This window comes from Macrobrachium rosenbergii, chromosome 8 (assembly GCF_040412425.1).
Source record: "Macrobrachium rosenbergii isolate ZJJX-2024 chromosome 8, ASM4041242v1, whole genome shotgun sequence".
In the NCBI taxonomy this organism is placed as follows: domain Eukaryota; kingdom Metazoa; phylum Arthropoda; class Malacostraca; order Decapoda; family Palaemonidae; genus Macrobrachium; species Macrobrachium rosenbergii.
This window is the reverse complement of record NC_089748.1, coordinates 60,744,250-60,816,338: the sequence shown is the minus strand read 5'-3', so window position 1 is coordinate 60,816,338 and position 72,089 is coordinate 60,744,250. Positions and strand designations below refer to the sequence as shown.

Sequence of the window (72,089 nt, the reverse complement as noted above, 5' to 3'; positions counted from 1 at the left end):
CTCCATAAATTTTAAATGTGACGGCTTATCTTGACACGGAATATTCCGCCATTCCCCGTCTTTAAAATATTCATGCCTAGATGTAAGCCCAGTTCTGCTTTATACAGGTAACTGACGCTACGACTGACACCTTGATCATTACCTCAACAACCGAGCTTTGAAACTCAAATATAATGACAATAATTAGTAGACATTTCCGTTATTCTGTTCAACAACACGGAGAGAGTACGTAGTTATATGGCTGGCTACAAAGCACTATAACCGCCGAAAATAAGGGTCTTATAATGAGCGACATGGTTTTCACGGTAACAAATCATCAGCTCAGGCATACTTTCTCCATAAAGCCAATAATCTGGCGATGAACAGCTCATAAACATAAGTGGCCTATTCACAAATGTCCGACTTTTTCCTTCTCTAGACGACCTAACGTAAGTGCATTCATTTGTTAAGACTTTCTCTACTTTCTGATGTAAACAAATCTCTGTGTAGCTGTCTGTTTCGACTTGTTTTCCAAGCTTCTGTTGTTCACTCCTTTACACGGAAGACCTTACACCTATTCAGTATTTATGACATCCCCGTCGAAACCTTGTGGTGCATAATCAACTAAAAGCATCTCACAAGATTCATTTTAGGTCTCTCATTTGTTTTTAACTTTTACGGACGTCTAAAACTCAGCAATTTAAACCCATTTTTTTCTATTATATCTAAGATATCATGAATGGCGGAGGCAACAAACAACAGGCACTAAGGTCATCCTCAGATATTGCCGTTCTCTTATGACATACAGGCTCGATAAGCTCCTGGTTTCCTTCTTGCCATACTCAAGGTCTAGTCCGACTGGGCTGCAATTCTGAATTAGGTAGAATTATCTATACTTTTAATTTTCATAAAATTTTTACTGTCAATATTCCTTAAAGTTTTTACCACCTCGCTTTTATTTACTAGCGTTACCTCCCTCACACTTTAGCTAGAAAATAAGATTAGAGCCACTGCATAACCGTGGAGGGTAGGGGATACTATGTTTATATGTTTATATATATATATATATATATATATATATCATATATATTGAAAACCTTAGTTCATCCTAAACTAACTTCGAATCAACCTAACCTCACCTAGGGCATTGTGCCCTGACTTGGTTGGTACTGAGTTCTCAGTACTCTGTCCGCAGGGACACTTCGACTCCCCCTCTCCCCACCTTAACCCCATTGCATCTAACTTACCGTATAGCCTTGAACTGCCACCTTTCCCGGTTTCATTGCTTTAATACTGTTGTCAAAACTCCCTAACTGTTACTTCTTAGTGCAACTGTGAGTTCTTCAGCCAGTTTCACCTTTAGATCCTCATACTTCATTTCCTTTATTTCTTGGATCTCTTTAGCTTACTATCTAACCATCAACTCCCCCTTTTCACTGGCTTGTGCGCTGAAAAGCAGAAAGTGCCCCATTAACTGACTCAACAGCCAAAATTTAATAAATTAATCAATCACGCAGTACACGGCGAGCTTCATCAAGAAACTTATACTCGATCCTGAGACACCCAGATGAAACGCGAGCGCACAAACACACACGGAGAGGCAAGTGAAAAAAATAGCATCCGTTGGAGAGGTAAAGATGCTGAATGAAAGCAACTCATAAAGTTCATCCCATTAGATAAAAAAAAAAAGTCTCCATCCAAAGTCGAAGGGAGAATCGCAGAAAGAGATCGTGAAATAAATCTGGAGATAAGGAAAGGTAAAGGATGGCCTCTCGGTGATTTATACTGTAAGAATTTAGCTCATATTTCCTTGACTTTTCTTTCCAAAAACTTTAAACTCGTCCGTTATCTAATGTACAAAGTTTTTTTTTATTCTTCCAATTTTAGGTGCAAAGTTTGTGAGGTCTTCACATTTATCATCACTGCTTTTGATATGGGATTCTGAATATGAAATATGAAATATCTGGATGAAGGTTTGTATCTTTTCTTACAAATGAAAGAGAGAGAGAGAGAGAGAGAGAGAGAGAGAGAGAGAGAGAGAGAGAGAGAATGATGAAAAAATGAACGAGTTAAAAGTTTTTTTTCTGAGCCCGAACATTTCCTGAAGAAATATGACGGGGTGGTAAACGAATGTGCTGATGAACACTCCTTCCCTCCGCCTGTCTTTCTTCCTAGATCATAGCTGCCTGATATATTTATTTTTATCACTTTTATCGTTTCTATATCCTATACAGCAAGTCTCAAAGGAAAACGATCTCGTAAGACTTGGTAGTTTTAACAGCATTAAAAGTACTATTACTCAGTTGGTAATGCTTAATTCTCTGTACAGAGAAAATTATTAATACTTGAGTTATACAAATAATGTACCATGACCAATGTCGTCACGGCCGCTACCGTCGACAAGAACAACAAATTAAACGTTACAGCATCCTCAGTTTCTATGACCGCTACTGGGACTAATAACAACAGTATTAATAATCTTTTTTTTTTACAGACAATACAAAACAGAATGGTAGGAAACTGATAATCCTCGTCATCGCAAAACAACTGTGTCTGTCACTACTTTCTCACCGAACTACCACAGGTAAGATACATCTAAAGCCGATGTCAATAAATCCAAGGCCCTTTATGGATAATAAAATATAAGTTAGGAATGTACAGAAAATTGTATTTCCATAAACACGATACACGTTTTTATCGCTTATCTTGTTTTCTTTTATCGGATGTAATTATTTATATATCAGCGAAAACTTTTTTTGTCGAGATTCAGACGAGAGCCATTTAAAGAACTGGTCTTTCCCTAGAAAGCAGATTTCCTATTTGTTTTAGCGAGATGCTGCTTATGGTACTGTTTGACCAAACGCTCGTTTTTAGTTTTCTGTAAAAGAAGACTATTGAGGCGGCTATTTGTCCGCATTTTTCTGTCCGCACTCAGATCTTAAAACCCACTGAGGCTAGAGGGGTGCAAATTGGTATGTTGATCATCTATCCACCCTCCAATCATCAAACCTCCAAGTTCCAGCCTTCTACCCACATTATTTTTAAAAGTTTTATTTAAGGTTAAAGTTAGACATGATCGTGCGTCTGGCACCGCTATAGGTGCCAACAACGCAGGGCATGGCTGAGAGTTTCATACAGCATTATATGCTGTACAGAAAACTCGATTGTGCCGAAGAAACTTTTTTACTTGTTAATTATTTATGCTAATGTTATTAGTCCTGATAATTAAAAGCTTAATTTACAACAATAATTGGTTTTTAACAGATTGAGGAACAATACTGGAGATGTAACTTTTAAAGAGACTGATAAAGACGTGTTCTGAGAGAAAGGAAAGCGCTGACAGAATGCCAGAAGCCATATTGAATATCCATATCGGCTAAATATGTACACGTTTCGGTCTGTCTAGGTGGAGCGGAAAATTTTGGAAAAAACATATACGATAGGATTATTTGTGAGAGACATGTTTCATATTGCCTTTCTTCACTCAGAGATGTACATATTCCTTTCCTTAAATACATACATTATATTATATATATATATATATATATATATATATATATATATATATATATATATATATATATATATATATATATATATATATATATATATATATATATACTGTTGTACTCTTTTATACAAATTCGTGGTCTTTCCTTCATCTAAAGATACCTTACATTTGCTGGTCAGCATCTTAATTCTACTAACATCAACTTCTCAGTCACTCGCATTCTCAAAGTTGAGCTAACTCCTTCCATTGTGCCATTAAGCTCATGTTCCAAATATAAAATCCACTGACTGGAACTGAACTGACATTAGACGGATTTTTTCTGTGTACCTATTATTAGAAAAACATTCACCTTTAATTTTCTCTCCGAATATAAATTCTTCCAGACCAACTTACTATTCTTCCTAACACTCGTGTTCACATTCCCCTTCTATTTTCATTACTTGCCTTCAGTCTCTTTCTCAACTTTCTTCTAGACCACCTTTTCCATATTTTGTTAATTTGATCTCTTTGTCATGTAGCTGCATCTCAAATACTTCCCTTTTTTCACATTAAATTATCACTTCCTTATTACCAACTTTTTTTATTTCCACTTTCCTGCTCACCTTTGACGCCACCCTTCAATTTTGCATTCTCTTCATATATTCCTTACAACTCTCTCCTTAACTGTTGCTTATTTTTCATAAAAATATAACGAAGATGAGGTGTATATGTATTTGTATTTTGTACAGGATGAGGAATGTTAATTACCTCTAGTTTTCAGGCCATGAAAAAATCACTAACTTTACAAAGATTGACAAATTGTCAGACATGCAAAATCCTAGGGCTTAGTTTTAATTGCAGGGAAACTGATGTGTTATACAAGTAGTACATCAGAAATTGGATTTAGATCAGTAATAATTTGCTGTTTTTGTGTCATATTAGTACAGTTCACTTCTGAAACCACTGAAATGGTAAAATTTTTTGCGAGTTATTCTACCAGTTTCATTTGGCGTGGAGGGATCAGCCATTTATGCATACCAACTCAAAAGATAAGATATATTTCGTTGCCATTGCTTTAGAAAGAACGTCGATAATATTAGCCTCTTCATTACACTTATACAGAGGGCTCACAAGCAGTAAGTCGAACCCAATATCACATTTTCCGCAAGTTTAAACTTGTGGTGTGTTCATTATAGGGTAGCATTAAGATACTGAAGCAGCGAAAAAATTTGGTGTTTAAGCAAATAATGCAAGATCAAACTAGTTTCCCCTTTTGTGTACGCACTGGCCATGAGAGAAAAAACAAATATTAGTTATAATTCACCTCATTATACCTAGTTTTACTTGGAAACATAATATACCAAATTAAACCAGTTTGACATATATAAATTTTACTATGAAACATAACACTGAATTATGGCTGGAGCAAATTCATTTAGATTAAGGTCTCACAAAGGCAAATATGAATATCTGTTTTCGGAAGGAATGTCAAACAACGGATATACTCGAGCGCTTCGGGCCAAGGAAAAGAGAAAGAGAAGAAAATGATTTCTCTGCACAAGCGCCAACCAGCTAATGTGTTTATGAGATTAAACCTTTCATGCTGATGTTGCATCTGAATGCATCGGAATGGCGATATTGCAACAACCTCCAACAAACGTAAATTGGGTCTTATTATGGATCACTGGGGTGGAGGTGTGGATTATGAATTGATATTTCTAGAATGGCTTTTCTTGCTTTATTTGAATTAATGTACGAGATTTTTACATAGTTCAAACGCTTTCGTTCATTTCTCCCCAATGTATTACTTGGACGCTAGATGCTTACAAGCATTTCTAACACAATTTTGCTATAATTCAGTTTCCTCTTTAAATTATACAAAATAATTTCACCTGACATAAAATGAAAACAGACAGGCAGCTGTTAAATCGGATTCATTAATTAAAATTTAGAAGTGAAAGAAGACAACAGAGTTACAGAGGAAGGAAATCCTTTTTCCCAATTCTAGCACATGTTAACAGGAAGTCAGTGAAACACAACCAAAATAAGACCGAGTAAGCTACTTGTTATGGTCGATCACCAGACAAGAACCAGAAACCTAGTTACTGCAGAGATAAAAATTCGTGTCATGGAGACCATATCATTTGAAGATCTCTGGAGTCAGGAGCTTAAATAAACACAAAATGCAAAGACTAAAAGAGCTAAGTTGCTCTACACAAGATACGCGTCATACTTTTTTGCTGAACTATTCAAGTCAATGTTGGGGTTGTATATCTGGATAGAAATCTCCCCATCACTTCCTCTCTCTCTCTCTCTCTCTCTCTCTCTCTCTCTCTCTCTCTCTCTCTCCTCCTTGTGCCATTAATATTCATGCACTCACTACGCAGGCAAAAGACCGTTTTCCAATCACACCGAGAGTGGAGTGATTCGAACAAGTTCTGCTTTCTGGTATGTTCACTGTGCCTTGGTTTACCTAAGCAGAGTTAGGTACCTCAAAGATCAAGGGACAGACAGGCAAATTCTCTCTATCGTGATAGCCTTTTAGGAATGACAACTTAATCCTTGAAATAAATTGATTTGGATTGGACATTGCTATTTTTTTATTTTCTACATTGCTCGAAATTCTTTATCAATACAGTTTTCTTGTGGCCTCATGACTGCATCATGTGATAACTTTTGAAATGATGTCTTCCAGTACAAGTCATGGACAACATTAATCCATTTACTGCTAGCATCTTTATGCAAGGATTTGTTCAACAGAGAATATGCAATCTGAACAGATGTCTTGCTGTTTCCTTGTAATTTCTGAACGATGTAAATTTCATCAGTGATGTAAGATGGATGTTGCTCAAGATCATCAGTGTTAGTAGCGCTATTTTTGCTGCCTGGCAAGAGCTGCTTTGTTTATTTTTTCATGATGGGCCATCCGGTTTCGATTAAGCCTTTTAGAGCGGATGAAGTGAATACAATGATCATGAGTGAGAAGAGGTTTCTATTAGCTTTAATCACTACCTCGTTCTTCTGTACAAGTGTATATTTTCTTCTTCCTGATGCTAGAGAATGACTCCATTCCCTATGTGTAAACTGTCACGAAGTTTATTTTTGCGTAATTCACATTCCGAATGGTCCATTCTAAACTTCAGAAATGCCTCATTGCCGATGTCGGGAGTCTGAAGTATGTTAGTTGTTACCTCTGATGATGCAACAGTCCTTGTTCACAGGGTATCAATATTTGTCTGATCTGGACCTCGAAGATTTGCCCAGCTTTTGTTCATTAGCTCCACAAAAGCCAAAATATGATTTCTCTTTCCCCATTCCAACCTCTAGAGGACCTTGGTATCTAAAGTTTTCGGAGGTCCCACTGCCTACCAATGTTTAGTTTTTTTATGTAATACTTACGGTCATGTATTTGAAAATTTGATATGTTGCATTTCTAATTGTATGTTAAAAATAACTGCTTGAGTATTACTGTAAAAAGAAATTATCATTTAATTGAAATAACTAATAAATGACATTAATCAAAACTGAAACTTGAACTAAAAAACATTGCAAAAATTACTGTTATTTGTCGCAAATGTGGACGAAAGGTGCAAACCAGGAACCGCCTTTGTTGCAATTTTGTTAAACCTTGTGTAGTCTGCCTTTATGTGATTAATGAACAATCACGGCAATATTCATAACCATATTATCTGCATTAAAAACAAATTCATTCGTATATTCCAGCATTAATGAGAAACGCTAACTTTTTATGAATCAAGGGTATAGGGTCATTCAGGTCTGTAATTACAATTTACTGTTCATGAAAATATATGGCGAAAATAGAATCAAATCAAAAAGGTATATGTTTTTAATCCTTCCTGACGTACATTTTTTTACAATCAAAACCCGAATACAATAAGTATTTTTTCTGGCTGTTGCTTGACATTTGAAATAACATGCTCTTTATAAATTGTGAGGAACAAACTAATGATATAATTTGTCATCAAAATTGGTACCGAAATCCTAAATTTGTGGGATTGGCCCATGGACTAAGAGAAGGGAGAGCGAAAAATACTTTTCTTAAATGATCAGTTCTCCGTCAAACTATTTACAATTTAATGATTAAAACTAAGGAACAAACATTAATCAGGTAATCTCCCAAGAAGAATTTTTCTTTAAACTTTATTTATAAAAATAAAATGTGAAATTTACGTGTCACGATTTCTTCAAGATGACTGAATTTCCAATGCTTTTCTTTCTTCTTAGTTCAGGTTTCTTTTATTTTTTTTCTTGGTAATTTCCGATATCTTTTGGAGGGTTAAATATATAGCATTTTTTGTGTATATATATTTCCCATACATCTTGTTCTTAGGAAAAATTCAGCCCTTTAGGCAGAATGTCATCTCGGTTTTTTCACGTCGACTGATATTCCTGTCATCATATCAAAAAGAATTTTTAATAAAACTCTTCTTCCTCACCGGCAAGGTTTTTAAGCTCTAAGAAAAACGGTTCTCCTTTCTGTAGACAATATTATATCATTTTACATTGATCATGCAAGGAATTTACTGTGTTTATTAACATTAAAACGTTTATTTACAAATTTTCTTTGAATATTTATCCTTAACAGTCAATCCTTATTGTCAGGCAGTTTAACCAGAGCTGCCGAGTTTAAATAAGAGACTCTCATGGGGCTGGCCAGAATATTCAATCACACTACAATGGCCTAATACGGAATTGTTTGGGTAAACGAATGTAAAGCTTGATCCCAGATTATGACATCTTAAACATTTGAGAAATTCGCTGTTCTGGTGTTCCAATTCCTGCCTGCTGTTCAGAATTGAATTCTGGGCAACCGGGAGAAATATGTTTCTTGCATTCCAAAGGCATTACGTCTCAGTTTAAAAAATAGAATATTCTCCTCTGTGGTGTATTTACTTCCTTTTTTTTATTTAATGTTTTGATGTTCTCTATTAATTTCGGTTTCTTTTTTGGGATGTTTACGGTTTTTATTTATATCTTCCGTTATTTCTTTAACAAACTAATTATAAACAAAAAACTAGCAGCTATGACTTTGATTAAATAAAAACGGCCGTAACCTAGGGTTGCTTTCACAATGAAATCTTGAAGTTATGCTAAGGGAGATGAAAATGAAGTCAAGAAATATTCCTTTTAAGCTTAAAGAAACCAAAGAAATTGTAAAAATATCATGAGGGAGGGTCACACGTGTATGATGCCAAAGAAAGAACTTAAACTGGAAAAGTTTTCACCTTCAGGATTTAATACTTCCAAATGCACTAAAATATTTTGTAAAATACAATGGAGTGAAATCATTATATATATATATATATATATATATATATATATATATATATATATATATATATATATATATATATATATATATATATATATATATATATATATATATATATATATATATATATATTGTTAATTACTTACGACCCCTACAAGCACTAACAAAGTTTACGCACGATGTTGCTAAAAAATGGAAATACGTCGATTTTAGTTCGATTGGCTACAATTTACTTTACGTTTCTTTGATTGTTTAACAAATTTCAATTTCATTTTTTTCTATCCATTCATTAAGCTCCCTTACATAAACAGAGACAAAAAAAAATAAACCACACACACACACCTTCATATGAAGGTGACGCTGTTACATATTTACAGCTGGACTGACTAATGGGCGATGGGCCAGGATGAACCCATGGGTCTATCAGACGTGAGCTAAGAACTGCATAACTCAGCCATGGTAACCACTTCGTTGACTGCCCTACATTCTCTCACAAACACACACACACCACATACACGCGCGCGCATACACACACACACACACACACACACATACATATATATATATATATATATATATATATATATATATATATATATATATATATATATATATATATATATATATGTGTGTGTGTGTGTGTGTGTATGTATATATATATATATATATATATATATATATATATATATATATATATATATATATATATATATATATATATATATATATATATATATATATATATATATATATATATATATATATATATATATATATATATATATATATATATATATATATAATATATAAATATGTGTGTGTCCCACTTTAATAAAAAAAAAATCTAGACTAAGATCAATCATATATGCATTTATAAATAGTTGAATTAACTTCTGGTAGGAAAAACTTCCACGATAATATCATTATTTCATATTGTACCTAAGTAGAGCGTCATTCATCCGACATTACATCCCTTAACTTCTTTACTGTAGGCATTGGGTTTACTCCTGGCCATTCAAGTTCTTTGCATTCATTTCTCTTGTAATCTAAATATGCAGCATTTATTGGTCTACCTCCCCTTTCTTTCGAATTCTTTTCCTTTCAACAATAAATAAGTATCTAGTACGGAACATTTATTACCTATATATTCGTCAGTTATTTCCTAAATTCACTATTCTACGTAAAAGAAACGTACAGAAACTAACGAACATACTCTGAACGAATTACGACACGAATAAAACATAACAAGACGCGCCGGCAAAAAGAGTAACATTATTTATAAATGAAAGGACGAAACAAAAGAAGTGAAAGGAAACGAACTGTACCCGAAGGAAGGAAAAGGGGAACACGGGGAGGAACGACAAAGAGAAGAGGCGAGAGAGAAAAATGTAAGTCGGAAGTTGGATACAAAAAGGAAACGCAGCAGATTCCGAAAATTTAGACTATATGTATATAAAACTCTGCAGAGGTGAATTATGAATTTCAGTAATAACAAAATGAAGGGTAGAACTAAAAACAAAAAGCAAAACATGTTAGGGTATTAATTTGATAATAGACTGGACGAGCGAGGAAACCCTTTCGTCACAGAATCCCGTAGTGTTGCTGAGGTGAATCCTCTATTCTATTGATCTTATTTCACATCTCATTTCTTTTCCTTTTAGCTTCACGCATTATATGAACTGAAGAGTGAAGAGAGATGCAAAACGGTGGATTTTGCAATCCTAACAATAATCAGCATACAGGCATTTCAGGACTTTAAATCACTCTCTCTGAAATTAAATTTCGAAAGGTTGGAACCAAAGATACCAAATACGAGAACATCATCGGAAAGAAGAGGCATGAAAGCAGCCAAACATCAGCGAGAGTAACAGTAACTTGAATAAGCGAAATGAAGAAGGGAAATGAAAGCAGCCAAACATCAGCGAGAGCATCAGGAACTTGAATAATCGAAATTAAATTCTCAGAAAATCTCCGAGCCTTGCGAAATCTCATTTTTCATTTGGATTCGACTCTTTCTCCATTATCCGTATCCACCTCATGAATGCCTTGAAAAGTCAAGGACGAACTCTGTGAGGCAGGTAATGAAAGGAAGACGGAGAATGGATGGCAGATGATAAAGAGAAAAATGAAGAGAATAAAGAGGAGACAATATCGATGAATTGAAACTTTTACTTATAGAAAACAACTAAAATCAAAGTTGTTCAGAAGCAATTCAATTGGCTGAAGAAAATTATTACAAGAATTTCAACAGAAACAATAAACAACCAAACATTTAGGGAAAAATTGTATATTTTCAAGAAATTTTGGCTTACCTGGATCTTTGCTGTTTCTATAAAGTCGACTTGTTTTATCACTTGACATTAACTGACATAATCAACTATGTACAGAATATGAATCCGAGGTCATTATTTGGAATTTCCAACAGTCAGTTATTAGTATCACTATTATTATTCAAAAGACGAACCATATTCATATCGAACAAGCCCACATGGGTCACTGACTTAATTTTCTACCTTCCAAAGACTGTGGTGTTCATTTGGGAGAAGTAACAGAGGGAAATGGGAGATACAGATTCAAGAGATTAGCTATTAGAAAAAAACAAATAAATTTACAATTTAATAAACAAATAGATAAAAATGTAAGTAAAATGCAAGGAGGGTTGTTTCAGGGTAGATATACATTGCATCTTCGCTTAAACTCTTGAGGTTCCAATTGCACAACATATTCAAGAAGACTGCTCCATAGTCCAACGATGTGAGGAATACAAGGCTTCTGGAACTTAGAAGTTCGACAGCGAGGCATATTTACGGCATACGGGTGCTGTTGTTCAGCAATTGTGGTCGCTTTCGGCGGGAAAAGAAGATCAGGGATCAATTGTGAATATGAAACATCTCAGAATGATATAACAGAATTGCTGACAATCATACCCTTAGATCTTTCTCTTCATATTGTGTATAATTATTAATGAAGTGTAAAGGGTTTATTATACTTTAATTCGTAAAACTGGTTTATGGCCATACAAATCAGTAGGTGAAAATAGGGAAACAGTTTGCTGCTCCTTGGAAAAACGATGAGCTCGAGTGGTCACTAAACCATAAAATGGGCCTATGCTATTATTTTACTTTTGCTGTAATTCATTTGAAGCGTTTATAGTATAATCCGACTAAAGTCTTTTCATCCGTCAGTAGAGCGACTGCGATGTGACTGGCAATCCAAGTCCAAACCGAATAATTCCACAGCACGAATTCGTCACTATTATTGAGATAAAACCTCGACCAGGAAATTCCTTGGTCATACAAAATCACATAACCGAGAGTTAGATCAATATAATGTATATTCCCAGTTTAAAAATAAAATATGAACTCAATTGTCAGAAACGAGTGATGAAATGTAAATCGTTTACAAGGCCTAATAAAGCTTTCTACAACCTTTCCCACAACTCGACAAGATCGTCAACAAGTTCGATGGATTAACTAAACTTGTAAGCACCTTAGCCCTCAGCAAAGTTGCAAGCTATGGTTTGTATTTACTTCTTCTTTATTTCCACCCAGCTAAGTCTGTTTTGCAAAACCTGTTCATCACATAGCAGGTACACTTGAACTACATAAAGCATTTAAATGGATTATGTCTACATATTTAAAATCCTTGTCCTTGCCAAACAACACAAAGCAAAAGGAGATAAGCAGTGAGCAAAAAAGCAAGTCACCATCGTCTTGTACACTTTTAAGATGAGGGTAAAAACCCATAGTTGGAGAGGGTCAGAAAAAAGTGAAGTGGGAAATGCCCAAACGACGTCTGGGAAATAAATGTTGGAGAGGAAAATATTTTTTTGTTAAATTGGATGACTTGGCACAAAAACATTATAAAGCACTGAATGTAGGGAAAGCTTCGCCATATAAAGAGAACGTTATATATATGTATATAAACACACACACACACATATATATATATATATATATATATATATATATATATATATATATATATATATATGTGTGTGTGTGTGTGTGTGTTTATATACATATATATAACGTAGAGTTATATATATTTATATATATATATATATATATATATATATATATATATATATATATATATATATATATATATATATATATATATATATATATATATATATATATATCTGTGCATACACATGCATACAAACAATTTTCATTTGCTTTAAAGCAAAACAAGGAAATGGTCACTATCACAATAATGCTTACTGATTCGCCACCAACCTGCATGAAAAATATCATCAACACATTAGCGGACCCATACACCAGCAAAGAAGGCTTATCAGCCTTCATTCACATTTATCTTACAGACACCTAATCATTTCAGCACTTCTTTGACACCATCAACAACACTTTCAAGGTCTTACTCTCTTCATTTTCTCATCATGGTTCTACCATCTCAAAACGTCAGAGGCTCAGTGAATATTGAAACCAAAAAGTCGATGAAAAGAATATATTTTCACCTTCAGTTTCGAGACATTACGTCTCCTACTCAAAGTCAATTATAAGGTTTCTTTTCACGTACATCTCAAAGCATTAAGAGTGCCTTTCTAGATATGGTACTATCCTTTTTGTTTTAATTATCTGATTGATTCACTTGGTATTCTCATCATAATAACAGTAATGAGTGTCATCAAAACATTAAAGGTCAGTGAAGCCTTTGTGACTTTTTATAAGAAATTTAAAAACTCCCGTCCCATGACCAAAAATCGAATAAAGTAGAATCTATTAAAATCTTCTGCAGAAGAGCATCTCTTAAAATTAATCTAAAATTGCTACTAACAATGTACACGTCATCATCTTTGAGCATCATAGTAAGGATTTACCTTCCATCTTTATCACAAGCCTCAAAGAGGGGTTAATTTGAATATTCATACGACTGATCATTTAACAGGCAAATGCCTTGCAGTCATGGAAGCCAAAAAGCTTCAAGCTTTATTCTTTGATTGCAATAAACATCCACACTCTACTACCAGAAAGTTAGTTGGATCAAGGACTCTTTTATACATCATAACTTTATTTGTTTCTACTCAACAACTTGACACCTTCAGCTACTTTTTTCCTAATTCTAGCACTAATATTTATTTTAAAGATATTAAAAAGCCAAGAGGGTTTGATCTCCGGTCTCAGACCACTTTAATATGGGAATCATGCCACTCAGCCATCTACAGATTCTAGCACTTGTTTTACTTTCACCTTGAAATTCAATCACTGAAGCAATAATTATCCTCAAGCCCATACATATGTAACATACTCCACATTGCACTCTGTCAGCTTTATCAAAGTTTTCTCCGCGGCGAAAAATAACCAATACAGCCCTTTCCCCTTTCCGTAAAACTTCTGGCATAGCTTTTTCATAATAAGCATGTGTTCCACAAACACCCTTCTTTGCCTAAAATCTTCACTGCCTCTCCTCTTATAGTCCATTAAACAAAGAGACATTTGTGCCTCTCACCCCTTCTTTTAAAATGGTCACCCTATAAAGACATATCTTACTTACTTTTGTCAGCAAGCAAACATATACCACCACACCACAACATCTCACGACTCGTCAGCTCCTCATGTTTACCAGTTCTTATTACTCAAAAATCACTCTCAAAAGTATACTTAAATCGACACTAACCTTCCCACCCCTGCATCTTTCAGCCCTGTCTCTCTTTTATATTTTAAATTCAATTAATCTATATATTTGACCCCTTTAGCAGATGACTGCAGATCCTTCAGATGGCATATGTTAATTTTCATTTTATATTTTAACTATTAAAAGGTCTCCGCCTTGCCCTGAGAGACGAGTAGTAACTAAAGTTTTCGAGTGTAGCCGCATGCTACAACTATGGATATAGAAAACACCCAATATTTGGTTACCCAGCACCCTTGTAACCCCCACCTCCAACATAACAAAGCATAGACTCCAAAGATTTACATTAAATACATGTCATTCCACGAGTTTTATACTTACTGAATGCAGAAAATCTTCATTAAGCTAGATTAAACTGTCTTTATTGAATGAGGTTTTAGACTGTTTCTTACCAAATGGAACTCTTATTTCATTTTATGACCTTTTGTATATTTTCGTTCGATCCCTTCCACTTGAAAAGAAAGACATTTTCAGGATAAAATTCCCAGATACGAATCAAATTATCAAGGACAACACTATGATATGTTAACGTTTTTTCTGTTGGTTCTTCTTTTAAAAAGAAAGATTATTTTCTTTAATATTAATACTATTGATATCTACTCTACGGGAAAGTTGTTTTCCTAGAGACCCCCCCCCCTCTGTATACAACGAAGTGACAAATGTACAAACAAAAATGTTATTTTGCTTGTTTTCCCACTACCGGCCTTCCAAAGTCACAGAAGACAGGGCGATACAAAAAGTCAATTATTGACACTTGCACGCACAAAGGGAAAGAGCGTGAAAGTCAAAGCAATGGATGGGGAATGCTTGACTCGACTTTGCACTGTCAGGTTTGTGTAATGCGTGTAATATATTTCATACAAATGCACTTACATAAGAAATTAGTATATCATTACAATTATTCGTCCCAACAGAGCTTTCTCTCTCTCTCTCTCTCTCTCTCTCTCTCTCTCTCTCTCTCTCTCACCGCGCGCGCGCGCAATTGCAGTTAGATTTTTCGTATCGTGTCATATCTTGGCGGCCGAAAATAATTTCTAGTGTTCGACTAGTTTGAACAAAACCTAAAGAAGACCCCAATGACCAAACAGTCACAGGTATGCAAAACGTTACTATGCGAATGCCAGAGCCAATTGCACTTTAGATACCATTCCCAACCATTTTCCCTTCTTCCAAAAAACTGGGATACCAGACTCATTGGTGAGGGAAGGCGCATGGTATGGCTAGGAAACACTACTACTGGGGAAGACGCTGAGATAAAACTGAATAAACAGGAAAAATACGATTGTTATTCCAAACAATAACTCATTAAGGATCTGAACAAAACCGAAAAATATAAGACTAGTTGGGTATAATAATAGCAACATTAAGAATAAGGTAAATAGAAATATAACACCCATAAAAGGGGAGGAGAAGAGGGCCGGGGTCTACCTAGCACCTTGTGACAACTGTGATAAGGCATGTTTTGGTCAGATCGGCAAATCATACAAGGAGAGAGCAAGCCAGCGTAAGCAGAACATCGCCACCACAACCGAGCTTCGGCACTCGCCAAACACTGCTGGAATCATAACCATGAGGTCAACTGGGAAAAAAACAGATTCATATTTACCAACAAGAATAAAACACCGAGGGTGACCGTAACGAACGCCTTCATCAACTACTATGAAAAAACAATGGAAGGCGACATACGGAATAATTTTGAAGACAAGATTACTTGTGATATAATATACCAGAGCTTTAAGAAGAACACAAACGAAAAGATGTGCAGGAAGGGGATAATTCCGAACCAACGAAAGATTAAGTATAAGACCACGAAGATTAAGAAGAGTGCAGGGAAGGGTAGGAGGAGTTGAATATCAACGGGCAGGGAGTTCCATGGACTAGAAAAAGAAAATAACAGATGTTGGGAGGGGTACATATATGCCGAGAGTAGCTGTTATCTTCATCGGTGCATCAGTACCTGATGGAGAAGACTGTACGTATAATGTATATTTACTCTACCTTTTACAAAAGCGAAAGAATAAATGTAATAACGATGCTGTATAACAGATTCCATGAACTATGTGGTATAATAGGTAACATTATGGATTCAATACCATTGAGGGATAAAAATAATCGAGGCTTTGACTCAGTCAAGAATCTCGACCGTTGATATGAGTATATGATTATTTTGTATTTCAAATGACCTCGACATGTGTTTACGTTTATGTTTGCATTTAAAAATAAAAACAATTTATGATGTATTCAACCAGAGCTGTACATTATTATCACAAAAAATTCCGTCTGTTACTCAGTCATTGCTAAACTATTTGTTTAAGAGAACGTAATCTATTGTTGAAAGGCCGGTATATTTGTACGTTAATCCTATTTCAAAATGGTTATTTTTTTTTATCCTAACTGAAGTTTTGCACTAAATGAGCCTTCAAGTGTTAAGTACATTTCTCGTAATATACATTTTCGTATGAATGTTTAATTAGCAAAGGACTAAAAATAATTCAAGTTTAGAACGTGTCCATGTGTGTCTATTACGTATAAGTATCCGTATATTTTATACATGAAAACACTTATGACAGACCACTCTCCCATTAACGAAAGTGGATTTTGACATCATCTTAGCACTTTAATTCCTCCAGACAAGAGAGCAAAATTCAATGTGTCTGTGTTATATGAACAGCCTGACGATTTACTGTAGATCCGAATCATCAATACAGTCCATTTAATTCTTTGGAGCAAACGGTGGGCCTCATTAAATCTTACCGTCCTTCCTATGGGTATCTCACATAGCGAAGGAGTTTGTTGTAAAGGAAATCTCAAGTATCAATAATTTTTTTTAGCATCGATTCGAATGATTCTGAATCGTAGGGTTCACGAAATAGAAAATAGTTTTGGAGCATATTACATTTACCATTTTAAAGTAACGAAAAATCAGGCATCTATGAAATAAATCATTCTGGCATCACTGATTACAGCAATAAGCCGCCGTTGACGAATCTAAAATATTATTCAAGGAAAAGAAGGCATGGAAAACTCATCTCAGTTCGCACAATGAATCCCCTTTCGTAAGTCGTACTTGTGTTTAACTTCTACTTATCATTGTCTATAGACTACCACCTTCCGATCTCCGCCTGTCAAAAGAAAGAGGACAAAAGCTAGTTTCTTGGAGAGAGAGAGAGAGAGAGAGAGAGAGAGAGAGAGAGAGAGAGAGAGAGAGAGAGAGAGAGAGAGAGAGAGAGAGAGAGAGTTTAGTTTTCAAAAGGTCACATGTACTCAATTGCATTTTTCCTTTGAGCTGTGAAACAACATCAAACTATTTCTCTACTGGATTAACTACTTCATTGTCATACGGTCATTTTGACTTGCAACGATTTATCTTTTAATCGCTTTACATTTTTAAAATAAACTTTAAAAATTGATCCCTTTTAAAATCAACGATAACGTTCTTAAGAGAGAGAAAGAGAGAGAGAGAGAGAGAGAGAGAGAGAGAGAGAGAGAGAGACATAGGCATCCCAAGACTTAAAACCTGATTTTCTTTAAATTTCATTTCTTATTTTAAGGATGCGCCTCAGGATACTAGTACATTCTTTTAAAAAAATATTTTAAAATTCAGTAATGAAACACATTTTATGTTCTTTTTTTTTGTATGAATCGCCTCGGGACATCAATATTTTATTTTTAAAAAGTATTTCGAAATTCAGAGGTTATCACTGGCAACACCATTGGATGGCCTATAGAAACTCTCCAGTCCCTACTAGGCCTTAATAGTGAGAGACATCAACTCAGAACTTTCACTGTAGTTTTCAGCAGGTACCAAACACTGCATAAACATCAAGTGAAAGCCGCTGGCTTCTTATTAAAGGTGGCGCACAAAATAAAAAATATCATTGATAATGAGATTTCAATGTCTTTCCCCACAGGCTTTTTGTGGTTTAAAAAATTAACAGATATAGAAAATGATTCAGAATTCAAGAGAAGCTATTAGCAAATGAATGCAAATATAGGAAGACAACTCAGATACAAACGACAACACTAGTATGTCAAGGAACGAGTAACTGTTACAACCTTCTTTAGCAGCAGCAAACTTTGCTAAACTAAATCTTGTAGACAAGTTGGTAAGAGTTTTCCTCGATCAACAAGAAACTTGGGACGTGGAGACACGGCATGCGCAAAACACTGCATAAATACTAAGTGTTTCTGTACAGTTAATTTTCACGAAAAAAGCTTACAAGTACTCAGCAAAACATAACAGATCAAGATGCATGTATCCATTATTTCCAAATCTAAGGGTCCTTTACCTCTCCCCATATATGTTTCTGCCCAGTCATTACTCGCATTCTCCATACAAACCCTTGACTACTAGTTTTTTTTTTTCTGTTATAAACATGCCCTGGCAGCCACTTATTTCTTAAAACTTGATATATAAGCTCTTGAGTTTTTAGTTCTATGACAATATAGCATGTAAAACAAAATAATGGAAAATGCGATGTTCATTTAGCAACCAAAGTTTAGTATTCGAAGAAGTTTAACCACCACAAACAAGAGAAAAAATCTGATAAAATCATAATATTCATCAGCGATTATCCTGATCTACGATAATAGCAAAGTTGCCGAAGTTCATTCATGAACAAAACATAACAGACTAAAATATTGCTAGGACACACAAATAAAAAAACATCATTTAAATTGTGAATACCAGTTGATGAATGAGGAAAAAAGTAAACCGGTTGATGAGTGAGGGAAAAAAGTAAACCAGTTGATGAGTGAGGAAAAACGTAAACCAGTTGATGACTGCGGAAAAAAGTAAACCGGGTGATGAGTGAGGAAAAATGTAAACCAGTTGTTGGGTGCGGAAAAAGTAAAACAAACTGAATACGAAAGGTTACTCACTGGAAATATTACCTTTCCTGATCCGGGGTCGTGAAATGTATAAATCTTCACGCATTGCAAGAGAAACTTCATCATATTTTTAATTGTCACATAGGTAGCCTCATTACACCAAATACTGACCTGAAAAATGAAAACAAATACTACTTACTATTTATAAGTAGAAAGTTTACACAACAACAAAAAATTCATTTTCAGAGAGTCAAAGCCAAGGCATAATCCATTTTGCAGTAATATCCTGATAGCGTTATGATAAAACAGAAAATTACAACACCAAAGCAGACTGAAGCATTTCCGTAGTCATATCAGATTACAGTATTTGGGTTTACCCTACATAAGCAATAATATAGTACACAAGGTCAATGATGCAGTGTTAATAACGTTGCTACCCAGTTAATGAAGAGCCAAAGAATTTTACTGTTATTTAATAAAATCCCTTTGATGCTTGGTTTACTAGCACAGGTATTAATGAACCAAACAGTTTGCCTATCAAAATATAAATAAAATCTTCACCCGTGCATCATTTCTGCGTACAGTGATTAGCATGTGTACTGAAAAATTTTTGGTCGTTTATTATTATTATTATTATTATTATTATTATTATTATTATTATTATTATTATTATTATTATTATATCAGTCTTCCGGATTTATAAAGAACTAAATAAATAAATAACAGGAAGGATATCTTTTAAATGTATACAGATATTATACATCGTCATGGCATACTTGAAAATAAGCGGCTTACAATGGAAAGCTCCTCCGAGACAACAGCTTGAACCGATGCGATACGTTTCCAGGTTTCGTTTTGTTCAGAGTTGGGCAGAGAATCTTCACACTTTCTAAAAATGGTATGTTTTTTCAGTCGAAAACGAAGAAAAGTTTACGGACCTTGATGCAAAGTAACATATAAAAAAGAAGATATAAAATAATGATCAAATATGCATGAAATTATGTGAATAATTGATGCGTGAGTATAGAGTAAAATTTTCGTCAGAAAATAAAAAATTAATTCAACACAGGATTAACTAATGCTTCTTTAAAGATTCATATTATAATATGTGTGAACGATAGCTACGATCATCAACAGACAGGATAAATTAACTGAAACGTTTTTGCTGTCCCTTCGAGGCTTTTATGCTAAATTAAGCTACCACCGAATACTGAAAGTAAAACAATATTAGCATAATGAAACCACCCATGAGAGCAGCAGAATATTCCCAAGACTATGACAGTAAATCACTAGAATATTTATTAACAATATGTTAATTTTTAAGGTTTAATAGGCACGTGCGATAAAATTAAAAGCAAATACAGTATAAAATTACCGTTAGATACTAGCTTTTTTTCTATTGTTAGATATACTGGACAGTGATAAAAGAAAAATTAGAAGTGTAGTGAGGGAAACGGAGAGTATCGGGTAGCAAAGAAGAGTTACTGTGAACGAATGGACGAGATAAAATGTACAATAAAATGGAACAGAAAGTTTTCAAAAATAGAGAGGACAAGTGAAACAGTTAAGGGCAGACACTGAAATCAAGAGGGATTCCTAAATTGAAATCTGAAGTAACAAAACTGGGAGTAACTCTGAACGAAAAAAATAGTTCAGTGAGAACATTTAAATAAAATAAAAATTAAAAAAAATACAACTATAGAAAATAATTTTTAGAAATTTGAAAACATGCAACTCAAAACATTGTCAAAACTCCGTGAAAAGTAACGAAGTGAAATTTAAAAAATCCATAATCACAGTTACAAGTTTATGATAACAAGTGAAAAAATTGCCATGTTAACATGTGAAATTCTGCCTGCACCAGAATGTCAAGACAAAATTATAATCATCGTCACGTTTAGTGTTTTGTTCTGGGATAGTCCTTCGCAACTTTAAACTCCATCGCCTTCTCTCGCCACAGCCCCAGTTTTTTTTTTTTCTTTCTTTCTTTCTTTTTGGTCGTTCATTAAGCTACGAACTTTTCTCCTTACTTTTGTGTATTTCTCATTTCTGTCGATGCCTCCTCAATGAATGTAACTTAGTTTAAACTTCATTTGTGTATGTACACACACACACACACACACACACACACACACACACATACATATATATATATATATATATATATATATATATATATATATATATATATATATATATATATATATATATATATATATATACATACACATATATATATATATATATATATATATATATATATATATATATATATATATATATATATATATATATATATATATATATATATACACATATATATATATATATATATATACATATATATATATATATATATATATATATATATATATATATATATATATATATATATATATATATATATATATATATATATATATATATATATATATATATATATATATATATATATATATATATATATATATATATATATATATATATATATATATATATATATATATATATATATATATATATATATACATATATATATATATATATATATATATATATATATATATATATATATATATATATATATATATATATATATATATATATATATATATATATATATATATATATATATATATATATATATATATATATATATATATATATATATATATATATATATATATATATATATATATATATATATATATATATATATATATATATATATATATATATATGTGTGTGTGTGTGTGTGTGTGTGTGTGTATATGTATGTATAATTTGGACATTCTGACGTCCGTTGCAGGATTCGATTCAGAACGAGGTCACATTAACCACTTCCACACAACCTGTGAGCAACATGACCTCATTCTGAAACTCAAGCTTCAGATTCGAATCCTGCTTATGACGTCAGAATTTCTTCGCATTCTTCCCTTTGGATCTCGAGCTTTGCAGTGACAAGCCTATAAGCTTATCCAAAACGTTTGAAGAAATCAAGGAGCTAAAAGGCTTGGTAGTTATTCCCACTTTTGGAATCGAAATGTGGCTGATTTGAATAGTATTTGAAGATAACTTCTTCTGATATGGAGTTATGCGAGAGGTAGTTCAAACAATAATTGTAAGATAATTAATATTACATTCAACGACAGCTTTGTAAACCTAAAAAATTAAATAAGAAAAATGATTGGTTAAAGAATATTTTTAGAATAGAACGATGCAAAAACGAACAAATTTCGTTTTTATAATGGCACATCTGTAAATTTCCAAAGCCAACTCTTATAAAAATTATTGTAAAATTAAATTATTATCTAATAATGTGATTAACAGACCACAATCATATTAATTCATCTAATCATTTGATGGAACACAAACAAATACATAGGCGCATAAAAATAAACAGGAAAACCTACGTCCATACAAAGGAGGGAATATCGCTTAATGGAGTTATGTAAATTAGCATCACTAAAACGTTTTAGCCTCTCAGCAGTGAGCTAATTACATAAACATTGATAATGAGGGACGCAGCCACCGGGCTCAGTCCACCGAGTTCGCCAGTTGAATTTTTTTCGGTGCAGTCTTGCCTGGAAACAAAATGATTGGGACTCTGCCCAGATTATGGTAATAAGAAGAGAAACAATGAATCTGTTTAATTTAAATAATGCAGGGTAGGATAAAACTACGTCTGCTTCACAAAAAGAGTATAAAAATAAAATTTAAAAATCAAGACACAATGAAGGATAGATAAAACTTAAGATACTAACTGGCTTAGATTCTTTCTAATGAAGATAAAAAAAATAAAGATAGATAACTTTGGATACTAACTGGTCTTAGTTCTTTCGAAGGAAATATTCTAGTCGACTACAATACAATCTGTTCAAGATATTATATCCTTTGTAGGTAGTTATGTAATCCACATAAAACATTGTATAATTAAATGACAAAATAATAGCCTTGAATCAATCAAGCAGATTTCTACACATAATGATGAACCGAAGAAATAGTTAGAGAGCATACAAAAACATGATGAAATACAGAACGAAACTGAAATATGAATTTACTTAACGCTGGGTGTTACAACGCATTCATCATCCAAACTCAGTATTATGAAAATTACACAGCAAACCATCTCAATTATGCGCATCAAATATATCTGAGTAAAAATAAAATTTCAAAAGTAAAGCTTGAAAAGTTATGTGTGACAAATGACAGATGTCAAGTAGCTTACTTTCCTATTATTATTAATTAATAGAACATTAAACGACAGCTTTTTAAACTTGAATAAGACATTAGAAAGAATGATTGGTTACAGATTACTTTTAAATTAGAAAGATGTAGAAACCAACAAATTTCGTTTTTGTAATGGCACATCTGTAAATTTCCGAAGCCAACTCTTGTAAAAAATTGTAAAAATCAACTATTCTCTGATAATTAGACTAACAGAGCACAATCTTATTAATATATTGGCATAAAAGAAAACCAAAAAATGTATCCAATTAAAACAAAAATATCACTAAATGAAGTATCAAATTATTAGATTTGTAAAGAATTACATAACTTCATTTAGTGATATTTTTATTTTAACTGGCTATAGTTTTCGGTTTTCGTTAATGCATAATCAATACGATTGATATTTAATTATTACACTATATATATATATATATTAATCTAATTATATAGACATATATATTAATTTCTACATATATATATATGAATATATATATATATATATATATATATATATATATATATATATATATATATATATATATATATATATATATATATATATATATATATATATATATATATATATATATATATATATATATATATATATAGTGTGTGTGTATGTGGGTCTGTTTACGGTTATTTTACTTCACAAAACGGACAATTTTATACATGCTCATTAATACAAACGTGTATTTATATTCACGCAAAATACATTTACGAAACAGAATATATAAAAATGAACGTAAAGACGCACACTCTGGAGACATCAGCATTCGACAAGCCGTCGACCAGAGATGTCAACACAGCATCTGTGCAATACAATATATAGTTCAGAGAACTCCAAAACGTCCGCGGGGAAACTGCGAGCGGTTTGGCTTTGAGGGTAGAGGATCAGGCAAAGCTACACACGCCAGATCTTGCTTGTTAAACCTTCTGAAAACGCGGATCGAAGCAGAGGTTCTTTCCTGGAAATCACCTCTTGGAGTCGGGAGTCAAGGGAAAATAGTGACGTAAGTCGAAACACTCTCTAGTGTGTGGTGCATCTGATCTCGGTTCTTTCTCGCTTCTTCTCAGACGTTGCTGACACTTGAGGGGATTACGTATATATTAGTTTATCTTTCATTTTTTTTTTTTAAGATCTTGGTGAAATTTGCTTGCTGAGAATTTGCTGTTATTTTTGTAAAAATTAGACGACGACGCTTGAGGAGATTATGTTCTTATTATTTTTTTTTTTTTTTCTTAAGAATCTGAACTTTTCTGGCAAGAAGTTCTGAACATTTCAAATTGACAGCTGGCAGTGGGAAAGTTCTTTACATTAGCTGTTTTCTGGAAAACCTTCGTATAAAATACATTCTCTTGTTAATCTCGTGGGCCCTGAATCTTACATGAGAGCTTTGGGTAGTTCATTTAACGGGACACAACACGATGGAGATGTAAAAAATTCAAACGAGCCTTCGAAACTCAAAACAGAACGTCACTAAAAATGCAACAGCGATTCCAGATTTGTAGAAGGGCTATTTCAGGCTAGACTGCAATGCTCACGGGGCAATCTCCATCTAGCAAAACGATTATTGAAACCTGTTACTGCATTCACAAGAGGACCTGTTTCTTTATAAAAATTTGATGCATAAGTGGTCCAATTTAGCAGAAATAAAAGAATTCCTGAATACATTTTTGTTTTTTCGTTCGGTGTTATTATAGTAAGGTTTCCGAACCTGGTAAATGGCATAGTTCCTTTTCATTTTTATCTAATTTGTCACATTTACTTGTAAACCCGAGTAACTGACGTCATCCTTTGGTAAATATAATGAACTGGTAATTTTCGGAGATGATCCACCACTAAACCAAGGGGTAACAGGAAGGGAACTGGTTTGTTCCAGAAGAAGAAAAAGAAATTAATTTAATAGCCAAAGACTCATTAACACAAGCAGCTTCGCTGTTGATGATAAAATGTTATTACTGGTCATCAAGAATCATTATTAATTTAAAATTTTTTCAGGAGGGAGTAATTCCATAAGTTTTGTTTCCTATTTGATAAATCGATTTTACTCTAAAAGACCCTATTTATTTATACTGCAATAACATTTTTCTTGTTTCTCAGATCTCTTAATATAATAAAATCACTGGCTGAATTTGTACTCACTACTGTTACCAAAAGAGCAATGCTTATATAAAAAAATTAAGATAACTGTAATTAAGTGGCAACGATTTATCACATTTTAGAGCGCTCTTGGTAAATATACATATTTACAGATAATTAAGCATCAAAACTAATTTATCACATTTACAGTAATACCGTACACACAAATAACAAACATAATCTAAAAAAAGGTCATCCTAATTTCGCAAGCCCCACGCAAATTATATCCTTAATCTACCAACAAGAATTACCTGTAGAGTGGGATGACGATTACCTCGATGAGAGAGAGAGAGAGAGAGAGAGAGAGAGAGAGAGAGAGAGAGAGAGAATTATTCATTATTAGCGTTAATCATTAGCGAATTTCGTATGACACTGTATGTGAAGCATTTCAAGATGAGTTTGCTAATGAGTTTGCTTTGCCTTCGTAATTCTTAACAACATTTTTATCGTGATTCTCTAGTGGATTACACCCTTCGTTTTATGTTTACTTTAGGGTCTTTTCTTTAAAACGATTTAAATCCTACAATTAGAAAAAAGTTAATATTTATAGCGACTAGTCGTCACATCCTAAGAGTAAGGAAGAATGAATGGGGAAAGAGGAGGTTACGTTCTGTCTTTCTTTCTTTCTTTCGTTCTTTCTTACACGCTTCAGCTGGAAACCCTTATGGAAAGAGTCAGCAGACTATAAACCCAAGAGGGCTCCAAAGGGAAATCAGCCAGCAGAGAGAGACAAGTTATGGAAACGGTGATAAACATATATATATGAGGGAATAGAAAATAAGATCAATACGCCTGCATACAGGAGACATCAGCAGAAAGCAGGAATGAATTTGCTCTTCGCTTAAACCTTTGGAGATCGAAATATTCCAGAATGAAACTAGGATACTATTCCACATTTTAGTTTTAGCCAAATAAAACTCCTAGCAAAATGAGTAGTATTAAACCTGTTACTAGTTAGCGAGACACTGTTTGCAGCAGCAGCAGCCTGTCTAGTGTTGCAAAGAGTGTGACGTTTTCTAGTTTTCGGATTTTCGTTGTGACAGATATTTTACAAAATTAGATTTCGACTGTTTGCTGAAGTTGTGGAACCTAGGATCTCTTCGCCTGAGCAAGTGAGGTCAGAGTTACAATAGTATCAGCTAAATAAGAAGGGCTTCTAGGAAGGGTGTAAGGAAGCTTTCCTCAGCCTGAGCAATAATCTCAGCCCTCTCCAGCATGAAAGTCATTCTTCTTATCCACCAACCATGTAATTATATATTCTGTCCTGGCCAAGGATATGCAAACACATCGACCACAAAAATTCTGAAAAACTGTGCAAGCAACACACTTGTTTCAAGAATGAAGGTTTTGCAACGAACCATGGGCAGTTATGTCTGCATATTTTAGCACAAGCGTCTTTCACAGTTAAAATGAATTACCCGGACTTTATACGTGTATAGTTCCCTCCGTGATATCTTAAGCATTCTTTAAATCCATGCATGCCTCGTACTGTTTTTCTTATACTGTCAACCTTCTGACAACTGTTTCGTAAAATGAATATATAAATAAATAAGCTCGATTTAAACTATTCTTCTTGAGTTACCTTCAATATTCTTCCCATAAAATTTCCCATCAGCTACCCATCTTGCTTCAGGAGCAAAAACACATCATAACCTTTCCGTGAATACTGTGCCATGTTGTAGCCTATAATGCTTCAGTTACCTTTGTTCCCTCTCCCTTACCTCAAAGAAATAATAATTTCCATCACACACATTACTCGGTAACATATCCCACATTCAGACAAATAAAATACATCTTAATCTATCGATAAGTTTCACTATTACCACGTAAAAGCAGCATCTCAGTTATTCAAACCAAAAAACGAGCAGATTAAGCAATCTGAAAATATCAGTCGGATAGAATAGAATATAGAATTTAGGCCAAAGGCCAAGCGCTGGGACTTATGAGGTCGTTCTGCCCTGTAAGGGAAATTGGCAGTAAGAAGGCAAGTGTTAGAGAGGGTGGAAAGTCAGATGAAAGAAAGAATATGAACGGAGGTACAGTAAAACTAATGAAAGGAATATCAATCGGGATCTGACCACAGGCATAATTTACATTTGCTGTACTTCTGGATTTTAGGACTAAAAGCGGCGCATTCGGCTGAAGCCAATGAACAGGTTAAGTTTTTTCAGGAATCACATTTTTTAAGATGATGAATCGAGCGTCGACATTCATGCCATTGTGCTTTAATCTTATAGATCCAGATTCACACGTATAGGATAGAACAACTCCAGTCGCACGATTTATTAGTGTAGAATCATGTTGGGAAGTTCATGAACAAATTGCAAACGCACTTTATTCTTCATGGGATTTCCTGAAGCACAAAAATACTCATATAAAATAAAATGTAAAGTTCTCCCTAAAGACTGTTCTTCGATTTTAGAATTTGACTGTAAGATGATAATTTAATATGAGATTACCGAAAATTAAAGGACTGAAATACCTGTAGTTAAAACCGTACCACTGAAAAATTAACCATGGAATCCAAAAATACACAAGTAAAATATGTGACGAAGTTTCTTCGGCGCAATCGAGTTTTCTGAACAGCCGCTACGACGTATAATCAAGGCCACCGAAAATGGACCTATCTTTCGGTGGTCTCGGTATAATGCTGTATGAACCAAGATGGAATAAGATATGAACAGCGGCCTATGAAACTTTAACTACGGCCGGTGGTGGCCTATCCTATATCGTTGCCAGAAGCACGATTGTGGCTAACTTTAACCTTAAATAAAATAAAAACTACAGAGGCTAGAGGGCTGCAATTCGGTATGTATGATGATTGGAGGGTGGATGATCAACATACCAATCTGCAGCTCTCTGGCTTCAGTAGTTATCAAGATCTGTGGGCGGACAGAAAAAGTGCGGAGAGAAAAAGTGCAGAAAGAAAAAGTGCTGACAGAATAAAGTGCGGACAGACAGACAAAGCAGTCACAATACTTTTCTTTTACAGAAAAATAAAAAGGAGAAACTAATTCATATTCCCACGAAGAATGCATTACCTTCAGATAGATGTGTCTGAAAGGCTCAAGTCCACAGGAGGACGACATCGGAGGATCAAAAGAGTAACTTCAGGCTAATTACAACTTCGAAAGGATTAGCAAGAAGATTTTCCCAAAAGACTTCAAGCGTGTGAAGGATTGCTCAAATCAGAGGAACTTCAGCAGCTTCAAATAAAGCCGGATGGATAATAATGCGGTAATTATTTACAGATTATTTGAAGATAATTATTTTCATCTTTCCTCTTGATTATAAAGTATAATTCTTGTTTGGTTAACCCCTATGATAGAAAACTTCAGTCGACTATGTGGAAATTCCATCACGTAGTTTCTAGAAGAACAAGAACAAATCAGGATAACAGAGCAACATATAATCAGATGGCCACCTAATTGAATTTAGTTTGAGCATATTAAAGTGACCTTTAGAGCGACCTTGATTTCTGCACAGAGGTAAAAAAACAAGTTTTAGAATCTTGAAACATCATCCTTACGGATTTTTTAAAAACAGATATTTATAACAACCCAGAATAAACAAGAACATTCAGCGCAAAATATTTCTCTGTAAAGACTCCCAGCAGCAATTGAAAATTGTCTCTCGTTACTAAATGCATTAAATATCTTAGATTTAGGAATAAACACGCAAGATGAAAATATACCTCAACCGGACATCCTGTCTGCAGCATTCAAGCTTATATAATGGGTAAGATGGGTTCCTTGGCAACAAGATTATAAACTCAGCGTCTGTTTCTCCCAAAAGTCATCTTTACGTGATGGTAAAAAAATCAGTACATATGCCAAGCTTCATCCAATTTAGCCCCACACTTCTTGAGTTGTGGGAATATAAAATGGATCGTGAATAGAGTGTGAATGGTCTATGTTTGTATATGATGCGTAGTTGATGGTGACTGTGATGAGAAATCACAGAGAATAGTAGAGAGTTTGAAAGCTCTTGCAAGTAGTGATACACTGCTAAATCACACAGAAACTCATACACACACACGAATGCAAGGGGTGAAATTATTACCTCCTTGCGATTATTGAAAGAATATTCGATAGTAAAAGAAATAAGAGCAATAACTCTAGAATGACGATCATAAACAAAAATTCAAACGATAACCTAATGAAACATTTTAATCTGAGGTAATCATGTTGATTAAGCAGCGATTATTCGCATGAATTCTCATCACAGTTAAGTGCCATTAGCAGATGGTATTATCAAAAGGGCTCATGATGTTTATCCACTAATTAGGATGCACATCACGAAAATACTTGAAGAGCAATGCAAATTACCATTAAGGTCCCCAGATGAAATGATTAACAGGACATTAATGCATTTGCAGCCGACGCTATAGTCACCATCATATAAAAAAAATTTGTTGTTTTAAAATATTTTCTAACATAATATATTTATGTATTTGTATAAATTTACGTATGCATATATATATATATATATGTGTATATATATATATATATATATATATATATATATATATATATATATATATATATATATATATATATATATATATATATATATATATATATATATATATATATCACATACATATAATATAATTAAACACACACACATACATACACACACACACACACATATATATATATATATATATATATATATATATATATATATATATATATATATATATATATATATATATATATATATATATAAATTGATCCGATTTTTTAGATGTCGCTGTGGTGCCAAAAGAATGAATTCTTTCGCAAAGGTGAATGGTGATATGAAGGAGAAAGAAGGAAAAGCTTATTAACAGCCGGGCAAGTGTGGGTGGAAACTTTATTATAAAGGAAAGGTAAGGAAAGGACTCAGTGTCCAGGCGTTATGACAGAGAATACAAGTTTGACTCAAATGGTGCAATAAGTGCATTGCTGATGATCTGTAGGTGTATGAAACAATGTTTTCTGCGGAAGTTCAGCCACGATTAAACAATTAAAAGTTAAAAGGAAGCAAAGTCCCGTGTCTAATTTTTTTCTGGAGTAACCCTGCTACAAAAATGACTTAATGTAAGTCACGTAATCAGGCAACACTGGCGGTTAATGCCAAATTAGTTGGCATGTCCTAGGAGAGGAGAACTTAGCTGAACTGAGGGTTGTGTATCCTTGTTGGGAGGAAATGCAGTCTAAAATGTAGATAAACCTCCCTCTTGACACATGTCAGCAACAGCACCAGATCTGCCAAATCATGACTATCGAATGCATGCCAGTTGAGGAACTTACAACCGACTACTCTTGTGGCACTATTAAGTGGTAAAAGGTGGAAAATAAATGCTCTCTAAGAAATGCCAATGGGCTGGGATTCAAATGCACTGTATCTTTAGGGAGAGGAGAGCACAGCTGACGGTTGTAAAGCCTTGTTGAGTGGAGAAGAGCCCCTCAAATATCAAATGGAACTCTTATTCGTGATGACAATGGAAACCAAATAAATCAGGCTAGTCCATTAATTGGACCGCCACAGTGATGGCAGTAAGAAATACATCCTGGATATTGCTGCTCTTGAAAGTGCCAATGGATTAGGATACAGATACGATGGCCCTAAATCAGAGAGCGTCTGTTGATGGGATGTAGACTCCATGGAGGGAAGAAATGCCTACTAAATGACAAATTAGTTATAACTACCGTATCAAAAGCAAACGCTTTTTCACTACTGTGGTATACTTGCAGAAAAAAAACATAAATTCACAGCTCCAAGTGATGTGAAGATCTATTTTACAGGCTCATGAGAATCTGAGCTCCATACTACCCACTGATAGTGCAAAAAAGGAGAAATAAGGTATGAGATTCTGAATGTCATAGATGGTGTGTAGATGAAAAATTTATGGCAGGAGATTTGAAGAAAAATCAATCGTGGAAGGGAAGTATGCTTAGGAAAAGGAAGAAAAATAAAAGTGATAGTGTCAAGAGTAGCCAGCAGGTAAATAGCTAGGAAAGGGGTAGCCACTTGTGACCCCAGGAATACTGACTATGGTAGGTAAAGCGATTGCATACTTAAAGATTGTTTTAACAGGTGATTTAAATACAAGAAAGAGAGAGAGAGAGAGAGAGAGAGAGAGAGAGAGAGAGAGAGAGAGAGAGAGAGAGATTTCATTACAATTACAAGTCTAAAAATGATACTTATCACTGTTAATGATTCAAGTTTAATCAACAAAAGTCACGAAAATGTTATTAACACAAAAAAATGATAGATGGCGAAAATGTTCAAACACAAAGGTTCGAGTATTCATTTCTTTGTCATGCAATGCATGGCAAAAAGTTAAAACAACTAACCGTAAATTATCAATGAATTTCTGTAAATTTACAGGGAACCTTAAAAATTTTTATGAAAACACTCACGGCTCATTACATGAATGCTCACGAAATAAGTGATGTATAATTGTTCATAACATGCGAATGACCAGAAATATTATTACTGAATACTGCTTTAAATTTTGATGGATGGACAATTCTTAAAATTTCCTATTCATACTGATTTCGGATGAACAAACTCTTTCATTTAGAGATAATGATAGTTTCAACGGAACTGTGAATGTTAGACCCTAGTTTCAAGGAACAATAAGATCTACTGTGGTGAAATGAAAACTATTCGAAATTTCGGATGCTCACACACACACAAATATATATATATATATATATATATATATATATATATATATATATATATATATATATATATATATATATATATATATATATATATATATATATATATATATATATGTGTGTATATATATATATATGTGTGTGTGTGTGTATATATATATATATATATATATATATATATATATATATATATATATATATATATATATATATATATATATATAAATATATTATATATATATATTATACGCTTATCTGATATAGTTGCTTTACGGAAAATATTATATAATCTGTGTATACATAAACATATATATAACCATACATATATTAAAACTGATATCCTTATGCGTAAATGATAATTCTCATTGAAATTCTGAAAATAATTAAAGCACCTTAACAATTTGTATAAAAACACTTACGACTTACTACATGAATGCTCACATAATAAGTGAAGTACTGCATATATGTCCAAACCATTAGAATTACTACAAATATAATTGCTAAATACCGTTTCAAAATTTACCATTCATGCTTTTCTTGCGATTGAAGGAACTGTTCCATACCGGCAATAATAGTTTTAATGGAACTGTGAATCCTATACAAGAGTGTAATAAACAATGAATTTTACTGCGGTGAAACAAAGCGACTACTGTATACGCCTATTCGGACGCATACATATGTAAGTATAGATATGTAAGCTTATTTGATCTATTCGGTTTATAGAATATATATATATATATATATATATATATATATATATATATATATATATATATATATATATATATATATATATATATATATATATATATATATATATATATATATATATATATATATATATATATATATATATATATATATATATATATATATATATATATTAAGTCTAGGTTCTCACTGGACAACAGTGAGATATGTGATGACCTGTCAGTGGCTCTCACGGCAGGTGGATTTGTGATGACATTGGAATTTGCTTAGGCGGATGCAGAGAACGATTTGATCATGGTCCTTGCACATGGAAACAGTATGACAGAACGGTGAACTAATGCAATGGAAGTGCCCAGATTTCCAGTGGGGTATGTGCGTGTGTGTGTGTGCGATCTCTCATGAGTTACTTATGAGAGGAACAGTGACTCTCACAGGGAGACTGCTTCGATCTCTAATGGCAGACATGTGTTTTAGCCTGGTGTAGTGTTTCAAGAAACCGCCAGTATGAAGATACGTTATTTACGGCCATAGAATGTGAGTAGAAAAGCACAGTGACATTTATATCTTTTCCAGACTTTAGAAGGAAAACCCCCAGTTGAGATTTTTCCTGTCTTGAATAGTACATTAATTTCAGGTTTTAGAATGATGTATTTATTTCTACAGGAATTCAAACATCGTCCTGGGAGGGACGAATATTTGGAAGTGCTGTATTTTACTCTTACAATATGATATGATATTTATTGTGGTCTTTATGACCTTATTACTTTGTTTGATGACCAGGGTGTTAATCACTAGTCTTGCTTGGCATAGAATCATTATTCTTCTTGCTTGTGAAACAGTATCTCCTCTAGTTATGCGTGAATCACTGCATTTCATGACCATAGCTTTCACTAAATCACTTTCATTAAATTTGTCAATAAAGTCTAGTTTTGTATATCAGTGTCTCATTTCAGTAGGCCTTTGTGTAAAGATAGGTTTAGTGAGAGTCCTATGACAAAGGAGAAGGGATCTGCTGACCCAAGGAAAGAGCCACAGCTACCAGAGACATCTCAAGAAAAGTGAGATGTTTAATTCTGTTCTTAAAACAGATACACCAATAAAAAGATGGACCTCAAACCTGGGCCGTTAATAGTGGTTGGCAGCTGTGTTAGACATAGATAGATAAGTAGATAGTTAGGGTTATGCTTCTGAAGAGACATATTTTAGCAATTATAGTATTGGCATCTCAGAAAAGATTTTGATGGGTCAGCGACTCAGATTAGGGAGTTGTTGTCAAGCAAGTCTGGCAAGTCAGTCTTTTTCTCAGGCGCTAAATCTCTGTGTATGTTAGTAATGCGTCTCGAGGCTCAAAGGGGGTTATTATGGGTATTAATAGGGCGTTAATTCATATTGGGGAGTGTTTAGGCATATGTGGGATATATAATGTGAAGTAATTGCGGTATCTGGGCCACTTGTGTGTGTTAAACCGCAAAAATTGCAAGTTTTTTTTTTTTTTCTCTCTCTTTCTTTGGTGAGAGGATTCATGTGCTGTTAAGCAGAGACACACGTAAGTGTTATCATCTTTTGTTATTGTTGTTATTTTAATGTCAAATTAGACTTTTCATTACTCTGCAACTTTTTTTGGGGGTGGCTGCGCGGTGGCTGTAGTGACGGCATCGCCTGAGTGACGTCATTAGTTTGGGCGAAGCGTCTTGCCTTCTCTGCCATGTCTGTATGCAATGCACTTGCATTGTGGGCATATCATTTCCAGAGTAAAATGTTTTGAATGCAATCGGGACAATACATGATCATATCAATGCAGTCTTAAACATGATGCAATTGCCATGTGCTCTTACTCTCAAAAGGGCATACATGATCAGAGCCATGTACGTAACATTTAAAAATATTCGTCTCCTTCGAGTATGAGACAAAGCTTTTACAGAAATCTTTACACGATCAAACAGACGGCAACTGGTAACTATGATTGGCATGTTTTAAAAACAAAACGAAAAACCCAACTCGGTTTCGAGAACGGATCAGCAAATGTTATTCCCAACCAGTCTACGCTTTATCTTAACTGGTGACAGATGGCACATCTGGTCTAAAACTCGAATCCCTCTCTCCCGCTACTATGCTATTATCAAGAATGATATTATTAATTCTAAATTACGCTGTTAGGTTATCTAAATCATTAACTCTTTTGAGATTTGACACTACTCTACTACATCAGCGACATTTCAATGAAAAATAGAAGAGTAAATTGTTACACTCAATGCAACATCATGAAAAATAGAAGATATAAATAAATATAAAAACTATGGGATGATATACATATTACAATGCAATATCATGATATATATATATATATATATATATATATATATATATATATATATATATATATATATATATATATATATATATATATATATATATATATATATATATATATATATATATATATATATATAACATTTAACATTAACTGATGATATTCCTATTTGTTGATATATATATGAATATGAAATATTTGATTTGCCACCTCCTCCCCAAAATATAAATTAATATTTTTGATATTTTTTTCCATAAATTTATTCTCAAAATATTTTAGTATTTTTTCCATAAAATCATTTTAGCTAACACATGCGAACATGATTATACTCAAACACACAGAGAATAGCAAATTCCAACTAATGTGCGTTTTACATTTCCCCTGCATCCGAACGCAGAAACAGGCGCGCATGGCACCTACGACTCATCGGGGCCTCTTATGGCATCTGCGTCAGGAGTCGCGGCTCACTGCCACTTCCTATATCCTGCCGTTCTTCATCAGCTTCATCTTTATTATGTCCTTACAATTTCTATTTCCCTCGAATTTTTTTTATTTCGAGTGCCATCATTCATTGCTCTATATTTCAGTTTCCTTCGTTTTCAAGTTTGGGTCCATTTATAACTTGAAGTTTATTTTTTTATAATACATGGACTGCTATTTCTTGTTTAATTATATACTGTTATAATCCTTTTTTATTTTCTTCAGCCATTCCTATTTTCCTGATGTTCCACCTTAAAGAAAAATATCGATTTTTTATAATACATCACACTGTTTCCCACGAATTTTTGCTTTTGATATTTCATTGCTCTATATTTCAGTTTCTTTATTTTTCAAGTTTTATATATATGAAGTTTATTCTTTTATAATCATAAATTGATATTTCTTGTTTTATTATATTCTGTTATAATAATTTTTTATTGTTCCTGATGTTCCACCTGTATGGAAAAATATATTTCCGATTTTTGTGCACACACACACACACACGCATACACACACACACATATACATATATATATATATATATACACATATACACACACACATATATATATATATATATATATATATATATATATGTATGTATATATATATATATATATATATATATATATATATATATATATATATATATATATATATATATATATATATATATATATATATATATATATATATATATATATATATATATATATATATATATATATATTTATGTGTGTGTGTGTATATATAAAATCGGAAAGCGATATTTTTCCATAAGGTGGAACATCAGGAAATAGGAATGGCTAAACAAACAAGAAAAAAATTATTATAACAGTATATAATAAAACAAGAAATATCAATTTATGTATTATAAAAGAATAAACTTCATGTTATAAATGGACCCAAACTTGAAAAATAAAGAAACTGAAATATAGAGCAATGAAGGATGGCACTCAAAAGCAAAAATTCGTGGGAAACAGTAGCCGGCAAACGAAACTTGTTTTTGCAGTTTCCCAAACAAGTGTGCTACACTCAGCACAGGTAAGAATGGTATTCCCGGCATGTTGTGTTAATTGCGTTTGTCTGTGGTTTCATTCTAAATTTTAGCACTTTGTGTTGCAAGTTTAATACATTTATCATAATTGTCATGTGGTATATATATATATATATATATATATATATATATATATATATATATATATATATATATATATATATATATATATATATATATATATTCTTCTTCTTCTTTTTCTTTTAACGTGCTTTTAATTTTTGTATGGGTATGTGATGCCTTCATTTGAAGGACTTTTGATTTGGCTTTAGGGTAGACCTGTGGTCTCGATCGGCTGCCCTGCCTGACATCGCTTAGACCCCGGCACGTATGTTTCATGTATCATACCTGAAACGCCCTTTCTTCCAGCAGCGAGAGTTATTGCGCGGGTTTTCGAGACGTGTGAGATGTTTTTTATGTTTTTAGGTGTTGTAGTGCTTTTGTTTTTGTGTGTATTTAATAACATCCATTTGCTTTTAAGCAAACCTATCCGTTGATTACATATATAATCCCGGGATGTCTACACGGATAGCAAAGTGGCCTCTCTGATCAGCCGGCTGGGTTTGAACCCGGCGCCACAAGAAAAAATTATTATAATATAGATATATAATAAAATATAATATATATATATATATATATATATTATAAATATATTCTTCTTCTTTTCTTTCTTTTAACGTGCTTTATTCATTTTTGTTATAAATGGACTTTTGATTTGGCTTTGGGTGAAAAATATGCCCTGCCTGACAAACTGCACGAAATATACCCAACGCCCTTTCTTCCCAGCAAGGATGAGCAATGTTTGTTATGTTTTTAGGTAGACCAAAAGTGTGTGTATTTAGAATTTGCTTTTTAAGCAATCCTATCCATTTTTATAAACGATAAAACTTGTTTTTGCACAGACCCAAACAAGTCCAAGCTGCTGCTTCACTGACACTCATCATATATATATATATATATATATATATGTTGTATATATAATTGCGTTTATATATATTATATATATATTCTAAATTAATAGCACTATTAATATATATATAGTTTAATACATTTATCATAATTATATATATATATATATATATAATATATATATATATATATATATATATATATATATATATATATATATATATATATATATATATATATATATATATATATATTCTTCTTCTTCTTTTTCTTTTAACGTGCTTTTATTCCCATTTTTGTGGGTATGTGATGCCTTCATTTGAAGGACTTTTGATTTGCTTTGTAGACCTGTGTTTGATCGGTATAACTGAATCGCAGACCCTCGTATGTTTCTTCATCTAACGCCCTTTCTTAAAGCAGCAAAATGCGGGCAGGAAGGACGTGTGAGAGTTTGTTATGTTTTTAAGTGGCTTTGTGTGTGTATTTAGTCAAACATCCATTGCTTTTAAGCAAACCTATCCGTTGACTTATCATCCTTGGATAGCAAATCACTGCGGGATTCTTCCGAAGCTTTGCTGTAACGACTGAGGATTTTATATATTACATATATATATATATATATATATATATATATATATATATATATATATATATATATATATATATATATATATATATATATATATATATATATATATATATATATATATATATATATATATATATATATATATATATATATATATATATCGGGATGCTTTTACCCATTTTTTTAATGATAAATTTACTTTTGATTTGGCTTTTAACATCGGTTAGACCCGGCACGTATGTTTCATATCATACCCGACCCAACAGTTAAGGAACTAAAAGGTTTAGTGGATTTTGTTTTTGTGTGTATGTAAATCCATTTGCACAGGCAAACCATCCGATTGAAATATATAATGTGTGGATGTGTAATGAAATGTTGTCTATTGGGTCATTGGTTTGAAGTCAGGAAGTTGGGCTGCTGCTGGTATGAGCAAGAGAAGTTTTATATATATATATATATATATATATATATATATATATATATATAGGTTATATATATATATATATATATATATATATATATATATATATATATATATATATATATATATATATATATATTTATATATATATATATATGGGTATATATACATATATATATATGTATGTGTGTGTGTGTGTGTGTGTCCACAATATGTGTTGTTTATACATGACACACACGTGATTGTTTATTATATTTATATATATATATATATATATATATATATATATATATCGAATTAAATGTGTGTCTGTTGGGTCATATAACTGAATCGGGAAAGTATGGAAAATGAATATATAAAGACAAAAATGCAAGGACAGAGTAATGGGTTATATATCATCCTTTGCTTAGCAGTCAGTTTCTTCAGGTTCCAACGTGGATTTTGTCTTTGCACACACACACACACACACACATGCACACACACACACACACACAATATATATATATAAATATATATATATATATATATATATATATCCACCTGATAAACCTGGGTTCGATCCCATGACAATAAGATAAATATATTCTTGCAACACAAAACTAAAATTTTAGAATGAAACCACAGGCAAAAATTAACACAACATCACGTATATTATATAATATGTTGATGATTTATATATATAGGCATATATATAGGGGATAATTAACACAAATATTGTATATTGGGTCATTGCTTAGTCGGATAGTATACTGTATAACACTTGTAATGATAAATAGTTAAACTTGCAAAACAAGTAAAATTTAGAATTTGGCAAACGAAATTAACACAACATGCTGGGAATTTCTTCGTGATGAGACTTGTTTGTTCAACAAGTTTCTTTCCATTGTTTGTACTGGGTTTGTTCGAGTCATTTAATTTCGGTCTATAAATACATGAACGCGACTAATTCAGTTAGAATGGATTTGCGATCTTACTCTTCAACGATATATACTAAACATCCTAGCCCGTCAATGGCTCTATATATATATATATATATATATATATATATATATATATATATATATATATATATATATATATATATATATATATATATATATATATATATATATATATATATATATATATATATATATATATATATATATATATATATATATATATATATATATATATATATATATATATATATATATATATATATAGCCATTGACGGGCTAAGAATGTTTAGTGGCCGGTCTGTTACCCCTCAAGTTGAAGAGTAAGAACGCAAATCTATTCTATCTGAATTAGTCGTTTTTCATGTATTTGTAAGCCACACAACCGCGTAGAGCAGTGCTCCAATTTACCGACCGAAACTTCAGTGAAGAGAAAGTTGAACAAACAGCAGTACAAACAGTAGCCAACAAACGAAACTTGTTTTCGCAGTTTCCCAAACAAGTGTGCTACACTCATAACAGGTAAGAATAGTTTTCATGGCATTTCGTGTTAATTGCGTTTGTTTGTGGTTTCATTCTAAATTTTAGCTCTTTGTGTTTCAAGTTTAATATGTTTATCATTATTGTCATGTGAAAGTTGTGATTTTTCACCTGATTAATGTCTTCTCTTCCAGTAATTGTCTATAGATCATTCATTTCTCTTTATGCATGAAATTCCCTAATATACAGAACCTATTCAGAAACTATTCATGACCAGGTTTGTAAAATGTGGTGAAGTTAACTAACTTTAACCATATTTTAACTATTAGATAACTTTATGTGCCCTGTTACTATCTGTTTTCATTATTTGCACATCTTTCTGTACAATTAAATATACTATTACCGCTGGATCTTTGAAATTAGAAAGACGATATAGAAAATGTAAATATGCAATATATCTAAAATGGTACAGCATCGACACTGAGCTTCATTGAAGTCAAATGAAATGAAAACAAGTAAAAGATGCGCCGGAGCTTTTTCGGCGCAACCGAGTTTTCTGTACAGCGTATGAAACTCTCAGCCATGACCTGGCGGCGGCTTGTATTGTTGGTACTATGGCGGTGCCAGACTCCTTAAATAAAATAAAAGTACTGAGGCTAGAGGGCTGCAATTTGGTATGTTTGATGATTGGAGGGCGTATGATCAACATATCAATTTCCCGTCATCTAGAAGCGGTCTAGCTGCTTCCCTCTGCAAGCCATTCTTCTAGATAATCTAGAAACCCGACCATTTGTCCGCATAACAAAGATTTTCCACATGTAAAACCTTTGTTAAAGGACATGGCATACTAGAAGCAGTCGAGCTGCTTCCCTCTGCAAGCCCTTCTTCTAGATAATCTAGAAATCCGACCATTTGTCCGAATAACAAAGATTTTCCTGCATGATCTCTGCCCAAGTAAACTAACATCTAACACCCTAGGCAATCTTGTAGTACTAACCATGTGATAAAACTATCCAGTACTCAAGCTGGTACACCCCTGACCACTTACCATAATTAACCAAAAATTATTGTGTGTGTTATTCCGTAAAGCATTGCATTTAGTTAAGTGCCATTTGATTTTGTGCCGGGGCCATAGGATAGCAGACCATGTCAACAAGATACATTTACCATGTACCTGTTGCCTAGGTGTAGAGTTCCCCTGTCCTCTGAGACAGCAGTAGAAGTCTGTAGATACCTTTGCATAGGTATTAGGCTCTGCTGTAGTAAGTAAGTTAGCAAAACTAGTAGCCCCTCTTAGCAGTTAGGTAGGTCCTTTTAGCTAGCTGCAGTGCAAAAGCACAACTCATTTAGGGAAGCTAACTGCCCAGTCGAGATGAATAACTTAGTTATCCAAGGTCTTCATGCCATAAAAGGGAGTGAATGCCTTTTTAAAGGGGGAGCTTTCACACATTAATTAAATTCGTCCCTTCAGCCCGTTAGCTAGGAAATCAAATTTAATGGCAGCTGGAGGAGACTCCACTAAGGGGGGGGGTGGGATGAACTTGTGTAGGCCTATCCCCCATATCACCTGATCTGGGGGAAAACGTACTGACCTCTTAGCCCCAGCATCGTATGATGTTTGGCGGTTAGAAAGCCGTTAGGGACAAAAAGAACAGTCAGGGCCTTGAGTGGACTGCTATGCTGACCCTTAAGAGACTTAGCTATAAGACCCATTTCTGTTTGAACTTTGGCTGGCTGTTGATTGTTATTTCAGATCGACCGATGGCCCAACCCTAAAAATCCGGCCTCACCACACACATGCACTCCGTCACACAACAAAACGATCAAGTCAGCCTTCCTCCCTCTTCAAGCTGGCACAGATCTCGAGACTCCTGTGGCCAAAATTCATCTTTTGCAAGTGAGCTCCGTGCACAGATGAAATAAGAATCCTGTTATCTAGCTCTTGAGTGGTTTCCCCTGCCTTGTGAACCAAAAATAGCTTAGACATTTAACTGCCATCCTGTCATATGCAAGAGTCTTCTGATTACGCAGTCCAGGGGCACTGGACACAGTTTCCCCCTTAGTGATCCAGTTGTGTTAACCACCAAAAATCGTTTAACCAGTCCACAGTAAATATTAGAGTGTCAAACTATTAAGGCTGTAGCCTTTTTCAGATTCAGTGATTTGCTTTGAAGCTTTATTGCACTGGTGTATGTGTTTGTTATTGCTCAGATCAGCCCTTTCATATTAATTTCCTGATTGTTCCATTTATAAATATATTCAGTTTAAAGCATTTACTGGTTATAAACTCCACTTCTCTGTATGCTTAGATGTCATATCAAGGTAAGTCAGTTTATTCATTACATTTATTGTCTATATTCTGAGTGCTGTGTATATAGTTAATTAAAAATCCATTTTCATTCTTCCAACTGGCCTCAGAATGTAACAATATATGTATGTATGTATGTATGTATGTATGTATATGTATGTATATATATATATATATATATATATATATATATATATATATATATATATATATATATATATATATATATATACAGTATATATATATATATATATATATATATATATATATATATATAAATTATGAAATTGAAATTTGAAATTAAAGGAAAACGAAGTCTGACGCTATTTAGAGGTATCACTTTAACTTACCTTTTGGATCTGGAGGCTGCCTTTTTGAAGTCCATTGATTCCACAGTTTTTGGTATGTTGGGAAGACCAGGTTATCTCAATCTCAGTCCTGAAAGGAATATGTAGGTTAGTTGCAAAAGCGTAGCACCGCATAGCAGGAACTTTTTACAAATTCCTGCTTTCATTTTGACTAATTATTTAAAATGGAAAAGGAGCTTACTTAAGGAGCTTGAAGAAAGATTATATATATGAATAAACAATGAATTTAGATTATGAAATCATTTATAACAGATCAGAGAATAGAAAAATGCATTTGATAAACTGAAACACCTTGAAAATAACCAGCCATGTTAATACCATTCAGATCCTTCAAATTTCTTTGAGCGCATTTTCATACTTGTGTTGCATAGATTATGACATTTTCTTGCATGGAGAAGTGACTACAAGGTAAGTAAGCTCTTTTAAAGTAACATAATTTTGCATATACAACTATTTTGATTACAACCAAAATTATATAGATTAACCCCAGACGCAATCCAAGAAAACATATCCTATAAAACAATGATTAAAGGAACCAAATTTGAAGGTCTTACTGTTTTTTAATATGGAACATTATTTTTCCTTTCCGCTAAACTGTCATGAATCAAAGACGGACACTTTCGCCATTTCCTTAATGATTCTTTCTTGTCCCGGAGGGTTTTAGTCAAATTTATGCAAAAATTCGATCTTTCCTAGATAGTGACCCCGAAGGGTTTTAACCCGGTATGTATTCACTTTTGAGGCGTGTTTAGTACAAGTCCGTTGGGCATTTAACAACATAAACAAAGGACTGTAAATATCATAAAGATAATGACCCCCAAAGTCCTAGATAACGACCTCCGAACTTTGTTGGGGTCACTATCTAGGAAAGATCCCAAAAATCGAAAGTCATTTAATTTCGGAATAAGGTTTGGCCCTGTTGGCGCTCGTACAAGAACCTCTTTACTCCTCATTTTAGGTCAACAGGTGGGCGGCAAAAGGTCTTTATTGATACTACGACACCACTTGCAATTATATACTATAACATTAAAAGAACAACACGCAAAACTATCGCGAAGGATTTTATTAAATATGGCTCAGTATAGCAGCTCTCAATCGCAAGACTGACGAAACATTAAGTATATTGTTTAGGGTTAGGTCTATCTGGCATTGCAATATCGAAGATCATAACTGTCGATGATATTAATGTCACCTTATGAAAAGCATATTAAAATGTTTTACAAATAACATAACCATGAAACAAATTCCAAAATGACACTGATATCACTCCCAACATTCCTGCTTAGAATCTTAGCAACAATTAAAAACCGAGTGAAAGTCTAAAGAAAATTAAGCGTGAATTTCTGACATTTCATGAAATCCTAGCTTCCTTTATCGTTAAGTTCTACCATATCTATGTTTTCTTTATTTTCAAGAGATATATGGCCAATTTTCGTACCCAAATACATCAAACCATCTTCTGAAATTTTTATGAAGGACGTAATCTCTGTTCCTGAATATTTAAAATTACTTTTAATTATTATACCCACTTGATCATCCTTTGGACTCTTTTCTCATCTTTTAATTTCACATCTTTGTGGTCGTTGGTTATTTCCCTAATTAATCGCATTTCAAGCTCAAAATTTATTATCAAGGATAACCCCGAGAAGTCTTAATATCATTCTGATTTGATTGCACAATAATAATGAATATGTTATCTGCAAAACTCTAGTCTCCTCTTTTTCACTGTGTTCTTCATTCTGTCTACCTTAAACACACACACACACACACACATGGATACACACACACATACATATATATATATATATATATACATATACATATACATATATAATAATATATATATACATATATATATATATATATATATATATATATATATATATATATATTATATATATATATATATATATATATACATACAGTTACGATTGTACAGTCGACCTATAGATTTCTAGCATTTTTTTCTGTTTTGGACTTTTGTAATCATCCTCTGGCTCTCTGATGGTGGACTCTCCCGTGATTCACATTTTCCATTTTAGTAGTTTCTAATAAGCTTACATGTCATATCTAGTTAAGAATACCTAGTGTGCTATCCAATCTGACTTCACAGAAAGAATGTGTTTCTTCACACTTAACAATGCATTTGACACTGGTTACTTGAAGGGAAATAAATAAGAACAACACTGATTCAACAGCAAGATTGATGTTTCCAAATTGATTTTCAATAACAATAGGATTTTTATATAAGGGATAAATCACAAATAGACCAGGCAATGTTATCCTAAGGGATGGCTAATGCTTATCTTGAGTTTCGAGGAATCGGGATTGAAAACCAAGACAGGAGATGAATTTTCCGTTCCTTTGCAAAACAGATTTATATAAATTACTATCTAGATTTCTGCCATTTGTGAGAACACCTAGCGAATAATAATTCGAAGCTAAACACATAATCATCATCATTATCAACATAATGAGGCTGAGACGATCTGTAGGGGTTGATGCTACGATAAAGGCATATCTAATCCTTCTTTTATATTAAGAAAAATGCTATAAACGTTGAAATAAGTTGTGAGGGAAAGAGAGACTAGCCGGACGACAGTTTTTAATGCAACTTAAATCACCTAACCATGTGCACGCGACAGGAAGTGTAACGCCCTTAACCAAATGAATTTCACATCTACTGCCGTTGTTTCCTCCACCCCAAGACAGATCCAACATAAAATTCTCTACGTGGAAAAGTCTCTGAAGTGCTAATACAAGAAAGGATACACATTTTCGTTAGTTAAAATATAGTGCACACACACACACACACACAAATTACATACTCAAAGACGTCTATGAAACATTTCGACACCAAACATGAAAGCCGACGTGAGAAAAATACATTATACAGAATCTCGTCCTTCAGATTTATGGAGTACAAACATTCATCATTACGAAACAAATGGATCTAATTCCTTCTCCCTGTCTTTTGTCCCCAGAAACAACGACTATACCACCTACTCCTTCTTAGGGATAAAAACCAGATCGATTACCCCACCTTCTCCCAAGATAGCAACGAATTCGTCTGGGGTCCCCCTTGGATAAATTCGGAATAAAGTTTGATTAGCGCTTGAATTTCCGCCTTCAGCAATCTATTATATGGATAAGACAGTCTATGTAATGGAAATGCAATTCTCCTTGGGAGTGGTGGTAATGTTCCCAGTGTGGCTTTTATTTTGTGCTCTTGATTATGAATTTGTAAAACATAGCAACAATTATAATAATAAGGACAAAAAACAGTAACATGTCGAATATTGTATCGCTTCTACCGCTACATCTATTGCTACCATGAAGAAGAAGAAGAAGAAGAAGAAGAAGAAGAAGAAGAAGAAGAAGAAGAAGAAGAAGAAGAAGAAGAAGAAGAAGAAGAGCAGTACAGAATAATTATGTTCTGATAGATTCTGGTAACGAAGAGGAAATTCTAGTCCAGTTTTTTAAGAATATTTGTATAAGAATTCTCTCTTCTTATACAGTTATACGTTGATATGATCTACAGAAGTAGGGTCTTTTGTTATATGGAATAAGCAATATGCTTGTCAAGATACTTAATAATATAAACTTTATAAGATGCTAAAATGTAGGCTATCCTAACTAATTTATTTGTTTATTTGCTTATTCATTTATTTATTTATTGATTCAGGAACATCATCTCACACAATTAAACCAGCAGAAGAATATATCGCAAGAGGAAATTAATGAAACTTCATAATTTACTCACAAATATCAGTGATAAGATAACATAACTTTTCTGATCGAGACAGAATTAATATCATCAACTCCTCGAAAATTAAAGAAAAGAGAATTTCAAAATACTCAGTGAATAGGATTGGTATGCAACGGTTATAGGTAGTATCCGGTATCAGCAAGTGAGACAGTGAAACTGAGAGGTCCAGATCTGTCGCCGGGATCCTCAGGGCATCGTCGCTTCAAAACAAAATCTACGAGACGCACGGAGTTCTCTCAGGAAGCAGGGTATCCAGCTCTCCCATTCAAACGATCTTTTAAGCATTTTTCAGAAGATACTTTATATCCTTGTCAGAACTGTAACTGCTAATGTATGTAAGGCATTGCAAGCTTTCCAACCATATGTATTTGAAATCTCTTCCTAAATCGTATACAGAATTGTTAACCATTCCTCAGGTGTGAGACTAACACATCTGACTGTATATAGACGTCCCTCTGTTTTTCCCTAATGGCAAATGCTACTTTTACGCTCGCAAGAATTCTTGACCTGTCAGGGATTACCTTGAACCTGCCTCTTATTCGCTGCCTCGTTATAAAACCAAAATAACTGGGATTAAACGTTGAAATATGGTATAACAAAGTTTAACCATCACTGGTAACATATACCACAAATTCACTTTAAATTTAATGATAAGAAATTACATCTTGAAACTTACAAAGGAACGTTGATAATCTCGAGATGTCACACAATGTAAGAAAAAAAACTGACAATAAATAAGCTAATATTTATTTTGTTTGTGAACAATATGCTACTGTAACTTAAATTTAGTTTTGAACATAAACTTTGAATAAAAGTTTTCTGTGAATTCTATATTACGACGTCATCGTCCAGCCTCTCTATCCACCAGCATCTACAGTATGTAAGCATGCTGAATGAAGGTACCTTAGTTCGACTTTTAATAATGATACGTAACGTCCCTGAGTAGGGACTTCATGTCTCGACCATTTCATTGTGTACAAAAGTACACACACACACACATATATATGTGTGTGTGTGTGTTTACTTTTTTTTACGAAATGTACTACTTAAAACTTAACAGTTATCATAGCTATGTAAACTGATTTTAAGGTATTATTGGCAGACGCAGTAACCTGTAACACACAGGATGTTAAATTTTGGAAAATTACCCCTAGATAGTACGTTTTCGTCCGTTAATTTTTATTTGAATGTGTAGATAACAAGACGATATATTATCTTTAATATGCAATGTTTCCCAAAAATATTAACGATCAAGGTATTGCAATTCTCTCTCTCTCTCTCTGTCTCTCTCTCTCTCTCTCTCTCTCTCTCTCTCAGTCCCAGCCTGAGAAGAACCTAAAAGAGTTCTAAACTCATTTCTCTAACTAAATCTCTCTCTACATATTTCGTGCCAACTCGGACTTCTCAAACACTTTCCTCTTAAAAGATGCCAAAAATATGAAGTTTTTCTCTAATTCTCCACAACATTCCCTACCTGCAATCCCCGTTTGCTTCCATTCTTCCTCACTTCTCTCGTAAGTTAATATCACCAGTAAATGCTATCGTAAATTGGACTGGCCTTATGCCAGGATGGGCTTTCGCTCCTGGTGCAACCCGTAACACGCCCGCCCATACGCAAAATTCTCGTTTGCCTTATCTTACTAATGAACTAAAAAAAATTTACGTACATATCATTTAGCAATTCATAGCCCTGACGGCAGTCTTGGTACAAAAACTTTTACAAACGAATGAAAAATTGATCACATTAGGCCTAGTTCACAACTCTAACTATTTCCAGATTCTAAAATCAATAAACAATAGTTCAGGCGATCTTATAAGCATAATTCTATCAAGAAGATTACGTAATACTTCCTCAAACAGGCAAAGTGTGACGCACATATACTACTTAAACAAAATTAATGACTTCTTAGTAAGGAAAGTCAATATTCCTATAGTGTATACGAAGGAACCTCCTGCTTACCTTAGCGTCGGGACGTATTAACAGAAAGTCTTTGGTAAGTCGTATAAAAACTTTCATTATGATGCCACCTATACGCTATGAATTCTGGGCTGGTTACTGATAATTATTAAACAGATTTAATAACTTTTGCTTAATCTGCTGAACATAAAATTACATAATTTTAATTAACTTCTGGTCTTTAATGACTTCGTGTTGGTTGAGGATTTCATTCGACTAAAAGCCAGGACGTATGAACTCACTGGCTATCGTAATTAAAAGAAAGGACCTCTGAATAAATGGCCAGTCGAGCGAACAGTTTGTTAAGCTGTAATACGAATTCGCAAGATTCGATGGAGTGACCAGATCGCTCTTCATAAATACTGATCTTCCTTCGGGTTATCTAGACGGTCATTCAGAAGTTTTTTTTTTTTTTTGTGAGTCCCGTCTCACCTGTGCAGTCATTGCGTCGAAAGGTCTAACAATGGTTACCCGTTTTCTATTCCATTTCACTCATTCAGTTGTTGAGCTCATCACGTACGGCGAAAGTACATTTCATAAACGTTTTTTCCGTTATTGCACCAGTAGTCAAAGTTTGTATCCTTTACACTCCGCACACTATTCCACACCACCATTCACCACAGTCCAGATACTACTATGCTACTCTTGCCACTTCGGTGGTTTTGTAGGAAAGATATTGTTTACATACAAGCGGGGGGCGATTCACCGTGTTTAACGAGACCGCTAAACTATGGTTACTTACCAATCGTTTTGTGTTTCGAAAATTAATGAGGCACTTCATCTTTTTTGAAAGTCACTATTATCATATATTATTTGGAAGCCACTGATGACAAAATCTTTACGAGAAGCAAGCTTGGATTTCAAGGCACTACTGTAAGTGTACTGTACATTCTTATGCCCTCGAACTATTCATTTGGTAAGATGTTATATCATTTAAACCTTATTCTAATAACAACTTAATTTCGAATAAATGAATATGATTTCTGCTTGGTAAAAGTTATCGAATCGTTATGGCAAGGAGAAAAAAAAAATTAACCTATAAGGATGGTAACAACAAAGAGAAGAATCTTGGTCATGCAAGCGCAGCCTTGTGCCTGTTGATTAGGCAGTTATTTTCCTCGTTTTGTTCTTTTTTTGGAAACTAGTTTGATTCAAAATTAGTCAAAATTACTTTCCTAGAGTAGTTTCCCTTCAACAATTTTCTCGAACTATCGTTTCAAAGCCTTAGAATAGACAGAAAGGACTTTGCTAGCCTTTTCCATTTGGTGTTTTGTTTACGGGATGCTTTGTAATATTTGAGATATACACAAATTAGAATGCAATATTCTACTACCACTACAACAGATCTCGAAACAATAATATTTCGAAATATAGTATATGGTAATGATTAACTTACCTGTAATGAAGTAAGATATTTTTATAATAATTCAACGGGGGTGGGTGGAAACGGACTGCCACAGTGTTTTGTCTATATAGAATAGTGCCGTAAGCTGGACTGGAATGTTAATATGGCCACCCGAGGTCATACGCTTGGCAAAAAGATCGACAGTCCATGTTATTGACTTTCTTTGGCGGTGATAAACATTATGAGTGGCCAATGCTGGTGCGAGATAAAATCAACTAGGCCTACGTACAAGAAAGCATTCCCTCTTTCTATTGATAGATGAAACAAAAACTTATCACTATCGAAAAGTACATGTAAATCCAAATAAAGGAAATAAAAAAAAAAAAGATAGTGTTGGAAGCGCATTTGGAGATGTCTGTTTTTCGGCGGTGTGCCGGTTTTACCTCATACCGGGCAACAATAACGAAGGATACTTAGTGACAATGAAACTCAAAATCATACGCACCTTTCGATAGGAGCTAACTTATAAAAGGGTAGGGAACATTATTTAATATTATTATTGCAATTTTAATGTAAAAATTACTGAATTTCGTCAATTATTAATTGTTAGAAAAAAAAAGCTCTGGCGTTAGTTCTGTAATGCGATGCTTTAAGTAAACACGTCGGAACAATGGGATTACCTTTATTAGCCTTCGGACAATGGGACTTATCTCTCTCTCTCTCTCTCTCTCTCTCTCTCTCTCTCTCTCTCTCTCTCTCTCTCTCTCTCTTTACATTCGTTTGTTTTTCTCTTTCTTTTCCTTCATAAAAGTATTTCTTTTTTATTCTCTCCTTTCGAGTAAATTGCTAAAGGGAAACTGCAATAAGAAAGAAATTTTTACTAATGTGGAATGAAACTGTTTTCCAAAAAAGGACAAAACTATAAAAATAACTGCCTAATCAATAGACACAAGGCTAGCGCTTACACGAACAAGATTCTTCTCATTATTGTTATCATCCTTACCAGATATTTTTTTTCTGCTTGGCATAACGATTCGATAACTTTTACCATACAGAATTCATATTAATTTATCCGAAATTAAATTGTTATTAGATTAAGGTTTAAATGATATAACAGCTTGCCAAACGAATAATTCGAGGGCATAAGTCTAGGCTGGGCTACCAAACTACAGTTTCTTGTTTATTACCAGTCTATGGGACATATGGTTGAATGAAAACACATTAAGCCAAGATTTGTTACACATTAAAAAATACAACCATTTTCGCATCGAATGGGGTAATAGAAGTTGCTTTCTACGGTTTGGTTAAGTCGTCCTGAAATGCTCTCACATTAACATGTTTGAAAGACAAGACTTGTTGACGCAATCAGTACCTTACGGACCCACTGATTAAAAAGCCTTTTTAATAACGGAGAAGATCGTCTTTACTTGACAGTTTTGGCATGTATAAGGTTAATGATGTTGTGATTCCAAAATTGAAGTCGCCATTGCACTTGTTCACCACAATAATGTGCTAAAATTGTTAACGCAAAAAGCATATTTATTGCTAATTTAACTTACTATATAGCTGGTTCACTTAAGGTAGATTCTTGGGCCTATGAGACTTTGTTTGGCGGCCTCTGATTGGCTGGTACCGGGAGGTAGGCGGTTCGCTCTGTCTCATTTTTACGTCTGTAGCTCAGAAAACTAGTAAAATGTTTATATTTCTTCATTTATCTCATTTTGCACAAGGTAGGAAAGTTTTGGTCCTACAATAGGATTCGGTATTAATTGTACAACTAAATCGTGCTTTCCTGAAATCAATAAGATAAAACACAGAGGAATTACAATGTGTAAAAGTGAAGAATGAAGTATTTAATTCATTATACCTGTTTTTACTTATCATCGGTTTTTGCATCATTCACACAATCAAGATAAAATAAAACTTTTTTTTTTTTTTTACAATAAATTCACCCTGAATAGTCTGGTGCTTTCAGATTTTTGATGCGTGTTATATATGAAGAGAAAATGAAGAATAGGTGTCATTCTGCTGCATCCGTACTAGGCTCAGTTTGCCAAGAGACAGTGATGATGACCTGCGAGACACCGCGTTGGTCCTCAGCCGTTGACAGTTGCCAATTAGCGATATGAGAAGTTTGCAGTTTCGACAATATTTGCCGTATTATTATGTCATTACATTTTCTGTAAATAAATGCATAGAATTCCGATTATGACTGTGAACATTTTCACCTCAATATCATATATATTGGTCTCCTTTGCCCATAGCTAGAAATCAGAGCTTACCTGGCACAGGGGACACATCCTGAGGCTCTTATCTGATGGAACGAAACTTCCTTTGCTCTTGACTGACTTTTTCTCTTCGTTTCTTAAATTCATTTGTTCAACCGAATCTGTGTCAGTATCAAAATTAAATAGAAAATTGAAATTTTTTTCAATATAATTTCAAAAATTTACAATTATTCTTCAATTTTAGCTGAATTTAACATAAAAATTCTTTATATAAGGAAATATTAATCAAATAGACATGGATACTGATCCCAGAATTTTATACAGTCATTCTGTGTTACATTTTTTAGAATTAATATCTTTGAGGTGCAAAGCTTTTCAAAGTAAGCACTTTTAACACATTTACCCATATTTCTAGATGGTAGTGACTGTGATGGGCAAAACTCATCTCTTTTGGTAGTCGATTGCTTTGGTGATCAGTAATCGATTACTTTCACAAGAAACTGGTACATTACACGTACTACTACAGTATAATCAAGTCCAGAGGTCCTTGGTATTAATTTATACAATTATGGTTTTCTCTCTCTCTAAGCCAAGAATCCTTGAAAATTATAACAAATGAGGACTGGCATTGGCAATAAGTTCAAGTTTAAACCTATATGTATTGTGTTTGTTATTCCATTATGCACACAAGTAAATATCGATAATCCATTTATATGAATAATGAATTAAGAAAAAAAATTTCCCGAGTCTTTATCCTAAAATAAAACAGATGAATATTCTTATTCTTTATTTTTCATGAAGACGTGAAGAGCTAGCTGATAAGAAAATGAAAAATAAACGTTTTAACTCTTAAAGAAATAAAAGATAAGTTTGATACTTCTATTTAGTTTATAAATCTTTGTTTTTGAATAGGAACATATTTATTTGTCTCGTAAAAAAAAAGGTAATCGACTACTTGGAAATATAATCGGCTACTGAGATTTTTTAAAAGTAATCGATTACGCCCACCACTACTAGAAGGTTGGCCATTATGTTATATCTCCCTTATATGTGTGTGTACTGGGGGAAATAATGAAAATATATAAATGGTAATTTATCTAGTACTAATATAAAAAACAGCAATAATAAATAAAAACATGACCAAAACGGACATTTATTAATAGCAGTAAACATGAGTATTATTATTACCTCTTTTCACGGTGAAAATATGTGATCTTTTTATACCAACCAGCTTATGAATAATCTTTATGACATTTATCCTTGCTTTAGGACTGACAGTACCTTCGAAGTATAGCAATTTACTTTACTTAACTTTCTCTGTGCTCCCACAAATATCCTTTCAATGAGTGTGATCTGTAAAAGGTTTCTTTAAATTTAAATTTTCTCACCTTTCCCAGCTATGTACAGTAGTTTCTGCATCGTAATTGTAGTTTTTGTTTTTAATCATCCTATGCACATGGCAACTAAGGACAGCAGATTTTATCCTTCTCGGAAAACCCCCTAGATTTCCTTCTCTTTCCTCATATGGTCCATATTGATTTCTTATCTCTTCTCTCTCTCTCTCTCTCTCTCTCTATATATATATATATATATATATATATATATATATATATATATATATATATATATATATATATATATATATATATATATATATATATATATATATATATATATACTGTCAAGAATAAACATCCCTCCCTCCTGTAAATTTGATTTCGTCATGTAATTTTGAAATAATCTGTTATTCATTTTTACCGGGTTGGGGAATTTGGCGGGCATCGGACAACACCGAGCCAACTTGAACCAGTCAGTAGCCGTTGGTGGCCCCCAACATCGTACGATCCAAGCTTTTCAACGCCCATCAGAAGACATGTTGTTTGGAACCAGCATTTATTAGGGAACTTTGAACTGATCATATAATGATAAGTGTGGCATTTGAACTCGACGCTCCAAGAATGCGAACTGATCTGTAGCATAGTGTTCACCAAACTGACTTCGACAGTTACCAACAACAGTCATAAAAGGTTTGTACGTTGCAATAGTCAATACCAGCCATTCTCATTTTACTTAAACTCCTTAAAATTCCATTTCTTTAAACTTTAACTTCTTCCTCCACAAAACAATCCTCTTTGTTCGAGTCCTGCCTGTATCCCATCCCTTGCCATTTAAGTGCCTTGAATTCTAGTAAAGATCTCGTGATAACTATCAATTATCCCTCCCCCAGTGCAATTTAAGGGCTATTTAGGTTAAGCAATATCAGTGTTGATTTTATCTTTGTGTGAGTGCGATCACCCGTTCCTTGTTTCAAAAGCCCCACTCGAATACGATTCCAAGACTGTGATTACATGATTTTCTGATAATCATCTTCTAGGCTACGTCATGTTTAGTATTTAAGAACGTGTATTGGGTGATATTTCAGAGGTTTCCATCTCCTCAGTGTATACTGTCATTCCTAACTTAGAACGTCTCTTTCAGGGGAGACACGTATGGCAATCCATGCTTCAGTATATGTCTGCCACCAAAATCCTGAAAATCCCTGGTCACAGTCATTACCGAATTCCGTTGTCGAAAAATGTTCATATGAATTATTCTCCCATCCTGGAGTTCCACCATTTGCATTACCTGAGACTATTTCGTGTAATCAGGGCAAGACTGAATGTTATTATTATCATTGGACTGATTGTATTACATATTGGCCCCATTTTTAATCAACTTGCTTGTTGCCAAATCATTGCATCATTGTTTCCTGTGTCCTATTACTGAATCTGCCCCTTAGTGATTATGTTGTTCTGTGTCTCATTGTTTATTTACTAAGTTTCTGTAAATAAATCCTGTGTAAATTTGTAAAAGAATTCTAATTCCCATATGGCGACCTTCCCATTCAATTGTAAATCCAGGAAAATCTAAGATAAGTTTTCAAAATAACTTTTCCTTTTTTGCTCATAAGCTGGGCTTTCTTGGTTTCAGCCAAGGCAGCATCAATATTATAATTTTGTTTCAATATTATAACCAGCCAAGAGTCCAGTTTATATATATATATATATATATATATATATATACATATATATATATATATATATATATATATATATATATATATATATATTATATGTATATGTATTGTAATGAGGTAAACTTCACACATGCCACCTCATCCTCCAAGACCTAACATAAATTGCAATATAAAAATAATTTTACTTTCCTTGAAATAATGTTCATTATATACCTTCTAATCTTAAAGGTAACTGTGGGTAAAATTGCCCCTATTCACCTCTCACCACTATCCTGTTTGGTTAATCTTTAATCTTTTCTTTGCCCAAGTGACTGCCAAAGACCTTGATTTCAGGTGCTATTCATCCAGAGACGCTAATCCCGCCTGAGGCAGACAAAGCCGGCAGAGGCAGAAAAGCCAAAAGAGAAAGTGGCTCCCGCACTTAGCGACTGACCCATGTGACCGGCGTCATCTTGAACAACCAGGCCAGATGACTGCACACCCTACGTGCAGGGCATATAGAAAACGGGTTGCCAGGTGAACAGTGATAACGCCACCTGGAATGAAGAAAGATCTAATCCTTATGAGGGCACAAAAAGGGCAAACAAAGACCTGACCACTCTCAGATGTTGGAACTCACCCAGGACACTATAGTCCCTCTTGCTGTCCCAAGCCTAAGGTTACTTTTGTAGTGAATCCCTTAACACTACCCTCCATCACTGGCCCCCCAAAGACAAGGAATCCATCTCCCGATGAAGATAATTTACCCAAGTCAAGGTTCTTATGTTAGTCACGTCCCTGTCAGTCTTTTACTATTTTTCCATTTCATTTTCTAAGATGATATACCTGCAGCAAGACATGTATTGCTTGTAGTTTGTGTTGTATTAATCTAAGATCCAGTGAAGTGAATTATAGCTTAATTATTTGAAATTAGAGTCATCAGAATCAAGTTCCTTTTAAGCACCTTCTGTGCAATCCCTCGATTCCTTAATTAAAGCTCCCTATAGCAGCTACGTCACCACTGTGTTCCCGATTACAGATAAGAGTTAGCCTGCTTCGGATCTGTCCATCATCTTGTGTGTGCAGTGGTGGAATCACTGTTTCTCTCCCCCCTGCAGTGCCCTTTGAAGTGGGCCCTTTGAGTTTCTTCAGGGAAAATACACCTTTGTTTGTTATCCTTATTATGTTTACCTGTCTTGATTTACCCTCCATATTTTCTTCTGATATGTGCCTATTGTAAATATAATCAACTAAGTGAAACCTAAGTGTTTACCTGATAATTCCCCCTTTGAAGAAGGCCCTCAGCCGACATTCTTTTGCATATGCTTTTACCTGAACCGTTGCCTTCAGTGCAAAACATATCAATATACATATATAGTGACATTAAAAACAAATATATATATATATATATATATATATATATATATATATATATATATATATATTCTCCCTGTGCTCTCCAAAGTTGCTGAAAGACTTATTTTAAAGCCACTATATAAGTATGTGGAATCTAAAGGATTGTTATTTGATGGTCAGTGTGCATACAGGAAGCAGTTAGGTACCTGATGATGCTCTTTTTGACATGATTTGGAACCTTGACAAGGGTTTGGAGTGCAGAGTAATTCAAACAGATTTTAGTACTGCTTTTGATTTAGTAAATCACAAGGCACTTATTTATAAACTTCAGAATATTGGAGTGGGTTGATATATTTTAAGATTACTTCGAGATTTTCTTACAGGTAGGCAGCAGCGAGTTGCTGTGGGCGGGACGTTTAGTGAGCCAAGACCTATTGTGTCTGGGGTTCCACAAGGCCGTGTTCTTGGTGCACTTATTTTTAGTGTATACAAGTGATATGGCTGTTGGCCTGGAAAACAAGACTGTTCAGTATACCGATGATGCAACACCTGTGGGTGTAGTAAATCCTCCACTTATGAGAAATGAAGCTGCCTTCAGCCTCAATCGGGACATGGCCCGGATCAGGGAATAGTGTTGTTGGTGCTATTATTACACCATTTACAGTACTCGTGCCAGAGACCTAAGAATGGAAATTATAAAAAAAAACAATATTGGATGATAACCATCAAGGTCTTAGAGTGAGAGAGAGAGCTTCCTACTTACGTAAGGCTATACGTTACTTTCCCCCTCTTAATACCCTCATGTTGTTCCATTCGTTTATCAGTCTTCCTATTCTCTTCTTCTTTTGAATAGTGCTCTTGGTCCACGAGGAGCCGAAAACGGAAGTTGGCCCTGCGAAGGGACTGCAGAGACCAACGGGAAAGCGGCAGACTTCCAGAGTTTAATGTCTTCGCAAAGATAATAACGCAGACGGATCACTAACGGCTCTACAGCTTGTCTCGTTGCCAAAGTACCTTTAGTCGCTCTTCCATGATGGGTAGCAGAACCTCTACCGATTTTTATTATACACCATAAGTTTTCGATTGATATTTGTGCCATCAAAAAGGGTAGGATACAGTAATTTAAAAAAAAATAATGATTTAGAATTAAAAAAATTATAAATTGAACTGAAAATAGACCTTGAAAATTGTTACCCCCGTAGGGGTTACTGCCGTCATTGCACCTCATCCAATGCACTGTAGGCATTACTTAAGGTTCTTTGCAGCGTCCGTTCGGCCTCTAGCTGCAACCCCTTTCATTCCTTTTACTGCTCCTCCGATCATATTCTCTCTTCCATCTTACTTTCCACTCTCTCCTAACAATTAATTCGTAGTGCAACTGCGAGGTTTTCCTCCTGTTACACCTTTCAGACCTTTGCACTGTCAATTTCCGTTTCAGCGCTGAATGACCTCGTAGGTCCCAGCACTTAGCCTTTGGCCTAAATTCTATATTCTGTTCTATTCTTGAAAACTGTTACATCTCAGAAGGCCACGAAAGAAATAAATTATTCACTTTACAGGAATCAGGGACACAATGTAATCTTGATTTACCTAGGCTAGGTTATTCACCCAGCAGAAGTTTAATTAATAGTTAAAGGGCCAAACGTCATAGAACAGTACTTGGGGCCAATTCCTTTCTTTTCGTTAATGTAATGTACCCCCAAGAGACCTTCGGATAACTCATCAGTTTTGTTGTCTGTGTCAGAAAACTCGCATTATAAGCCAAAGGAATCATTATCGGTTTAGTGTTTGATCATATATGCTTTGCTAAATCATATACAATTACACACGTGAGCCCACCGTGTCTGCGTGAGCTGCTACTCAACAAAATTTATTTGCCATACCACCAGCAGCCAGTAGAAATAAGCCTTCTAAAATATACATTGCCAGTGAATGTTTTTATCAATTTTTCATTGGTTATGGTTTGTTCAGGAAATCACTAAATTTTCTCCTAATATTTCTAGACTTAATCTCATGTATAAATAAGGGGGAAAATTTGCATTAGAAACCACACCACACCATATCCAGCAAAACGTTCTCGAAACTTGGAGCCGTGATTACGAACAGGGACAGTATTCTCCTATGTTAACAGTATTTGAATCCATCTTTGATAACGTATCTATTGTTTTATTTAAAGCTGACTTAACTAACAGTGGCAAGTTGCATAAATTACCATAAAACGCACAAAAGATCAAGTTACTCATTTTTGGCCTCAAAGCAATTAGTGTTTTTATCTTCACCCCATTATGATCTGGAAGCTAAGCTCATTTGGTGCTTTCTTGCATTGCTTTAAATGTTTGGGTATTTTCTCCCAATGACTGCTAAATGTCGTTATGATATAGGCTTCAACAAGATAACATTTTGTATAACTATTATTGTTATTATTATCATTGTTATTATTTGGCATTGCATATGTGGCTTTAAACACTAAAAATTCGATCAGTGATATTGCGAGAGAGAGAAGAACCAGATAGCAGCGTCGTAAATCCCAGCCGTCATATTTTAAGAGGTAATATTCGTTCCCATAAACGTAAACAATCTTGCATAACGTGGTGGCTTATTTCTGGATTGGATTATTCACGACTGGCAATCGGCAAGTCAAGAATTTTTCGATCGGAAAATTAGCAGAAAGCTCAGGGTTATCACGATCGCGATTCTCTTCTAAGAAAAAAAAAAAATATGTAAGAGACTACAAGATAAAGGAGCTACTGAAGCTGTGTGGACTTAATAGACAGACTGGGATAGTGTTGACTTTTAAACATGATGGGATATTTTCTCCATGAAAATGATGATGCCTATTTAAAGACGTCTTCATGAACCTCTCTCTCTTTCTCTCTCTCTCTCTCTCTCTCTCTCTCTCTCTCTCTCTCGTGTGTGTGTGTAAGCTTGTTGTTGCTGGCCGTCGTTATACGTGCATGAACAAACAAATAATATTGCAAAACACGCCTTTACTGAGATGTGGCTATTTCGAATTGGACAAACACCTTTGGTCCAACTCTGGACACCTCCCCTGGTAATGCTCGCATAATCCTCTTGGTGTATCAGATCTAATTCATTAAGAATTCATAACTATCTCGGTATAATTTCACTTGAAATTTGCATTGGAAGCGAGGCATCAGTGCACACAGTATAGTGAGTTTGGAAAAAGAGCCCCCTCAAAACACAAATAAGTATATTTTGAATTGTATTTAATAGGTATATATATTCTGAAGCATAGAACTATTATACTGTTGATATTTGTACCCAAAATATTTCAGGCACGGTGCATCGGGGAAGAAAAAAAGGTCATTTACTACAAAGCTTCGCTTACTCTTTAGAAAGGAATACTAATTAAGTTACCTTAGTTTAAAGGTCACTGAGCTGATTAGAGCTCTCTACTGACCGAAGGATCGTGATTATTTTACGTGGCTAAGAACCAGTTGGCTACCTAGCAATGGAATCAGCAGTGGAATCCGAACGACATTATACCGATAAATGAATTTCTATCACTGAGAAATAAATTTCTAATTCTTCATTGGAGACTCGAACTCGGGTCTAGGAGTTTAACCGAGATCTCTACCGACTCATCCAACGAGGAACTGTATAAATCAAGATGAGGTAAGGTTCATGAGATCTATAACCTTTGCCCGTGATTATTTACAAAAGAGCCTCAGCAGAAATCAGCAGCAGCATAAAGGCATCGTCCCACTGATAAATTTTGTGGCATCTTATGGCATCTTCCGCTGGAGATTAACTCAAAGCAGCCAGAAGCTGTAGCAATTGTGAAGATGATCTTGTTCTTCATCTTGAGGGAAAATATAAGCTCAGTCAATACAGTAGGACAATCTGCTGATTTGATTCATCGTGATTTGTTTTCATCGATATTTTTCTTGTATATATATATATATATAAATATATATATTGTATATATATATATATATATATATATATATATATATATATATATATATATATATATATATATATATATATATATATATATATATATATATATATATATATATATATATATATATATATATATATATATATATATATATATATATATATATATATATATATATATATATATATATATATATATATATATATATATATATATATATATATATATATATATATATATATATATATATATATATATATATATATATATATATATATATATATATATATATATATATATAGACATAAATACATATATACGCACACACATATACAAAGGAGGCAAATATCGAACGACAGTCCATTTATTGGATGAACTGAATGATCCGAATCCATCCCGACACACGTGGGTTGCTTGTTTATTTGTTTATTCAAGCGATCTGTTTGTTCACCTTTTAATCGTAGTATATATGCATACTCATACGCCGCTCTAGTTGAGGAACTTAGATGTACATCCTGCAATATTTCCGCGATGCGGATTCATCCAACAGAACTTAAAGAGTGTTTTATCATCGTAGAAGCAATGGGATAAATATGCCAGCTAATCTTTTAAATGTTAATAATATATAAATAAACAGATCAGCATGTATAATGAATTATGTATATATTAAAAGGGGGAAAAAGGTCCATTGAATAAGAAAATAAATAAATAAAAATATGATTAAAATTATTAAATGCTTTTTAACATAAGATATAATAAATCGGACCAGAACACGTTATAATTGTTTTTGACTTATTTTTCAAGGATGAGCTTAATTTATATACTGCTTTATGAAATAGTGACATTTAGGGGAAAATATTTTATTCATATTGTTTTCCACATTAATTTTTCTTTTTAAATAATAAAAGATCCTTTAACCGGTTTTTCTAGTTTATTTTTATCTCAAAAATTTGTTTTATCAGTGTAGAAGTAATGGGACAAATGCCAGCTAGTATTGTTTTTTATTTGCTTTCACTTCCGGATGTTAATCAGAATACTATATATGGAAATCCCAAACAGATATAGTGTTGCATGTATATATTTCGTCCTGAATTATGTATATCGATTAAAAAGCGGTAGAAAAAGGTCCATAAGTTGAATAAGAAAATATAATAAAAGATATTCATTAAAAATATGATTAAAATTATATGGTGCAACCGTGCAATGCTTTTTAATAACATTACAATAATTATCCACTAACCTCTTCGCTACAGTCGGACCAGAACACGTTATAATTGTTTAGACCTAATGACTTATTACTTCACATGGCAAGGATGATGAAGCGCTTCCAGAAACGTTTAAATTTGATTTCATTGTTTGTTACTGCTTTAAAGGATGAAATTAGTAGGATTTGAGAGAGTGGAAAGAGTGAAAAAGTAGTAACCCCAACAAACTAATTATATTCATATTGTTTAACTAAACCTCACATTAATTTAATAAAAACATCTTTTTAAATAATAAAAGAGTTCTCCTTTAACTGGAAATATTTTTTCCTTCTGGTAATGAGACTTTTTTTTTTTTTTTGTCATTTCAACTCATGAGAGAGAGAGAGAGATAGATGTTTAGAGAGTAATAACCCTTACAACACCATTTAGTTCCTCAAATGTCAATCGCTGTTTTATCGAGTTTCCGGTATGTATGGACAAATGCCAGTTTAGTATTACCCTCTACTATTTTTTATTAAAATGATAATTAAATGCTTTCAAGGTCATTTTACTGGCTAAGAAAATATAACAACAATTGCTCTAAATAGTTTCCCTAAGAAAAATAACAACAAAAGAAAAAAATGCCATTTCATATCCCTAAACAACGTTCAGTCCCATAAAAATAATCTAATTATTGAGAGTAGCTGCAAACAGTACATAATGCTATCTTGAAAGTACAAACAGCCCAATGAGTAAATCTTCTCTTTAGCAAAGAAAAAGAGACGTTCTGTGGCGTGCAATTCTAGCTGTCTAAAGGTTATTTATGGGAATATTGTTCCACTCGGAGACAAGTGGTTCTGTTATGTTACCCGGCCCGTTTGTGAGCTAATAACATTCTCCAGGCGAAAATTTTCAGCAAAATGTGCTTTGCGTTGTTAAAAAAAAAAAAGAAGTGACTTAGTTATAAATCATTTGGAAATAAAATTGCGTATCAGTATGACGAAGAATCATCGACATCTGAATTCACTTTTAGCTTCGTCTGAGATGTGAAGTGTTAGAGTTCGTATTCTGAACGATTATTCAGTAACCTCAGCAAATAAAATAAGTTCTAATTTTTAGTGCCGTTGTGTAATAATTCAGCGTTATGCATAAATACCTTTTCAATATACATATCTTCAAGTATATAAGAACAAGTGTTTATATGAAAAATGGCACTGTAACGTTGGAAACGTGTTGCACTTGCACATAATTTTCTTCGTTTTTCTCCTTAATGTTTTGAATTTCTAATATATGAAACGAACCATAAAGAAGACTTTTCAGTCTTTTCCCACGACATTCAAATTCTTCGAGAGCACATTCACTGACATTTACCTGATAAACCTGTGAAGTTTGCTTTCCAGGAAAACCCTGGACAAAATTATTTAGACCACTCTTACTAAAGAGAGAGAGAGAGAGAGAGAGAGAGAGAGAGAGTATTAAGAACTTATAGGTTTATACGGGTTATCTTTGAATTAAATATACTTATATATTTTTCCCTAATTTAACATTACTTAGATAGAGCCCGATAAAACAGCAATGCGTAACATCACCCAATATTGCTGCTTCCTTTGCTCTTGCACAGACCGCCATTTGCCGAACACAATTTAGGTCACATAAGAGATCCGTCGTTGGAGGATAAAAGGCCAATAACGTCGACATCAAAAGATTATTTCCTGGTGATCGGTTCTGTCTCGTCAGTGTGTGTGGGTTGTTTCGCTTAAAGAAAAGAGAGAGAGAGAGAGAGAGAGAGAGAGAGAGAGAGAGAGAGAGAGAGAGAGAGAGAGAATAAGCTGGAACCTCCCTTGATTTATTTTGTACGGCGTAGTACTACAACCTGTCTATGCTATATAAAACTATTTGTGAAGAAAAATACAGTTCTCTTGCATTGTTAGTGTAGTCGCATAAACATTAAAAACGAAGGTTCCGCCGCAACATTCCATTAATTTGACGAGAATTTCAAGCATTCTCTCAAATTGCTTAACAGCGTTAACAACTAGTATTCCAGTAATATTCTTCACTGCGGTCTTACACTGATTCCCGACTGAAGTTGTGGCAGGATTCCACTCTCTTTGAGAAATATAAGATGTGAATCTAGATTACAAAATAATTAATTGTTCAAATTGTGCATAACTGAACCAAAAAATTTTACCAAATAATTACTCAAGATATGTAGGTTAATGGTACACCACATCTTGCAAAAAATATAAATAAGTAAATAAATAAAATAAAAAAGCGACGTAGAAACAGATGGGAAAATTCATAAAAAATATTCGAGAGGAAATTACTCGTTTAAACAAACAGTGAACCCGGGCAGCATCTCACCAAGAACTGAGTGAAATCATTCCCAATTGCATTTCGGCAGCGATCAGTCAGGCGTGAGGAATGAACCTTCAAAGGAAATGTGTCGATATCCAGAAGTAATGATTTTCAATGACCTGAACATTTTCACTTGTTGAAGGGGTTGAGCGATGAAGAAAGAATCGAATACCTCAGGATCTTGTGAATGGGAAAGTTTTAGGGGACTGACCTAGGGGATGTGGGGAAAGATAACCAGAAGTGACTTATGATGGTGACTGAATAACAGGGGTAAAAGAGGAATTTTTGGGGGAGGGAATGGAAGGATATAGAAGAGAGAGAGAGAGAGAGAGAGAGAGAGAGAGAGAGAGAGAGAGAGAGAGAGAGAGAGAATGAGGTACCTCGATCTTCTTCAGTGGGTGTTGATGAATCCCCTTCCTCTGTATTCTTTGAATTTCACCTTTTGTCAGCTCTGTTCAACGGCAATATTCGAAATTTCATTTTTATGATATCATAATAATGCTAATATCATTATGATGATGATTACTTACGTTCCATCGAAGTGTCTGTGTAAATACACTAGCAATGTTTCTATGAAAGAAATTTTAACCACCTTAATTTGTAAATGTCTGTCCGGAAACATCTAGTAAAAGTTCTGAGTAAAGGTGATATTTAGGAGGCTATTGCCTTGATGGCAACCTCAGAGGCATACTGTAATACGAAACTATTTAGGTGCGATTTGTTAAGTCAAAATATCGATGATACAAACTATACCCTTGTCTGAAATCAGTCATCAAATCAATTTTCGTTGTCAATTTTTTTAAGTTAAGGCCTTTTTAAATAAAAATATATATATATATATATATATATATATATATATATATATATATATATATATATATATATATATATATATATATATATATATATATATATATATATTATATATTTATATATTTTTGGCAAAAGTTCTGTAGAAGAGAAGTCAATTCTGTCAAATACCTCTCACCCTACTGTTCGGGAACCGTCAATATGACGCGCCAAAGCCTTAATGTTCAGCGGTGATTGCCGAAATGTGTTACTGGAACCTTCAGTATTTAACATTGCTTTGTGAAGTTCCCAAGAAGTTGTAACAAATTGTTTATATTATTAATGTCTGTGTTATAGTATTATAGTGGTGGAGTCCCAGTAAGAAGAACGAGTCCTCGGGGTACACATGTTAATCATATTCTAACATGATATATTAGAATATTTTCAAGAAGCATAAACCAAACGCCGTGGGGAGCACATTTATCATTACACAAAATTAACATAATGTCTGCATATTAGATTACTTTGAATTATACTCTTGAACTGAGCATAGTTTCTTAAGAAGTCTCACAAGGTTTGCTCTAGTAGTAAATAAATTACGTTAGATTTCCCAGACATATCTGATTAAAACGACATATTTGTACTTCATTTACGTTTTTTTTTTATCGAATATGAATGTGAAAATTTTGATTTTGTTCGTAACAGGATGATTTTTATGCTTGAGTATAGACAAAAGGCAAAAGGTAAGTTTGATTACATCGCATTAAAACAAATGATCTTTTTGCTTAATCCATTATTCATTAGTTCGTAGGATAAACTGTGCAATACTTATGTCTTACTTCTGACAATTCACGTAATAGCATGAAAATCATCATTCACTGCCTAATCCCCCGGTATCCTCAAATATTCAATATTATTCTCCGTCCCTCTTTTCCACAACGGCGGTAAACCAGCGAGATGTTGAGGTTAATATGGCCGCCTGACCCAATATAGAGGAAAGGAGAATGGATGTTGTAACAAGAGTAACAATGGCCGTTGGTTTCCCTTTCATGAACTTTCGTCAGGCAACGCGGTGCCGTTTTCCTTGGCATTCTACTCCAAAGATCTTCGGTCGAAGATTACGCAGATCAAAACTAATAATATCGACTAACCTTTTTTAACAGCATGGATTCCATTCTTAAGAATGAAAAAAAATTTTTGTGTGATTTTGGGGTTAATCTGATCCTTTTATTAAACGTTACTAATGGAGGTAGACTTTTGTGACGCCAGATAACTTCCCATCTTTTTTGTGGATGTAGGAGAAGAGGCTCTTATGTTATGCTGTTATTCGTTGCTTTGGTTGAATTTTTGTTTTGCAAACTTTGTCTGTGCTTGCAGTTATCGGATTTGTTTCGTATCATCTTTTGCAGTAAGCGGTAATCGTGACACTGATACCATCCATAGTTATGTAAATGAATTTTACATTAAAATGACACTTACTATTGTAATATATCTAACGTCTGAGACAATGATACTTTTCCATGGTTAGTCGTAATAAAAGACAATGATATAGTTTCTTTATTTCAAGAAATTACTTATCTCTACTAACTGAACATGTGGCTGTCCATTTAATCCAATCTTCCTTTTATACATCTCCTAAACCTTCTTTAACCCCTTCTTTTTCTCCTAAACAAAGACTCGGATTATTACCTAATAAGAATGAATAGACGTTCTACATCAGCATCAAATCCTCGTCGGTGTCTAAGTAAGGAATCGTTGAGGTTCTAATCGTCTTTGTGCTGGATGATATATCTATAAGTTGCTAAAATATTAGTATGAAATATTAACTGAGCAGTTAATATTTCATTTAAAGCACAACAGAGCCCACCATGGAGGGTTTATCATCATTTATTTTTCTTAACATGCAATGAATCACCTGGTTACTCGTTCGCTGCCTCTAGAGAGTTGTTAACGCGTAAAGCCTGGGGATATAAAGGCCTACAAAAGAGTTTTGGAGCTGAACGAAAATTGTCCCTTCTTTGCAGGCAAAGCATTTCATTGCACTGCTAAAGTGGCGTATAACATTTCGTGCTTCTAGATATATTTCATAATGTGCTTTGCTTTATTTTCGTTATTCTTTTTTAATACCTTTCCCTATCTTTATCAAATATGACATCATCCTTACCACTGCTTTAGATATCTCCATTGTTTGTGCACACGTGCAGTTTTTGTCGTGTCACCCAAATTAGCCTGAAAAAATTCAAATATTGGAAAGATCAACCACCAGGTGTTAAAATTACACCATGTCACTTCCAGTATGGTTCTTGGGGTAACATAAATATGTGGAAACGATAGTGAAGATGAAAGGCCGCAGACTGAACATAATCCTCTTCACTTTCGCCGTTTTTCCATCTTCCTCCATCCACTCAACCCTTCTCTAATCTCCATCACATTTCTTTCTCCACCTGAGTTCTTGCCTGAAGGTCCACAAATTCAAGAATATGAGGATCCCTTGCACATGACCATGAACCCGGCGACATTTCAGTCTTTCACTGTTATCTGTAAAGGTCTACAACACATCTACAAGGAAACTTATGTTCCACTCAGCAGAAATATAACTCCAACATCGTGGGCTGAGGACATGGTCAAGGAACGGAGCCAGAAATTCTTTCGGACACAGCATATTTCCAGTGGTAGTTAAAATTTTGTGTCTTTTACATATAAATTTTGTGAGTATATATAATATGTATAATGAGGAGTTTTTCAAATCAATTCTTGTCGAGTAATGTCAAAGTGAAAATCGCACATTCATGATCATTAACAGAGAGAGAGAGAGAGAGAGAGAGAGAGAGAGAGAGAGAGAGAGAGAGAGAGAGAGAGAGAGAGAGAGCTGAGTTTTCCCTGACAAAATGAAACTAAAAACTAATAAAAAGAAACGGGCTAAATGAACGTGTTTAATCTCATAAGAATTCTAAACTCTAAACACCTGAAAGAACCCAATATCTTTTTCACATGGCGTGCGTTTACATTTGCTGAATAGTAATACAAGGTCAACTAAATAGAAATATATTCTTTGCAAAAAAATATGAAAAAAAGTGGGAATTTATAAGAAAATAGCAGGTTACAGTGAATTATAGCAATTTCGTTTGAAGAGTATTACTGTAAAAATGAAAGACGGTATACATACACACACACACACACACACACACACACATATATATATATATATATATATATATATATATATATATATATATATATATATATATATATATATATATATATTCATTTATATATATATATGATGGAATAGATTAGCTGTAGATGGTACTATCAAATATAGTAAACAAAATCATTGCATTGGAAACAATGGTAAGCCGTTTTTGATTCAAATATGATTAGAGAATATTTGGTGCTAATGTTCATTAGAGAGAGAGAGAGAGATCCCTAGAACTGTGTGGAAAGTTGAAATGGTAAATGGAAAAGAACACTTGTGTTTTTGGGAGATTAGTAATTCTTTCGACAGATGTATGGTGGTGATGACATTGTGGTGTGATTATAGAGAGGACAAATGCAAAACCTTTGCAATGTCGATATCTCTCATGGTAGACTTTGAGACTAGACTCAGTGTCTAAGATACTCATGAATTTAATGTATTAGCGATAATGAGACTTTTTGTCAAGAGTTAGATTATTTTGACTTGATAGTTTTTTATGATGCATTTTAATCTTTGCTTTGTTTTATTCATTACTTGTTGGGTTGCTTTGAATAATAAATCTATTTTTGTGGGAAAGAGAGTGAGAATGAAATTCTAGAGAGAGAGAGAGAGAGAGAAGCTAATTAGGGAGAGAGAGAGTGTCAAAGAAAAGTGTTAGAGGTTGAGTTACCATTGGGGGCAAAAGAAAGTAAAATTTTCTAAAAGGAGAAGATATATATATATATATATATATATATATATATATATATATATATATATACTGAGAAACAATGGTAATTCTTCAAAGTGATTCAATAAATGCCCCTCAAAGGCAAACGGAAAAGACAGCCTGGCCACCAAGATACTCATGCTAATGTATTGGGGATTTCTACAGAGAGAGAGAAGAGAGAGAGGGAGAGAGTAGAGAGTGAGAGAAAGGAAGATGGAGAGAAAAGGAAGAAAAAAAAAGGAACTGAATCCAGGGTAAAAGAAAGAAATAGAAAACGCTTCAGAAGATAGTGTTGAGTGATTTTAATTCCTTCAAAGTGTTCAAACACACACACACACACACACACACACACACACATATACATATATACACATATATATATATATATATATATATATATATATATATATATATACATATATATATATACAGTATATATATGTTTATATATATATATATTTATATTTTATATAAAATATATATATGACATATATAAATATAAATACACACACACACACACACACACACACACACATATATATATATATATATATATATATATATATATATATATATATATATATATATATATATATATATATATATATATATATATATATATATATATATATATATATATATATACATATGCAGTATGTATATACTGCGACTTGATTTATATATAAATGAAGATGTGAATAGGGAAGGGTTCTATCCGCCGTAAAAATGTTAAATTGTGCTCCTATCCTTTTTGTTTGGGCGCATTTTATTGACTTCAGTCTTTTATTTTCTCTCTTTATTTTGGTCCTTTTTAAGGGACTGCTAGTACAGTAGCAACCCAGATTTTTTTTTTTTTCAGAACATAAAACTCTCCTTTGAGATATGATACCGAGCAAACCTTGATATTTGTTTTCTCATCTCTTGAGTTCACGCGACCAAATTTTTAGTTTTAGTGATATGGTGGATGATACAGGCTGATGTTATTATAGGAAACTCTCATCTGTCTATAATAAAAAAATCCGAGTGGATCTTGTTTGTCCTCCCCCGAGTGACAGAAGGGGAGACATGGCAGCCAGCTACCCCCTGCAAACCGCTTTGTCCGCCCCGGTGGGGAAGGGGTGGATAGGGGAACGGGAGGGTAGGGGATACATCCAGCCTACTCCTGAAAACCTGTTTGTCTGCCCCGGGTGGGGGCTTGGTTGGTAAGGGATCGGGAGGGTAAGGGAGACAGCAGCGCCTGATTCCAGCGGTGTTGTGCGCGCCAACAAGCTCGTTTCACTATAATATTGCCATCGTGGGAATCGTTGAATATTTTTCTTAGTTGTTCACTAAAGCAAAAAGAAAAAATTCACAAAGCAAATATACTGTTAAGTATTCTCTTAAACGTTTCATTTGTGTCTTCCTCATGCCTGTTTTCAGTTTAATATTTTATTTCGTTTCCATTTACGTTCCTATAACCCATTTTCTATCATTTGCCGTCCTATTTTCCGTTTCATCATTCTATTTATGCAATTAAGAGCAATATCATCTTTCTCATTTCTGTTCAGCACATTTATCATTCCTTTTCAGTCATGAATATTTACGATGATAACAATGCTAGATCAATTACAAATTAAATGTCGTTGTATCATCTTACTCAACTTATTTAACACCTACATGTGACTACAGAACGTCAAATGTGATTATTTTGAAGCATGATTCTGTTTGACACAGGACGATGAGATGTCAAAACGCTATGAATGAACCTATTTTATTTACGGGTTGGGAAAGTGGTAACGACAGAATCAGAATTGTTATCCCTCTAGATGGGGTAACTGATTGACAATAAAATTACACCACCAAGATTCTAAAGATATATTTATTAAATGTAAACCCTAAATATTATTAAGTGGACTGGAGATAGCAAAGAGAGAGAGAGAGAGAGAGAGAGAGAGAGAGAGAGAGAGAGAGAGAGAGAGAGGGTGCACACATTGTAATTCTTGAAGTGTTCTGCAGAACGTGAAAGTGAGTATGGCAAAACTCAGCTACAGAGGGACAGAACAGAGACCACATTCCAGTAATGCAAAATGAAAAAACAGGAATTTCGTGGCATTTTTCTCTCTTTGACAGGATTTGTTAGGAGATAGAAAATAGAGAAAGGTTTATTTTTTATTGCAACTGCACCAAAACGAAATTGCATTCAGCACAATATGCTCATTAGTTTTGCATTGCGTGTTCAAAGCCTTGATGCCTGAAAAATCGTGATTTTCTTCTTCCATTTTTAGTTTTCTGTAAACAAAGACTATTGAGAGAGCTAATTTGTCTGTTCGTCCGCACTTTTTCTGTCCGCCCTCAGATCTTAAAAACCACCTAGGGTAGAAGGTTGCAAATTGGTATGTTGATCGTCTACACCCCTCCAATCATCAAACATACCAAATTGTAGCCCTCTAGCCTCAGAAGTTTTTATTTTATTTAATGCTAAAGTTAGCCATGAGCGTGCGTCTAACACCGCTATAGGTACTAACAACACAGGCCACCACCGGGCCGTGGCTGAAAGTTTCGTGGGCCATGGCTGAGAGTTTCTTACAGCATTATACGCTGTACAGAAAGCTCGATTGCACCGAAGAAACTTCGCCGCATTTTTAACTTGTTTTTTTAATCTGATATTTATCAGATTTAGGTTATTTAAAAAGAATTTTTAGTTCTTTAGCCATTATTAGTGGTCCAATAAATTGTTTTTCATTAATCTCACTCCTTCTAATCTCGTTGCATTCTATAACTGTAAATCAAGTCATGTTAAGTTTGACATTTTTCACAATAACAGAACAGTGCTCGGGAAATAAATTTTAGTCACTCATTCATCTATAAAGAAATTCATAATCTTTCCCTGGAGTTAATACATTGCTTCACTCCTTCTATGTACTAACAGGATCAGAAACAAATAGAAATAAATTAATTGATTAATTACTTAATTTACATAATTTAATAGCAAAGGCAATGAGTTGATTTCTATCTTCACCACTGATTTTATTGTACAGTTTATAGCTAATTTTATGACCCTTTTCCTTCTTAGACGATTATAATAGGGAAATTATGTGGGAAATACGGGGTGAAAGCGTTTGATCTAGCAATAAAGATAAAGGAACTAAATAAGCACTGCTTAAGGTAGAAAGAAGAATCAGGTATTACGGAAGCATATAATATGTTAGACCAGCAAGTGTTACGGCATCCCCTCGTCAGAGTTACTAGCCAAAGGGTTCCCATCAGAACTGAAAGATCTTACCAACTGGCGCCGCGGGGAAATAGAGAGAGCAGAATGCGCGTTTGTAATGATCCCCACTTACATTCCTTAACAGAGGTTTGCACGGTCATTAAGTAACAGAATATCTTCTCTTTTTTTATTATTATTAACTACCTGTGGCGTAAAGCAATT

The 72,089-nt window shown here is 33.7% G+C and overlaps 1 long non-coding RNA gene across 1 annotated transcript; it reads right to left on the bottom strand.

Annotated features, from left to right (window-relative positions):
* Nucleotides 1-19,115: 19,115 nt before the first annotated feature.
* Nucleotides 19,116-49,231, bottom strand: LOC136841274 (uncharacterized). Its single transcript, XR_010853864.1, has 3 exons — nt 48,599-49,231; nt 42,852-42,939; nt 19,116-19,418 (listed from the first exon to the last, which is right to left on the bottom strand). It is a non-coding gene; the product is annotated as an uncharacterized lncRNA (long non-coding RNA).
* Nucleotides 49,232-72,089: the final 22,858 nt, after the last annotated feature.